This window comes from Varroa jacobsoni, unplaced genomic scaffold (assembly GCF_002532875.2).
Source record: "Varroa jacobsoni isolate VJ856 unplaced genomic scaffold, vjacob_1.0 scaffold_585, whole genome shotgun sequence".
Taxonomy (NCBI): domain Eukaryota; kingdom Metazoa; phylum Arthropoda; class Arachnida; order Mesostigmata; family Varroidae; genus Varroa; species Varroa jacobsoni.
Genome location: NW_019213487.1, coordinates 1 through 72,089, shown reverse-complemented (window position 1 = coordinate 72,089; position 72,089 = coordinate 1). Strand labels below are relative to the sequence as shown.

General features: G+C 41.8%; 3 protein-coding genes and 1 long non-coding RNA gene across 16 annotated transcripts in view; 1 reads left to right on the top strand and 3 right to left on the bottom strand.

The window, feature by feature from the left end:
* Gclc (glutamate--cysteine ligase) overlaps positions 1 to 10,328 on the bottom strand; it is a 20,581-nt gene extending 10,253 nt beyond the window's left edge. Inside the window, exons 1-2 of one of the 8 annotated variants that reach the window (XM_022835347.2) lie at positions 10,234 to 10,328; positions 2,938 to 3,268 (exon numbers count right to left, since the gene is read on the bottom strand). In XM_022835347.2, the coding sequence (XP_022691082.1) occupies positions 2,938 to 3,134 (197 nt within the window). In that variant the 5' untranslated portion in view covers positions 3,135 to 3,268; positions 10,234 to 10,328. Of the gene's footprint in view, positions 1 to 2,937; positions 3,269 to 4,582; positions 4,607 to 5,264; positions 5,643 to 6,376; positions 6,395 to 6,448; positions 6,708 to 10,233 lie in introns of those variants that run through there. The other 7 variants (XM_022835346.2, XM_022835348.1, XM_022835345.2 and 4 more) reach the window with 7 other exon arrangements.
* A 4,986-nt stretch (positions 10,329 to 15,314) lies between these two features.
* On the bottom strand, positions 15,315 to 23,914 carry LOC111261689 (frizzled-4). Its single transcript, XM_022835351.2, has 2 exons — positions 23,312 to 23,914; positions 15,315 to 18,850 (listed from the first exon to the last, which is right to left on the bottom strand). Exons 1-2 carry the CDS (start codon positions 23,424 to 23,426, stop codon positions 17,289 to 17,291), a joined length of 1,677 nt encoding a protein of 558 aa, XP_022691086.1. The 5' UTR covers positions 23,427 to 23,914; the 3' UTR covers positions 15,315 to 17,288.
* Positions 23,915 to 38,172: 14,258 nt separating this feature from the next.
* Positions 38,173 to 69,020, top strand: LOC111261686 (uncharacterized). Of its 6 annotated transcripts, XM_022835344.2 has the most exons (17): positions 38,173 to 38,265; positions 38,378 to 38,452; positions 43,183 to 43,221; positions 43,520 to 43,558; positions 46,348 to 46,477; positions 48,121 to 48,263; positions 48,482 to 48,618; positions 60,861 to 61,081; positions 62,102 to 62,205; positions 62,604 to 62,734; positions 63,572 to 63,688; positions 64,735 to 64,972; positions 66,167 to 66,305; positions 66,989 to 67,217; positions 67,892 to 68,019; positions 68,341 to 68,474; positions 68,585 to 69,020. In XM_022835344.2, exons 5-17 carry the CDS (start codon positions 46,392 to 46,394, stop codon positions 68,728 to 68,730), a joined length of 1,953 nt encoding a protein of 650 aa, XP_022691079.1. In that variant the 5' UTR covers positions 38,173 to 38,265; positions 38,378 to 38,452; positions 43,183 to 43,221; positions 43,520 to 43,558; positions 46,348 to 46,391; the 3' UTR covers positions 68,731 to 69,020. The 6 variants fall into 6 exon arrangements, with proteins under 6 accessions (XP_022691079.1, XP_086824922.1, XP_022691076.1 ...); XM_086968796.1 differs by lacking the exon at positions 38,173 to 38,265 and having other exon boundaries at positions 43,180 to 43,221; XM_022835341.2 differs by lacking the exons at positions 38,173 to 38,265; positions 38,378 to 38,452 and adding an exon at positions 39,380 to 39,702 and having other exon boundaries at positions 43,180 to 43,221; positions 68,341 to 68,425.
* Positions 44,068 to 54,748, bottom strand: LOC147753296 (uncharacterized). The gene is made up of 6 exons (XR_015311627.1): positions 54,581 to 54,748; positions 51,409 to 51,594; positions 50,522 to 50,987; positions 47,229 to 47,245; positions 46,275 to 46,428; positions 44,068 to 44,385 (listed from the first exon to the last, which is right to left on the bottom strand). It is a non-coding gene; the product is annotated as an uncharacterized LOC147753296 (long non-coding RNA).
* Positions 69,021 to 72,089: the final 3,069 nt, after the last annotated feature.

Genomic DNA, 72,089 nt, shown 5'->3' with positions numbered 1-72,089 from the left:
CGATGTAATGCGTTTTTGTGACCTATGTAATAGGATAAATTGGTTCTTTTCAGGGACACGAAGATTTTCCGTATGCGCGGTGAATGGATAACAGCAAAAAACAATCACTCCACGATTCTTCAAGGTCGTGCTATTACGAGATCTGTTTACGTCGATCCTACTGACTGTAGTAAATCGATTACTCATGTTTTCTGTTTGGAGTATTCTTAGAGAGTAGAGTCCTTTATGCCCTTTACACTGTCCACACCACCACGGATCTGCTTTACCGAAACAGACTATTTCCCTTCGCAATGATCACATTCATCAATTAATCTATTGATTATGCAGGTTACACTTAACTTTTACGAAGTGCTTCCTTTTCTTACGTTTGAAATCCTATAGAAGTGACGCGAATAAACCGTTCGGGAATTCTAGTTAGCTCCAATATACTAGTAACCAATGTAGATAAAAATAGATCCTTCAGGATTTAAGCAAAACTACCGATTTCTCCTTGCAACCCGTCCTCCTATCCATTTATGGTGAACAAAAAACATCCAGAGCAATAATTTCGAATGTGTTAACCTCAATGTAATTGTTTTCGCCAGTCGTTTCCCTTTGACAGCACCTCTGCCGTTAACTCCTCTAACAGTTAGTCGTTTGTCTCCCAAAAAAGGCCTTTGCAAGAAGTTATCAGTATAGGTCTTATGCGTAGATGCATGTGTCACATAGTTTCATTTACAACCCTGGTATTTGTTTTAGCTGAATAATTAAGAGTTTTCCAACGACCCTTATCAGAGAAACATGACCTTTGATCGACTATGTTACTAGAAATGAACTAGCAAACGCCTCTGACTTATAATCATCGAAAAGACATTAATGGCAGGCCTCAAACCGCGAAGTTCCTATTTGACAGCGTACAAGCTTGTGAGACAGTCACGCTCGCATTTGCTGGAACGCTATAAACAAAAATTGATATGGATGCCTTTCTTGCATCCTAGATTATTCTTGAAGCAGCTTTGGCAGGTCGCAGATACTTTTATAACGGACCTTCAATCGAGGTCCAGAGAAGACCACATAGAAAAAGACACATTGATTTCGAATGGGTAAATACACGGCTTTATGAACACAGATCATTTTATGAACTCTACTTAATAATGCAGAAACATGATGTTCAGTAAGTTTCGCGTCTGCCTTTATTGGATACTTCGGGGACGCTCGCATGGCTCATTTGTAATTGGCTTCATCTATTTGGTGATCATAAACAACACTTCATGAATATTTTTACAGTTTTCTATTTGTTTCAATAGTGTTTTCCATGATTGTTTACTAAAATAGTTTGACAGGTAAGGCAACAAAAAAAATACAAAGCAAACGGCATCTATAGTCGTTGCTAAGGGCTTCAATCCAAATACGAAATAAAAATATGAGCAGTAACAAACTAGTAGCAACAGAATATATGTCTATAAAACTTCGTAACGCAACGGTGGCATCGTTTTAAAGATGTTATTCCGACATGTATAGTCAAGTTCCAGCAAAGCGTCAACAACAGGCATTTTTCAGCTATCGCCGCAACAGCAGAAGTGTCATCATCCCAATAGTTTCCTCCTGTTCAATTTTTCTATTCGTTTGCGGAAGTCGCAAACGATCTAAGAAGTTGATAAACGCGACCTATCGCCATACACCTGCTAGCGGGTGATAACTTATTGTTAGGTTTGCATTGTGGAACAAATGCTCTGCTGCTTCACTCATGTTTCTCAAGGTAAACAATTCGGGAAGGTACGGCAACTTCATAAGTTACAATAAAAACGACTGAAACAAATCAAAGCAGAGTGAAGAATTACTCAGGAAGTCTCAAATTCTCTATATCAATACGGCACCGTCCTATGAATAGCAGCAAGTAAATCTATAGAAAAAGAATCCGAACGCCAGACTTAATTGAGATTGGCAGTGGAGACCATGATGTATGGGCAAACGGCCCTTGACACCATTATAATACAACCAAATTAAAACTTATAAACAGCTTGGGTTTTCTGATAATGGGAAAAGCGCTTTATTGCAAAGCCGACAGATTTTATTCAAAGCGATTGTCTACAGCCGCTTGATTGATATGGTTTGTCCAACTGTTTTTTGATGAGAGCAAAGTTACTCAGCTGATTGTCTTTTATACGCCTCATGAACATCTGTTCATAATTACACGCACCGTAAGAACACCCACTTTTTTGATAGCTACCATTTTCTCACTCGCTAATCATTGTGATTAAATCGAAGTCAGGACTCATATCCACTGCCCATTAGCGGAGTTGCTTTAGCTGAAATCAGGTCAAACAAGGTCAATGTAATGGAAAAGCTGACTGACCAAAACCTGTTATTTCTGCAAATAGCTGATTCACCGGAAATCACACTCAGCAAAACCTACAGTATTGCTAATTATGGCAATGTCTGACAACATGACCTGTGGGTTCGCACTTGGTAACAACTAGAACCCAGCTTAGCATCGCTCTTGTAACAGCAGAACAGGTCCTGATATTGTTTTATTCGTATCAGGTTTCTTGTTTATATCGAGCGGTATGTGGTAAAAGCAAGGATCAATACGTGCCGTCCAAGATGGACACTTTGTCATGCAAGGGATCACACGTAAGGCCCGGGCAATCCTCACAAATAACAACCCAAGTTCATCTATTTTTTATTACTATATCATACACCGGGATTGGCCAGTAAGGGGTTACCGAGAAATGAATATTTCTCTGGAGCAGACTTTATACTAATCATTTTATATCCCAAAGGTGTTTACCAGTAACATTAAGCACGTATGCCATCTTCAAGGTTTAGAACTGATGTGGTCATTCGAGTCTTATGATTTCACCGTACACTCCGCATTAAGACAGGACGACATTACTTGGTACCGCATAATGACCACTTTTATTCTATCAGCACAAACTAACATACATGGGCACTTACTTTGCAGTTTTGTCTTCATCGTCGAATTTGATAAGGATATACTCGATTTCATCGCCGAACTTGAGACAATCGTTTTGTCGATCCTTGAGCCTATTGTATTGATTGATGAACTGTATGATCGCGTGTTGTCTCACATGCTCACAATACTTCTGTACCTCCTTCCAGGTTAGGGGGGTTCCCTCCGATAGCAAACCCATTTTCACTGTGTATCAAGTCCGCTTTAGTAAATCAATCGTACGACAAATCAGGAACTGCAAGACAAATCGCACACTCTCGTGATCCGTTGAAACCAAACGGCGGTAGCCACTTTCTAAAGGTCCCTTGACACCACCTAAGGAGATAATCATACGGCGCAATATAGGGCACAGAAATTAGCAAGAATCACTAGCAAGTGAAAACTTTGTTTTGAAACCACTAATTGGACCCTCACTTTTCACCTATGTATCGATTTACGCTTTGGTTATATTTTTTAACTTCAAGGGAGAGACGGTTGAGCGAGAGGAATTCAGCGATGTAGTCAAAACTAACTGCTAGCCTATAGAATTGCTAACAATCATGTAAGAAACTAGACCGAAAATGTACATTTCGCACAAATCCGCACAATACTTATAAGTAATCGAAATGGATGACAGACCAAATTCGCATTGACTTGGAGTAATAGAGGTAAAGTATCCAATGGGCGCCTCAAAGGCAAACAGATACGGCAATATCACTCGAGCTTACTAGCTCAATCTGCTTACACACTTACATGTTGAGTACACATCGTTATCTTTCGGCCTTGGATCGATAAATCGGTTGCAAAACACAAAGAATATTTAGAAGCTGACAAAGTACACATTTTAAATGTTCTCACGAGTTATATGGTACGTTCGTATTAAACCATATAACCCCGATTTGGTCTAGCAGACCGAGCACAAATGAGATCTGGGCTCGAACTATATAGCAGCCTATGCGCATTCATAAGCAAAACTCAAATCTGTTCGTATAAGGGTAGGTACGATATGAAATTAAGGCTTGACATCGTCAAGTCCATCACATCAACAGGCCATGAGCGAGCCAGCTTTCATGAATCCGTCGTTCGTGTCCAGCGTAATTAACAAGATGGTGTCAAAGCCCAATCTGATACCTGGTGCTGGTTGACGTGAATACCGGCTACCCAGTAACTATTTTCGACTAGCTTCAATCACACGGTGCCACATGCACTCATTTAATTCTTGCGTAGCTAACAGCTGTACAGAAAATTAAAGCTCCAATAATTTTTGTATCCAGTAGGTAGAAGCAGTTATGTTTACCAGTCTGAATGACAAAATTTTCTCACTACCGCTCGACATTAGGAATATTCGATCGCTGTCACCTGCTGCGGCCCGTGTTGCAGCCCACTCAGCCGGAATTGCAATACCGCAGCTCATGTAACGCTGCACGGAGCTGACTATTAACCAGGAAATGTCCGATAATTACTATATATATGTACATGATGCGAACGTATTTTATAAAAAAAAAACAGGCTGATGAAAGGATAACAGCCAGTGATGATACGATACGTCCATGCACTGTGTAGACAATGTAATACACTGAGTAGTGATGTTATCCATTGACAACGATTTCAAGGGAGAAACATCCCACTCTAGTAAAACGTTGCCCTTACAATTTTTCGTCGGCACAAGCACGCTTTTGATGACCGTACGCAGCAACAGCTAACTGTAAGAACACCAGTAGCAATATATATTAAGCTCACTTTGCAAGCCGTATCGTCTCTATCTAAGAAGCAACTGTAATGGCAATCATATAATCAAGTTATAATAATATATATATATATATATATAATGACAATAGCACTAGCAGAAGCTTCGGTCGAAATTAGCCGACAGCAAACACATCGACGGTCAGACGTTCTCCACAAACAACAGTTACGATACGGACGCCCCCTACGGCACGTACATCTAACAGGGCTGACCGCTGCGAACGAGTGTGCGACGCACTCTGAACATCGCACGGCACAGACCACAACAACAATATCGAACAACAGCAACAGTTGCATAAAAAATTTTCCACAGCGGCTTATGTCCTACTTGGCTTTAGCAGCCTCCGCGAAATTGAGTCGAGTGGTGTAGCCATCCCCGGCAGGAGAAGGCACCACATGCACAATAACCATTCAGCTCAGCAGCATCGTCAACTGACCACGCTTGCCTTAACACGCGTGTGCCTTAAGTGTGTATATACATTTATACATTATACATGTGTGCATATATGTAATACATAGCTGATCGTAATAGAAAATTCGCCTGTCTACAACTGCTGTCGCCTGTAGCACTGCGCGAGACCATTACCATGAATCATCTATGCCACTGTCGATTGTCGTAACGTCGCTGCCTTACGCGCAGGAACTGTAATGATTGCCACTCGTGTTTCTGATAATTTCGTGGTTACTATCACAGCCACTGGTAATCGGCATCAATGCAATACGGGTACTTCTTGCCATTGCGGCAGTTCTCGACTGCCTCTGCTGCTTTGAACAGTGTTAATAAGGAGGCAGGGTTCTGTGCTGGTTCAAAATCGTCTGGTCTGGTCTAGTTTGATCTGGTCGCTGCTCACGTATATATACTGTGTGTACGAGAAATTATTGCGCGGAAGGGTGTAGTTCGGCTGTCGTTATACCGGCTACACCGGTCTAGGTTACCCGACACGATGACCGTTACAACAGACGGGCGCCAGCCACAACAGCGCGAAGGCGTCGCCTAAACTTAGTCCCTACAGTAGTCCTATGCCTTGTGTGCGCCACAAAAGGAAAGTGGCAATAGATGCCATAGAGGGCGCTGACGGTTTCGATTCCAAAAGGGTGAACCGCGCGAAGATCTAAGTTATTACAGGATAAAGCCCACAAAACAGAAACGCAGGAAAAATAAAAATCAATTAAGGAAATGGATGCGTTGCTTTTTAGCATTGTTAAGATGAAGAAAACTGTTGTCTGCAAAGGGCGAAGTTAGGCTCTTTTATTCATCAAAGTTCCCGCAGACACCATACGTGTTTCCCTCCTAAATTCAGAAACACGTGGTGGTAAGTTCCACTCCGGGCGTAGACATTCTGCGTTTCATACTACTGGAAGGAGCCAACTATTGTGGAGCATACATGAACTGACCTTGTAAATTAAAGTCCGGCGTCAGTCTGCTGAAGTGCATGCAAAGTAGATCTGGGCTACCGAACGTTCGAGATTCTATGTCAAATATCACTTGAGCAGTTGGAGTTTGAAGATTAGAATAATAACAAAGCAAGACTAAGTTAAATGGAGGCTTTGAGATGAGCATATGAAAGGCGGCTTATAGGTATTTCTTATAGAAATCTCTTATAGATATGAAATGTTTCGAAGGGCAACGATTTTCGCCGAAAACCAGTTTGAAATCAGGTTAGAAAACCTAGCTGGGAGTATCTGGAAATCTAGTACCTGTAACAACACAAAACGTTGGTTCTTTCTTCCAATGCTAATAATCGGAGATGATCCAAAATTCTTATTTACCGTCCGTAAGAGTCATACAAGTTGTTTACAGAACGATGCTACAATCACCAGAAACAAAGACCACCAGGTATCCGTATGGAGGTTACGTTAATGGTCTGAAGTCCTCAATCGCCGTTAAAACCGCGAGCCAAATTCAATGTCACAGTGTAACGCACGTTCGTTTCTTGTACAAACAATAACCTTTGTTCCATGGAGCTCTCCACTCCATGGACACGATGGCTAGACACACCACTGTAACTAAAGGTGACGTATTGAACCAAATAGGTAGATACGGTAGCACATCGTCACCTTATCATTGGCATGACTAATCCGTGTTGGGCACACGACACACAAAGTTCCTATAAGAGACAAGCGCGTAGTTTGTATGCCGTTCTCACGTCGAGCAACGGGGCCGCTATGGATAGGTTGCCGCTGGTTGTCGATGTCTTCGCGCAACGCCGGCGTTTCCTTGTTCTCCCTGCACTTGAAACTGCTTACTGGACAAAAAGCTGCACACACATATCAGACAACACAGTTATAGAATAGAAACAAAATCACCATTAGACGTGATATTGAATACCCTGCTTCCCTAACGTAAACTCCGCGACGACAGGCGCTCGCCACAAGCGGTTGTATCTCAGGCGCTGCTTCGCGACTGACGCTGTTCGCTTACATCTACACTGCCGTCTACTGCTTGGTGCATCGCTTATTTCTGCCGCCAACTCCGCGATGCCCCTTCCATCCAACCTTAAGATTAGATAAAGTATTTCGAGCAATACGCTGGACGTCTCGGGAGGGCGACGGAGAAACAACGAAGCAAAGGGCAGAAAGGACCAGAAATAGTGTCCTAATAGAACTGCAATCTAACTTTACCACCTCGTATTTGCTGCGGGGTTATATTGGAAAAGTGTACGAGATTTGCAAATATAGATGAGATTAGATGAGCTGCCGCTGCAATTTGGACTTCACACGTAGTATCTCAGCTATTACTAATATTAGCAATCTTAAACGGATTTTTGGGTGGATAAAATACGGGCAGGTAATAAGTGATAAGCACAACAACGCTGAAAATAAATGGAGGACAGTGAAAGAGGGCCAATAAATCGCAACTATAGGTGAGCAGTTGGAACAACTATAATAATAAGATTAAAAAAATAAGCCCACAGCTAAAAAAAATATAAAGAAATCGATAACAGGAGAGATTCATTTACAAATTTATCTAACGCAACTGATGCCATGCACAGTTGAAGAGGTTTAATGATGCTGTTCTTCCGAATATTATGTACGAATTCTGTTTAACCGACTCCTCGTTTTCCTACTGTAACTATTAAAGGGTCTCTTAAATAGCTAGCCTCGTGATCCGAAAATTCGACCCATGAATAACGGCAAATGCGTACGTAAATTGTGTGAATAGAAAATCTAACTAACAAGTTAAATTATCCATTGGCACGACGCGTTATTATCGCTCATCGGCATCGTAACGACTTCTAACGTAAGAAAAGCTTTGTTGAAAAAACGAAATATTTTGATTTGTTCTCATGATGCCCTGATAGCACAGATGTGCACACTATACGTTTCACAGCCGCATCGAAGCTCTACCTTGATACTAAAAAATGGGCTTGAATAAGGGCCTGGTCTTAATGCGAACGTTGCCTAGGGTGTTACAGGGCCACGTATGATAGCAGTTACCATTGCGGAAGTCAACAAAGGACTTTACCAACGAGGAGGACTATGCAAATATAGTAAACTGTCCCGCCAATTTCAAGCTGATTTGATCAAAATTTTGTATTGCAATGACTATTTTATAGAAGAAATCAACAACGCTTTTCAGATTTAAAATTCCTAAAAGAAATGAAAATGAAAAATATGAGGGGCCTAAGGAAGGCAACTTAGCTGCCGAGTAACCTAACTACAATTTTTTATTTTTCGGGTCTTCGGTAAGTGATTTTTTCGATATAAAGGGAATTGACGGAGATTGTGAAGCTAAATAGTTACTACGTTACGTAGAGCTCTTACAGATCTTAGGGGAAGAAACAGTTCGCAAACAGATTTTACGAGTGTCCGGAGGAAAACCTCGAGCGACATCTCACCAACAATAGGTTACCTCCTCGCTTATTCATCGAATTCACTGTGTCATCCAATATACCAAACGTCTTCTATAGAAAAATATAAGCATCTCGTGATTAAGCAAGTTGGGATTTAAGGATCACTTCGTCAGGTCACCGGTCATCACTGCAGCTCAGTTTGGCAAAAAATCGGGTCAGACGCTAGCTTTGAATATTCGGGTGAGCTTAGATATTAAGTCCTTAGTAGGTATTGAGGCCTTACTCTCAGCCTGAAGCACATGACAGCCTCTGTCTCTGTCCTGTCTGTACATGTCTCTTTGGATTACTACAGAAACTGTGAGAAACATGCGCCCGATCTCAAAGCTAGGTAACCTTCGGGTTGCACATGTGTTATCACATTAGCTCGTATCAGCTAGCAGATGTAGTTGATAATGAAATTTTACATCAATTTCTATTTATATCAGACTTCGTCGAAACGTATACAGACTAAACTCAAAGTTATATTGAGGTACAAGAAAAATGAATATAAAAGTAATCATATAAATTTAATAATAATAAAAATATATTTTAATAAAACTTGAAAAAGATTGCTGTCACCCAACGGTATATCTTTCTTCGTTCACAATATTCATTGGGAATTTCATCAATCACCGGCTACGTGAACGCAGCATACCAAATGATCTTTCTAATTTGGACCAATCATTTTTCACCAACAAAGTAAACAACACTGATGATGATGATTATGATGACAAACGATGATTTCATTACTGGCTGCAGTCTGTATAAGCCTAAATCATAGAAGAGACACACTTTAAATGACTTGATAAACCCTAAATTGCCATCATGCACGCTGTTTGTTATGCATATTACCTTTTTATATGTATGTTTATCAAGCAAAACAAAGTTAGTATTACAAAAATTTGTGAGCGCTCTTGTTGATCGCAAAGGATCATAGTTTAAGGGGTGCTCGGCACTGAGTAACTAACGACAGTATTACCATCAAAGATTGTTCAAAATGTGGCCTAATAATAATAATAATAATAATAATAACGGTGCAAGCGACTACTATTGATGCATAATAAAAACCACCTGTAACGTTGAATTACATCTATAAACAATGTTCCAATAAAGAAAACTAGAAACTTAATTAGATTTTAGGTTCTAAATAGGCTTATAAGCTTCCAAATCTAGAAAGTTTTGCCCAATTTAACGCTGGAAGTGCTGTTATCCTAATTAACAAACCAGTAATCGCTAGCAATTTGATAACGGAAATATCACAATAGTAGTCAAGCTGGGCTGAGCAAAATAAACACATGTCAATAATTATTTTAAATAATAGAAATGTTTTTTTTTTCCAGCTACAATAAACTGCGATGTGATCTTTGTAATGGTCTGTCTTTGATTTTGAGCGATATTTTCATTCCAATTTTACCTAGAGGCATGTACATTATTTCCTACGAAATACTTAATAAAACGTTACTACTTGTACTTTATGCATGTTTTTTTTCCTTATAATCATTTGAATCTAAACAGTAACACGTTTCGAATAGTGCAGTCAACACAATAAATAAAAGTTGATTTAAGTAAAGAAATGCACCTCTTCAAACCTTCCGTATCGAATGTTATTGTTTTTAGAGTACGTTTTTCAATTTTATCGACCTAATAAAGTTGAAAAAGCTTTCTTATAAAAGTGTATTTGAACAATAATAATGTTACGATTATTTGCTTTACAAAACTTACAAACGTCCTAAGCACGTCCTAGGCACGTGTCCACCGATTGCATGGATCCTATAAATCCTTTGTCAACATCAATCACATCTTCGATGCGGATATTACAAAAAAGCAGCAGCTAAATACAAACTCGCTTCGAAATAATGACGAAAACACAACCAGCCTCCGAGAAGTAGTGCCGGCGTTTGACGATACTGTGGTTGTAATCAAAACACAAGATTGTGTTAATTGACACAAAATTGTATCACTTGAATCAGCTGCGATTCGAAAAAAATCGCTTAAACATGACGTCCGCCAACAGCACATCAAGGTATTAACTCGATCTTCCGTACGTCACAAATACATAAAAGTCATTTGCACACAACGGCAAATACGCCTGCGACGGTGCCAACATCAGGGAACATAACATGCATGCGGAAGCGAAACAAGTAAGTTCTTGACTAGACCGACCTTAATTATTATTATACAATAGAAAATCATTATGCGGGTCTGCAAAGAGCAGTGAAGGTCTAACCTTTGCCTCACTTGAGACGGATCTGAAACTTTCATAATCAACTGCATGGGATCAGAAGTACAAGGTCGAAAGCCTTTTAGGGATGCAAATCTGTTAAATAATCTATGAATTGAAAAAAACTTGCGGAACAAGTATACTCAGTACTTCGCATTTTTATTGATGTAAGATTTGACCAAAAATACGTTCCTAATTGTTCACCTCCTGAAAATCAGCCCTAAGTGCTATTAACTTTCTGCTGCTATTGTTATATATTATGCTGGTATTATAATAATGGGACAGGGAAAAAGATGAAATCTGCCTCATAAAAAAGTAAATTAAACAAAAATGTACTCACTATAGACGAACAACGCCAGTCATTACTAGAGTAATATATTCATACGATAATCATAGTGACTTCAACGTATTACGTTCTATAAGACATTTTAAATTGTTGCATAAATGTTTATATTTATTTTACTGGAAAATATTATTAATTGGATTCGCATTTATTGGCCTAAATATGTTTAGAAATTTGTTAATGAAAATTGGCGCCTTGAAATTGATGTCGGGGAAGACAAAAAAACTCGCGAAAAAGTCATTCACGATTAATTTACTATGGTTTTCCCCACTCTCGTCTACCATCTGCTAAGCAACTTTAATCATGCATATATTGTACATTATTGGGCTGCAAGAAATTTGAAATATCTTAAACTTACTCTTACTCACTATTGATTTCAGAACAGCCTTCTGATGAGGTCATGTCAAATATCCAAAATATGGCTTCATTTATATAAATGATAATAACTGATAATAACTCACTATTCTAGAACTTCGTTTACTTGGGAGGGGCAAGAAAGAAACAAAATTGACTGCAGGCAAATGTCCTAATCGCGATGGCTGTTTTTCTAGTTGTTGTTACTTGCTAGGTAAAGTACACTTGCTAACGAAAGGGAGGTATACATTCAAATGGGTGTGACACTACCGTTTTTAGTGTTGTGTATTGCGGTCCGCGCTCTTGTCGCCTGTAAATGTATAATATATCGCCTCATTTTTAGGTGTGGCTGCTAATCCACTTCGAACTCGCTTAAACCTAACCTCGCGTGTGCCGCCCACTCTTTGTCTATTGCAATATAAACGTGTACGTCACATAGGGTGAATAACGATTAATAATCTAGCCTAATTAGGACCTTCAGGGAGAAAAAGCAACGCCAAAATAATTCTGCATTCGAAGGACCAACTCACAGAACCCTTAAAAGGTTATTCATAGTTAACCTACTATGACCAGTTTCCCCTGGTTTTAATTTCGATTATACGCTAATTACACCAGATCTTAACGACGAATAATCTACATAAACAAACACAAATAAATAAGCTAATGCCGAAGTAAGAGGCACGTTCTCTACAGACTAAGTTGCTATTCTCTTTGATTATGCCACGTTTCGAATACATTGTACCTAGAGCGTACACAATGGCACCACACGAATGCAGTATGACCGCCAAATTTTAAATCGAGCTCGTACGAACGCAAGCCTCAAAACATCTTTATCCAATACAGAATAAACATTTTTTCGATGAGACGAAACCTATACAGGTATCGAAGTCTTTTTGGGCATAGAATCGTATAAATTTATAAAATAATTCTACAACTTCGTGATTAAAATATTTTCTCGCTTCGTCTTTACGCGCTCTGTATTAGAACTCTCTTTTCATAGAAGGCTATGTCGCAGGAGTATACTATTTGGTTAATAGCTATACATAAATTCGGTGTTGTAAACAGGGGCTGGCCATAAAAAAAGTATCGTCTGCCAGTAGACCTGAACGAATATATCACTTCGCTGTGTTACATACCAGTATCGGAACTATTTGTTTAGAGTAATATGATTTATGGACTTCTTTTGCAACGTATTTGTTCACAAAACTTAATGGAAACTCGTTCAAGCTTTTAGAACGATTTTAAGACCCCCATAGATGAAATTCACATTGTCTTGTAACTATCGAAGATAGATACATTTGAATACATGAGAATAGTTCTTCTATTATACAATAATTATAAAAATCTTTACGGCGATTGCCTTAGCAGTTGACTTCCGGGTATAATCTCGGGTGCATTGACAATCCCATTTCCTGGGAGCGCCAGAGAAACGCTTTTACGCGCAATGCACCCATGTCCGCTTCCAGGCCTTCCGTTTATCCTTCGATCTAGCAAAGATTTTCTATTGTCATTCCAGATAATTTTAATACAATACAATTGACAGAACGGAAATTGAAAAAAGGTCTTATTTATTCGACAACAATACCAATCCCTAGTATCAACTAGGTAGCCAGCCAGTATTCATTTAACTTAAATAAAGGTCGAATTTTCCCCACCTGCCGATTTCTTTTTAAGTAATCTAACTACCTAGGCCCTAGTCAACATTAGAAATCCTTTTTGCTAATTTCGTCCACCAAAAAACTGAGCGGCCGTTTTGCCACCGAGGCAACTCCAAAAACTATCACTTAGTGGTGCAATTAAAAAACAAAATATTTTATACATGAAACTCGCAGCCATATCTGAGTCATACTATTTATTTTCAATTAGATGGCCGTCATTGTTTTGAGACAAAACACATACATCGACGGTCTGAATTTGGAGCTTAACGCTTTGCTGGTTATCGATTCAAAGACTGTGTCAATCTATCTCCCACGCAACTGAAATGTTTTCGATAAGCACCAGTTAGCGTAGATCTGACTGAGGCTGTAATAAGAAAACAGAAAGGCTCAACATGACCCCTAGGAGAAGCATTGATCTAGATTAACGTCGAAGATCCTGTTACTCGCCTGAAGTACACAATAGACATTTTTGAAAGGTTCGATGTAGTTCCCACAGCTCCTTTCCTTACCATACTAACTAAGACGAGTGAAAGCAGCTTCGCAGCCTATTTCGTGGTCACTTTTATACGCAAAGATATGCGCAAGGATACGCGAAAGGAAGTGTTCTAACTTCTAGGCGAAAACTAGCACCGAAAGTACTCCTGCTCTGCGAAATCCATTTGTTTGAATAATAACCGTTTACTACAGACACCGTGGTACAGATGTAAATGTTTAGGGTAGCACTGACTTCACTCATAATAAAATTAATAATAATAATAATAATAAAATACCAATAAGCTAAACAGCCTCTTTTAGATACGTCAGAAGGTAAATCGTTATAATATGTTCCACTCTAAACAAATTAGATGTAAAGTAAAGTAAAACAAAGTAAAAAGCCTTTTTTCATCACTAAAAAAAGACTTTTCACCTATACTAGCTACGGTTTATATGAAGACTATCGTGGGAGTTGCTTTCGGAGTACGGCTTCAAAAAGTTCTTACTCATCAATTACACGAGTTTTCTCCATCTCATATGAAAACGATGACTAAACGCATGCTCTACGGAACTAATTTGATTTCATACAAAAACGAGTTCTGTGCCAAGTCAGTGAGGTAAATGTACATTAACTGTAATTGTGAGGATTTAACTTTTTTGAAAATCGACCGTTTACAAGCCAGTGGACGACGACTTTTCGTTTTCAGGCATTGGTATACTACCACCTGATCGGTTCTTTGTGATAAGAAACAGGGATAAGATATAAACATCAGCTTGAATTTGCTAGACTTAGATCTTCTTTGTCACGTCTTCTTATCCTTTGGAGCTACTTTTGTACTAAGCATGTGGTACGCTGATTTGTTTCCAAATGACGGCAGTTCGTAATAATAGATTTTGTACTCTCTTTAATTCATTTTTATATATATATTTTTTATTTATCTTTCTAATTCTGTAAGCAAACTTGCATATGACTTTCTTTATGGAAGCTAAATATATATATATATATATATATAAAGAAGCTAAAGCTTCATTATTGCCTATGCAGAAACGATCACATGGCGTTTTCTGAGAACGTCAAAATCTGGGCCATAGTTTTTGCACAAATACGTAGCTATGTTAGGAGCAACTTTTCTAAGGGGTGACGTATTCTTTTAGGTAAAAAGCGCAACAGTTTCAATCCTGTCTGATCTATGTAATTTCTCCTGCTTCTTACAACCTAGTGATGGGGCGCTCGATATCGTTATAGATTTAGAACTAAATCTCTCCCCTTGACCATGAAGGAAAGTCACAGGTTTGAGCGAGCAAGGATTTTCAAACCGAAGGACTCACAGGACCACTTAATGATTCAGTTTGACGGTGCTTTATGACAAGCTAACGAAGCTATGATTTTTGCACAAATTGCAATCAAAGACATTATATGCCCCTTTTGCTTCAATCCTACGCGCTGAAACAGACTAAGGGCATCTTCTAAATGGAAATTCGTAATATTCACGCTCAATCCATCCCTGTATATAGCTATTTTACGTAAAAGTTTGTTACTGGTCCGCCAAATGAAGTATCATATTCCGGAAATATATGCTACCTAAATCTACTGATTGTCTAGATGAATCCACTTCCTTCATACGTATAGCCGAAAGAGACTACTAAGTACAAATGTTCCTATCACGATCTTACGCGACGTTATTGCACCGTACCTCATGATGTTTTTACCTAGAGTAAACCGGCTTAGAGTATTAGAAGAACGACAGCAATATTTCTTATATAAACTTAATATCCATTTTATTTACATATTTCTTACATACTTTTTCTAATTGGTACTCTTTTCTCTTCTTATTCCCTTACTGTTTCGTTTTTCGTATTCTGTCTAGATTTTTATTAATTTATTATTAAATACAGAATATTTACACAAATTTACAAACGTAGCTCTTTTGGTCTATCAGCTACAAACATGAAAAGTGTTGTTACCGCTATTGGTGCGTTATTTTTTTCACAAGCCATTCATAAAATTCCTACTTGCACGAGTTTCAATACATTACTGTGTTATCATATGTACCAGATTGCATGTCATCTCAGCGCATTGGGGTACTTCTTCAAAAAGAAGCAGTATTGCTACCGTTGTATCGTACTGCAGATTACTCCTCAATGCAATTGTATTCCTTTTTCTCTTCCCAGCTTTTTTCCAGCGTGGACTTAGAAAAGAAATACAACAACGTCTATTGCTTCTTTACCCTGTAATCAACCTAGTCCCAACTCCATCGCGAAATCGTTATTTCAGGACTACTGAAGTACCTAGATTAAACACGAATCTTCGTTGTGCATAGATTGAACTTTTTACGAGTTTATGGCACTATAACGCGCTCTCAGGTACTCGCAAATGACTACATTTTGAAAATAACACGGTTAATGATGCCGCGTACATATGTATATAAAGGGATATCGAGAAACAGATTTCAGTGGGTATTGGGGTCCGTCGATGGCAATAGCAAATACAAACGCAAGTGCATGTTACTGCGTAACATGAAATGTGTATTAGCCAGTTGAGGCCAAGACGTCTAGTCAAGAGTAAATACAAGGAGATAATGGCTACTCAGCGCTGTAACAGCCATCAATATAGTGGGTATTTAATTTATGTACAAGTTTCGAGGGGGATTAAGGCGAAGATAGAATTGAAAACAGGACCAGATTGTCCTGAGCTTGATTGAAACCAATCGAGTAAACCCTGGAGTAATGCTGTCTGTGCACAAACTGCCCTCATCAAAGTGTACGCATCTATCCAGGTAATCTCGGTCTGTTCCATTCACCAGCATATATTAGGCTGCTATCAGCAAACGTGACGGACTTCGGAGCTCTTAGGCCTCAAGCTCTGCTTTCGTGAGAAGGGTTCTCGATTGTGGCAATGCGTTGTTGCCCTTCGGGTCCGGACATGTAATGATTTTCTCGCTGGCCTTCAAGACTCACGTGCTTAATTGGCTCTCACCAATCTTCAACGAATTTCTGCAACGGTATGCCTTGGAGAGACACAAACTTGACCATTGGGCGTTAATTTTGGTCTTAAAGAATGTTTTTCCTTTTCATTTCTCCCGGAATAAACTCAACCGGTTTGCACTCACAAGTTCGCGAACTATAAAAACTACGCGCAGCTAGCGGCGCGTAGTTTATAAGTTGTTCAATTTCAACATCTGTCGGGCTGGCTTGCAACAGCCTAATGCATGCATTATAACTTCATCTTTTACGTCTCGCTCTTTCTGCATAAATAATTAGTCTGTATGGAGTTTACCAAGTGTTTAAAACCGTGTATTTGTGACCCAATATATTGTAAAGGAAATTCACAGGGGTGCACTTTCTCGGTTTAACGCAACCAGATAAAGTCAAAAGATTACATCGTTGCTCAACGGGAAAATGAACAGTCTGCTGCACGACATGTTGATATCGAAACGTACACCACGCTATTTAGACAAAATACTTCAACAGTTTTTAAATGAACACAGGCTGTGGCAAAAACAGTGGTCGGCTCTATGCCTAAAGGTCCTCTAGCAACGGGGAGAAAGATGTACGTCTTTAGAATAGGCCGATCATATGAACTTAATGGTTTAAGGAACTAGGGCTTAGGTTTTGGCCGTGCTTAACAATCGATTGTGATAATGTAGTGTCCAACACACACAGGATCGCATGAGCTTTATTGCTGTTGCATTAAGGTTGTATACGGGACACAATAGAAACCCATCCATCACAAGACGGTGTGCCGTTGATGATATTGATGCTGCTGGTGTTGTTGCTGCTGCTGCATTTGATGCAGTAGATGCTCGGGTACGAAATACTGATTCTGTACCATTATCGGTTGATGCTGGAACGGCGTAGTTACGAGCAATGGGGGCGCTCCCGTTTTGCTCACAGACTGATCGTGCATCGGAGCTTTGGAACACCACGTCCATAGACCGGCAGTGATACCGACTACAACGCTCATAAACATCTTAAAGACAAAGCACTCGACGTGCGGCCGCGAAATCGGCCCATTCTGATTTAGTATCCACGAGTCGCGATAAATATACTCGTAGAGATTCACGCCAAGCACGCACGATGCTGGTATCACATAGAGAAGGGCAAAGATCCACGTCCGAGACTCCGGATTATACCAACTGCTGTAACTTTTCGCTGGGGTCTCTGACTGCCATCGTCGGTACAACGTTACACCACCGCAGATCAGGAAGGCACAGCCGAGAATTAGACAGGACAACTGTGGCAGAATGACGAACGCCAGCAAAGTGTCACGGTTCTGATTGCCAACGTAGCAAACACCGGTTAGTTCTTCAGCGTCCACTGCACGCATGACGAGGATCGCAGTCATCATAAACCCTGGAATAATCCATGCGGCACAATGGAGAGAAACCATCCTTCTTTGTACTTGCTGAGGCGGGTAGTTTAACGGGACACACATAAACCACGTTATTGTCACTACAACCCACCACATCGACGCCGCGTTATTGAAATAGTAGAGAAAGGCGAACACCGATGAGCAGTAGTAGCTTTGCAGGCCCTGGTGGACGAGGACGGAGACGGCGCCCACTTGGAAACAGGACGCAACGCCCCTTCCGAGTAGTAAACGAATAAAGTAACCAACAGATTGAGCACAATAGCACACGCAGAGGTAAACAACAGCTCGGTCTGGAATCTCAAATTGCGATCTGTCCATAAAAAAAAGCAGGATAGTGAACGCCGATGTCATGAAGCATGCCACGGTCCATACGGCCATCCAGATATCTGCAAAACGCTTGTTCTTAGCTGAAAATAGCAAATCACTATCACAGAGCTGGCCGCAACGTTCGGTGGCATTGACGAAAACATACGAGCGGTCCCCTTGACGAAAGCGAGAGCACTGGTTCGAATGTTTGTTCCAATAATGTGTTGACTTCTGCCGGACGCTATTGGGCCGCTTAGGGGTCTTGCGTGGCGGCGGAGGCGTGGGCGGGTCAACAGCCGTATCTGGTGCTGGTCCTTCCATACACATTTGGTCGCCGTCGTTTTCAGGAGGAAAATTCGTACAGTTGAGTTGCTCAGGCCAGTTGAAACCAAAATCTTGAAGGGTGGGAGCGCATGACCTCCGAACCGATTCGCAGAGCGGTCGACAGGGCCCAATGGGATTTGGGACCTTGTCCGTACACATTGGCACGTAGACCGAGCAAAGAAAAAAAACGAGCTGTGAGCTGCAGCCGTACTTGATCAATGGTGAAAACGTCATGTAATTCTGTCTAGCTTCCTCCTGGGCTTCATGACCGAAAAAGTTCGGCATACCTGAAACGACACAGAGTATGATTCATATTATTATTGAATGTTTTCAGGTTCAGACTGCTGTGTTGTTGTGCAGAGCGCATGTTGAAGGTTGATCCATAGGCACAAGTAAGGCGGGCTAGGACAAAACTTGGTCTCAATTGGTTTTCCTCTGTCTAGTGACCATGCGACCTTATCAGTTACATGAGCCACAAGCTAGCTGTCAAACTTTCACATGGTCACCATACATGCATGGAATATTTATGCGTATTTTTTGGGCGCGTTAATTAGCTACGTTGATTATACATTGTGTTCTTATACATTAGCAGCATGCTGGAGTCAGCTATTAATAGACACACAACCAAAATAAAGGCATATACAAATATCATCTAGTAATAACGAAGATAGAAATCGGCATGGGACCGGTGACAAAATGGATCCCTTGCGAAAGGCAGATTCACTGCGCTGTGCCTTGCCACAACTGCCGAGGCATAATAAGATGTATGTATATATATATATATATTCGTCATTCTCTACTGAACAAGAGAAACCTTGATTTGCGTGGCGATGTCGGCAAGATCAGAACCGGTGCTCATGTCTTGTAATATTTCACTGTGGCACTGTTAAAAGTAAAGAAGCCGATCCACACAATAACCTATGTGGCAGCATATGTGCGAATGAAACTTCCCCCATGTGTCGCCAGGGTAATAACGTAGTCGAGTATTTCAAACGTTCTCACATGTGCGAAACTCCTCTACCTTTGACGCACATGTGGGCCACATTGAACCGGTTAGATTTATAGAGCCAGGTTCGTCACGTTCGATCAGCGGAAGAAGATCACAGCCCGGGAAGGGAGGCGTTCTCCACATTGTCTTTGGGTCGCTGGAAGCATCAGCCCATTTTCGAAGGTGAATCTGTTACCCAATTTTCTGTTATCCTATGTTAGCATTTCTATCAAGGGACTTTCCTCCGACTAACCCGGTTGTTAATATGAAAGATCGTCTGCGGTTACTCATGCTTATAGGTAATTCTCGCTTCTGGACTAAACATGTTAACCAAATGATCTGAATCCGAACATTATTTGTTTCTGTTTTCAGCCAAAAAAAAAAATCAAATTCCCAATTTTGCACTCTTTTTAAAGTCAAAGTATGCGCATGGTCTTTTCGATAGCATGTTACTGCGAAAGTAAGTTTTACCGATTCGAGTTTTATTGTAACCTCCCGACTACAGTCCTCTGTATACCATAATATGATTATGTTTGTTAAATAATTCTAGAGAAATTCGACTCAATGGTCGACATATTCGTCGTGCTAGCTTATACTGATGTCTGATAGTCAACTGAGTGCATCTAGTCCGTTAACTAAATAAAGACTTCGCGTTCGCCAACTCTGTCGAATGCATAAAATGAATGGCCTGATGGCCCCAAATGACCTGGTCACCGTCCATCACTATGTACACTTAGGTCTATGTGTCTGAGTGGTCGCTAAACTGTTTTCTTGATTGGCCTTAGCCCTGGTTACAGCAGTGACCAGCGACGAACTGCATTAATTCGTTCTGCCAGGGAAGCAACGTTTCCTCAGATAAATCTCCCAGCAGAAGAAGTCTGTGTCTTTTACAGATTATGCTCATAATCACTGTATATGTGTACTTGTAGAGGAAGCTTGGCGGATGAGCTAGCCCGCTGACCCGGTTCCGTCTGAAGTCCCGGTTCATCGGTCATCAGCCCAATGACGTCCCGAACCAACAGCGTTTTAGTTACTGAGTACAGACAGTTGCCAGCCGGCCCTATTCCACGAGGTTAAACGACGTTAAACGAATTGCCTAGCATTAGGACGCATCAGCGAACCCGATACGAAGATCCAATACATAATAGCTTTTTCGCTGGGAGAGCCGGGCGCCTGCCTAAGATAGGTGCTCGCCATAGATGCGTTAACACACCACCTCCACCTACAGATGCATCAGAAATCGAAGACGAAAACGACGACGTGAGGGCTTCTTTTTCTGTCGGGTGCCATCCATTCTCTACCTCTGTATCGAAACGCATCGAGGGGCACCCGAATGCCTCCTCCTGGTCGGGCTCTTTTTATACTCACCTAGTCGCTTGATGCTCCCTGTTGCCGCGACTGTGATTGCTGGCCCGTAGGCCAGCTGAGACTACCTAAGGTTAGTGCTGCTCGAGACTTCGGCAACGGTACCAACTGCGCGCTGAGAAAATTCTGCGCTCAGTTCTGTTGTGATGCTGTAGCGGCCGTTCTATCGACCAACTGCTTCGTTGTATGCCGCTGGTAGCAGTGGCGAAGTTGGGACCCAGCAGTTTTTTTCTATTTTCTTTTTGTACCGCGCAAGGCAGAAACGACAATTGGCCTTGGATACTCAATTGCGTTGTTGCTGCTGGCAGCATAAGCTTCTCCGACTCTCGTCCCGTACTGTCCGTGCATTCTGTATGCATCACATGCAGACAAGCTAATCTCTGTTGCTGTTACTGGACACGGGTCTGACTGACGCTGCTGTTGCTGGCTTTATTTTTGCTACTTTGGCATACGGCACCCTCCGCTCAAATCCTGCTCGATCGGATGCCGCCGAATAGCTTCGTCAAAGCACACAACAGGGGGAGCGCCAGCCATGGCCGGTAAGCGGTTGTGGCCAGCAGCAGCAGCATCAGTCAGCTGTAGACTGGCATGTCGTATGCGGCTGACGAGTAAGAAATCGAATGAGCAATACTGATAGTATAGTGGAATGAGAAGATTTGGACACGAGACTTCCTCTCGCAGCGCGCGCTATAGTCACCGCTGTTATTGGTCCTGATGCCGTCGGTCCTGATGCTGTCAGTTCTGCTACGTTAAGCTGCAAGACGAAGAGCTGCGACTAAAAGCAACAACAACAATAATAATAATAACACTAGCAGCAGCAGCAGCACAAGATCAAGACGAGCATCAGCTAAAACGAAGACAGAAGGCCAGCACAACGTTCGCAGAACCAACAACAGCAATAGCCCTAGCAGAAGCGGGAACGGAAGAGAACGAAAGTGCGCGGATGAGCTGGAGAAAAAAATCAACGAAGACGAACACAACCACGAGTCGAACGTACAAAGACCACAGTTAAGAAGGCGAAAAAAAATACAATCACTCAGCTGCTCAGCCAGCCATCGCCGTAACCGTGGCCGTCGTTTTCGTCCCCTTGTCACTGCGCGTAGCCATCAACAACCATCGAGCAGCAGAAAAAAGAACGCAGCGCCAGGATGGCGACCCGGTGACTGGTGAGCCCGATCGCGAGGAGCCACTGAGCGCAAAGATGGCGGAACAGAGCCAATGCCCGAGAAAGTCCGTGTACATAGATACGTGTAGATATGCGTACATCTGTGTATTATCGCAATGGCGATAAGTTGACGACTACACTAAGCAGAGCGACTATACGGGTACACCTATTGCCCCTCAACTAAAGATGTGCATGGCTAAATGCCTGTAGGGGGAAAGATTGCCAATGTTATATAGGAGATTTAAATACGAAGAAAGGCAACCTCGAGAGTACAAGACATCAGCATGAACAGAAATGATAAAATCGAATAAGGTAGGTAATACAAACGACTGCAGTGTCTGCTGTGAGGCCGGCGCCAATAAATCAACAACAACACTAAAAAATAAACAAAGCATTATTGGCAAAACTAAGAGCATCTGACCAGACATTAGAAATGCTGCGCTTCCTGGTTTTTCCACCTCGCGTTGCTTAATACGTGGCCGCATATTCGCGGTTGAAAATATTCGAGCATTTCCTGTGTGCAATTGTGTGCCATTTTGCCTTATCTAGGTTAGGTGATTAATTAATGTTAGAGAGTGAAGTGTCTCGTCGTCAGCCGAATGCGCAGCTTTCCCTTATCTATCTCTCTGTTTGTGTCTGTCAACTGGGGAAAGTGGCCGCTAACCAAATGAGCAACGAAGCCTTTGTCGTCATGTTGTTATGCTTGTCAAAGGGTACATTAGAATTATACACAACTTTCTCTGCTCTTTGTGTTGACGGTCATTATGCAGCTAAAGGGAATCCTAAATAGTTACCAGCTCGCTATTCAAGTTCTAAAAGAACTGCAGCTCGTAAAGTTCGAAACAAAATATCGAGGCAACCACAAACTCTTTCTTGCACAGTATCTAGCTAATGGTACACTAAAAGCGTACTAGCTAAATGGTATCTAAAATCGTATTGTCTCTTTTTCGCCGTCAGCCCAAGGTTGTTGTGCGATAAATTCTATTACACTGTAACAAGGACGGACAACGGACTAAGGACAAAAAAAAAGCTCTCAAATGTATAGCGACCAGGTCGTTAGCTATGATTCTAATGTGGCATCCGCCCTTGTACGCATGCAAGACGCTCGTTGTTCCTTTCAGCTCAAATTGATCACCAAGCTTCACTTGTATCTAAGATACCTGTATTTTACACACGGTGTACATATATGCGTATAAAACGAATAGCTTGTAATGTACGTCTCGTACTTACCAGTGACGTTATAACCAATACCCCTACAGTATTCGATTTCAATGGGTTCACATATTCTGCCGGATTGTGACGTGACGCCGGCTATAGCCAGCGTGAAAAGCAGAAACCACCGCATGGCTCTCAGTGGTATCAGTACTCTATCGTGGCAAAATCGTCCAGAACAGCAGTCGATATTGGCGGCTTGGGTGTAATATCCTTTCGAGTTATAAGCACCGTCGCATAGAATACAGACAACAGGTTCGAATATGCGCGAGCGTATATCCTTTCTTCGTCAACGATCGTCAACACAACACCAGTTAAACATGGAGATAGGTAAGTTACACCTTAGCGGACCGATTGACCGGCGCTCTATCGTAGTCAATCAATCTATTTCATGCCAGTCTGTGCTGCGCCTATTTTCGTTAATCGAAAATCATACAAACAGATCTCCGTCGAGTTGGTATATAGCAATGGGTGTCGTCGAACGTTCTGTCGAAACATCCAGAGCGGACGGAAACCGACGGCGAAATGTGCTTGCTGGGCGCCGAAACACGGTTATTCATGCGTACGAGAGCAGAAACGCCAATAACTATCTCCAATACGAACGACAGGAATAGTCAGCGTTGACGAGGTGCGCTGTAGTGTTTACTGCTGCCTCCCGGGGGGAAAGGGCGTTAATACCCTCTCCAGAAGCACTCTCTGAACAACCAGCAGCAATAGGAGCAGCTGCTGCGATCGACATTAACAGCATGGGGTACCCACCGGGTGATCGACCCACGAACGGCCAGGACCAACCAGCGTGAACAGCGGAGAAAAGAGCCTGCTGAGAATTGCAGCCACAGTATGTAAGCGGTAGCAACAGGCGTCTAGTCGTCGTCACTAGCTCACTTGCTCGTTCGCTCCTGAATTGGGTTTACTGCTGGCGCGCCGATGTCGCTTACTCGCTGTCTGTGGATGCTGCTGTAGCAGCAGCAGCAGCAACGGGCGCCACGGCAGGGTACCCCGAAGAATGCCCCAGGGACGATGTTTTTCTCGTTGCCGCTCTTTTTGCTGTTGACTTTTTCGCGGACGTATCGGTACAAGTCAGCGCGAAGGTATGACGCGAACAACAGTACGAGCAGAAAAAGGAGGCGCAGAAGGAAAAAGGGAAGATCTCGAGACGAGCGCGCATCAGCGTCGTGGGGGTCCGTCTTGGCGTTTCTCGAGCCCGCGTCTGTCTGGGTATATGTACAACGCAAAACCAGGACGACGGCAACGATGCACACATGGCGAGGTCTGTTACTTAGTTGACCGTTGGCTCAGCTAAAAAGGTAGCAACAAGTACTTCCTTTCTCTTTACTTCGACGCCTACTTCTGTGTTTTTTATGTAACGTGGACCGTACAATCGTCGCGGAAGGACAAGGCCTCCGAGGGGTTCGTCTGTCGAGCTGTGTGTGGCTGATTTGCCCATCTGGGGGCAGCAGCAGCAGCAGCACCACCACAGAGCGAGCAATGTGAGAACACTCGTTTAGAGTGGATGATCGAAGACTACGTTACAATACCTACACGCAGATCTCCAAAATGCACACAAACACACAGATACACAGTCACTCCCGACTAGTATGGGTTACTAGCTCGGGCTCCCGTACCAAAACCAGTAGTGAGATGATGGCGTCACTCACTGCCAGCAGAGCTGATGCCGCAGTGATAATGTTTCGAAAGATACAGCAACGATTTCCCGGGAGTTCCGTTAAGACGTTTAAGACTAGATAACAAGCTTCGTCGACAATTTGCTTTCGGCTGGATTTTTCGTCTCTGACGCAACCGGTGCAATTCGCGTGCTGCTTCATCATCGATGTCATCACCACGACTGAGGAAGCAGCAACAGCGTTTGCATTGTTTAGTAAATGGCCGTCAAATTCAACGATCGAAGGTCGGAAAGCGACCCTCTAGATAGGCAAACAGGTGTAGAGCCTACTATCGTCAATTCTTTATTAGATATTTATGGATATTTAAGAGTATCGCCGTCGATGATCGTTTTGTCATAGAATTTCAGCTTCTTGCCGTACTCGTAGGTTTCGACCAACTTCGCTAATATTGTTTAAATGTCTCGCTGCTCATTTTTTTAATTATTATTATATAAAATTTTTTTAATTAATTTATATAAAAGAGCAACTGGCATGAACAAGCTTTGTTGCATTATGATTTGATTTGCATGTTTAGAACGAATACATTAACGACCGGCGATAATTAGAAAGGGTTTGCTTTATTCACACGATATTAAAGAGAAAAATTCAACACCTATGTAGTCTTAAGTATTTAATAGACATCTTTTAACATCCGCTCAAGTTCATCAAAAGCATTTTTCACAGCTATTGAGGTGCAAACCCGCTCAGCCAAACATTTTAGCTTTTAATTTAGCTTGAGTTCTTTAGCTGGGTATTGTTGTCCATCTGCGTAGATACCTTTCGCGTAGCTCTGATTTGGCTTCATTTCCTCATCCGTACCAGTAGAATGTCCAATCCTTGCTAGATAGCCGTTCTCCCGGTTCTTGTCGTTTCTACACGAGGCATCTATTATTGTTCCTCTAGTGGCGACGGGATGCAAGAATTTCACGCTACAATGACAATATAAAGCGCGTGTGCTTTTCTTCGACTACTCTGCCCGGAACAGGAATAACAATGACTCTAGAGGCTCTGCCCCGCTTTCTCCTACTTCGCCATTTTGTTCCTGATTTGGTGTGCTCTAGTGGTATTAGCGTTATTTGCGCAGACCCTGTTAGCCGTGATGGGGTTTCCGATACTGGGGTTGTTGCAGCAGCTGGTGACGCTTATGCTGTGCTGGTTGAACACGTTTGTCCTTGACGCCTTGTTGTTGAACTTCCTTGCAAGTGAACTGCGATATCCTTCATTTCGATAGGCCTTCTGCTGGGCACTTCGTCTCCTCCTTCTGTCCTTTATTGTTCTCGTCTCTACAGTCGATTGTTACAGTACAACCGAATGTGAAACCCAACGCTGTATACTTTGACATCGGCCGTTTAGATTAGTAGGGCAAGCTGTTACAATGTACATATTTCCAGTGTTTAGAATACTACCCGTTAAAGATGAATAAGTTTCTAGTGTTAATTCAGCCATCTAGGCAACTTACTAAATGCAGATGAATCGAAAATATAATTTTTCTGGAAGAATCGCTTGTGGTCGTTTCTCCCAGTAAGGCTACTGGGAATGTTTATCCCGTTGCATCGCACCATAGAATTTCGTATCTGTTAGCATACATCTATACTCAGCAGGAAAGGTGTTATTTACTGGTAAATCTTCATAAACCAAGGAAGAAATTTTTTCGTTTGGGTATTCAACATAGTACGACGCTATGTCTTCTAATAGAAAGCTAGTTATTCGCAGAAAAAGAATACCTTGTCCAATGAACGAAATGGGGTGGTCTAGATGCTCTGTTTACATCGCACCTACACGTAAAGGCGTACACGTGAAGGTCTGTGTGTAAATCCCTTCTTGTGAATTTCCCCCTTCTGGGGGTTTAGGGATGATGATTCCAAGAGGCTGGCTTTGTTAGCTGAATAACGAAAAGAGACCCTTATCTAGCTTACTGTAGCGCCAGAGCTGCATCGAAACTGACAAGTGCTTTTGTTACGAGTAGAACCCAACAAGCGAACTTTGCAAAATAAACCATTTCGATCTATCTATTCTGCTCGGTCTGTTTTCGTGCAGAGCTTTCTCGTACTCACGGAGCTAAGTCAGGGCGAAGGCGAAATCAGATTTTTTGCTACAGCTCACCTCCTGTACTCCCGAGCCCCGCAGAGATTACTACCTTCACGAGCACTCAGATGAATTTCCTGAGTAGATATCGTAACGAATCAGCAGACCGGCCAGTGGCCATAGGCGGACCCAGTTACTCTGGAACTCTATGCATGAACTGTTGCTTAAAACCAGCCGTTCTGGTTTGCTGGTAAAGCTCTAACGTGAAGTTCATCCTTGCACTTCGCCCTCACCTGCTTTGTTACCCGTTGGGTATGTTTTTCTACAGCGGTTGCTACTGTGGAAGTTGGATAGAGTAAGCTGAAAAGCCGGTTGACCGACCGTAGTGGGATAGTAAATCTCATTAGCAATACAGAAGGGTCTTCCAGCTAGATGAGGTTATTCAGCTACGAAGCACACCTTTCTGCGATCTGGAATGGCTTTATGGGTTGGCTGAAGTTCCGCCTTTGCGACGCATTAATGAAAAACTGTTCTAATCTGACCCAACATATGAAGCAGTGATAAATTCTGAGGTTCGTCTCCACTCTGTCTCCGTTAGAAGCCCAAATACCAAACGACAGATTCGAAATGTCTACCCTCTGGCTGATAAAAGGCCTGTAGCTTTTCAAATAACTATGATAGTGCGTTGGAAGAACTTTTTTTTATTAGAATTATTATGAAACATTCGTTACAATATATTATTTTTATCTTCTGCACTAATTGTCGTTTTCTCTCTAACTTTTTAAGTTTCATCTCTACGAGGGGGGTGAACTGGTGTTGATCATCACTTCGAATCGCGACGTTGTGGATCGTTTCTTTAATATCATTCCAATTGAAAGTCATTTAGTGCATACAGACGAATGCTCAGCGGATTAACGATCTTTAAATCGGTACCTCGTGTATCATAAGAAATGCGCCTATATTTTAAATGTTAGGGGGCGCTTGTGAGGTTGGTAGCAGTTGCGCCGCCCGTGTTGAGTACAAAGAAAACGCTCAGATAACACCGTTCAATAAAAGACCTCTGTTCAATAAAAGAATCAATGGTGTACATAGCTCTATAAAATACTAATACTCGTCATGTTTGAGTCGTCTATGATAAACCATTTTAATAAAAACATAACGCTAGAAAGATAAATATCGTTTAGTAAGACAGTCAGACAGTTTTCGTAAATTATGACACTGCCTATTTTTGACGTACCTATTGATCACGGTTGGTAATCACATCGTTAATTTGCCATAACACTTAATTAGACAAAAGGCTTAGATGTGTTTTCGTGCTTGAGGCATGTTGAACATTTCAGCCCTGTTGTCTGTCTTGTGATTTCAGAAAACATATTCAAATAATGGGTGTTACACGCTGTTTTTTATGAAAAACGTACTCAAAAGAAGCATAGCGCAAAAGGGTACTTACGCGTCAAGTGCGAACTCTTGTTTCTTTACAAGTTAATGTCAAGTTCAATTAATGAAGAAGTATTTTTAGACGAATTAAAAACACGTGAAATTGTTGCCACTGCCTTGGAAAGGTGACCATATATCATATATAAGTGTAACTTAGCTGTTCTTTTCCACTGATCAACGCCCCACATCGATTTAGTACTTCGATAGGCATGAACCTATTTATAACTTAAAACTACCTGCTTGTTCATTACGATGTTGGTTGTTGTATATGGTATGATGCCCAGCATGCCTGGCCTGTCGAGAGATATCGACAAATGTTTATCATAAAATTAATTAAGCGTTTTTTTTTTAACATGTACATTTTTGCAATACGCTATAATATACCGAGACGTGACGAGATTTTGGGCGCTATTAATTTTTGATTTCATGTACAGGCCTAAAAGGCACACGTTCGCAAAAACGATTCAGGCAACAGTATCCTGTTCAACAAGCGATTTCACTCGTCGCTTTACATCCGTCAGCGTCATATTCGTAATGATCGATCGCTTAGCATCGAAAAGCTAGATCAAGAAAGTAGGGGTCAATTATGGATGTCACAGTACGTCTGACCGAGCGTCACTTTGACTGTGTCCAGAGCGATCAAGTACCCAATCCGAATTCTTAGCCAGTTAGCGGCTAAGTCCACCTGAGATACTCTCGAGACTGGTAACCCATAGCAAAACCTCGAGATTTCAGTGAACACACGAACATGTACATCTGTTTATCCAGGCAGACACCACAAGCGGATCGGTGCTTCGATGAGTAGTGACTTCTACGAAATAAGAATGACATCTCTTCCGGCTGACAGTATCCGATCAGAGATCATCATTCTGTCACATGAATTCACTCCATTACCCGATACGGGTGTTTTTTAGGATATGTCATGTTATGTTAAGAGATTGGCCCACTCTACGTAGATCAAACCGATAGAATTTCTTTCACATACGAGGCAAGAGGAAAGATTGTGAGTCACTCTTTATATGATAAAATGGAACAAAAGCGAGAACGATCTGATGAATATATTTCAGCGTTTAGCCGCTATCTGCCATGGTAATTTTAACCACGTGCGTTTACTCACCACTGCTTCTAGACCCTTTAGAGATAGTAATGCTAATAAGCCATAGCGAAGCAGATCCGGTTAAATAAAAAATATAAAGTGATGCTCGAAATGGTAGCTGTCGATTCGATCTGTCTGAATCTCCTGTGACCTTGTATCTTCCCTAGATCGGCTAACGCGATATATCATGCTGCGCTGGTAGTCAACCGTTGCTCTTCTCTATTTTCTATTATAAATATGTCTAAGCAATTAAACGTATCTCGGCATGGAACAGGAAATACGGACTCACTATCGTCGACGTTGAATGCTTCCTTTTCACCCTTGACGAAGATGGCAGTCCAGCTTTACGGGGCACAGGTATACTGACGAATTTGTTTCCGTCGTACTATATACACATACGTGCACGCGGGATAGCTATATTAACAAACGGCTCGAAGAGCAGGAATGTACTGTTACGGATTATGTAAGATGCATTATCATTCCGTCGCTAACGGGCGTTTGTCGAAACAATTTATCTTCGATCTTCACTGCCGATCGGACCCCATGCTATAAAGCTGCATTTCTATTATTTATATTCAATGTACTATATGATGATTATCGAACGTTACCAATACCAAGCAGCTCACTATCAAATGTGGTTAGACTCAGGATTTGTTTGTATCTCCATTAATCTAGTAGGTCCATTTGCATATACAATGGCCACGAATGAGTGACTAATGACGCCCTGCATACGATTCAGTGATAAAAGCAATTTCGTTTTACTCGCTCATAAGAAGGGGCGTGAGTGTCTTCAGACAGTCCCATGCTACAAAGTAAGGGCAATGGCGAATGTGTCGTAAACGAAAACCGAAACTCTTGTACCTCGAGCGTCGGCACCCAGTGACGTCCGATGTTAGTTTAAGCAGTAGTCGTCATACCCATTGCTGTTTGCTTTTTAGTGGTGGTGAAAAGTTTAAGATTCGCTCTCGAGTCGACAGAGCTTTGCCGGTCATCGGCAGCTCGTGCGTAGCGTTAGCTGATCGGCTGACGTCCGCCGTTCAAGGCCGCTGATCCCACAGTTTAAGTTTGCCCGCCTTAGACCCATCGGTGAGTGTTTAGCTTCGCAGTTCGGGTCGTACATTGGTTGGAGGGTCTGACTGCTGGCTACTGCTAGCGCTGTTATCATGGTACAGACGCAGTCTACGATGAACTTTTTGGCTTCTCCCAACACAAACATTACTTATCATCGCCGTCACGATTTGTGGTAACCGTGCCCTTAGAGAGAAAGTGAACTTTAACTGGACCTGATGTTTAGAATGATCCATACGATAAACGTCTGGCAAAGCCACCGAACGTCTGCTAGCAGGTCCGCCTATACGTTTGTGTATCCTACATGAATACTGACCATAACGACCTAAACGTTCAAGCCAATAACTATCGTCCCGCGAAACCAGCCGTAACACAAATTATCAATAGCAATAACGGAATACAGGCCGTCATCATGGAGATTATCGTCAGCGAGCGAAACTATCTTTGTTTGAAATGACGCTTCGAAAAGTCATCACGTTCAATTCATGCGTTGTGGTTTGGCTTGTCCCTGTACATGACATAGTTCAGTGATGGCTAGAGCAGCGGAGTACAACGATTCAAATTATACCATCATATATATATATATATGACATGTTTACATTACGTCATAAAAAATTTGTTTGTTTAAGGTCCTAAATCCGGTCCGTGTAGCAATAATTCAAGTTGTTCAGGCTAAGCTTGTAGTCTAGTAGTATGCTCAGCTTAAGATACATGCGGTTTTTTTTTATAATGCAAGGGGTCTTAAAGTCGTAGACTTGAGTATACGTATAAAGAACATCAGCTAATGTAATTCATACTATCTATGCGAAGTAGTCAGTGATGGAGTTCTACTTAAATTGTTTATCGGTGGACGAGCGCAAGGTTTCGCGGAAGCTCCTACATGTTCGGACTGCTCGCTGGCAAAATACGTCCTTTTCGTCCGGTATTATTAGGCATTGCTTTAGGAAAGCTGACCCCCTAATAGCATTATCAATCGACCGTGTGACTGTCTATGACGGGTTTCGAACGTAGACTTTAGCTCACTAAGTGACCTTGAATTTCATAAGTAAATACTCCACCATCACATCGTGGCAAGTATTAATCAAGAAGACACTAACAATCCGCCAATCCTTCCAGTGTGAGATAAGTTTCCTTCCCTCGGCCCCGTACTACTCCTGATGATCATATGCGATATACCTTAAGAGTAAGGAAGAATTGACTCGCAGCCACCACGCGGTTTGTTTAAGTTAACTCGACACAAGTTCCGCTCATACTGACACTCACAATTGGGAGACGCTTCCTCATTTCCTCATATCAGAGAACACACCTTCCCTTCTCGTTGAAAATTGCTTCAACATGTAGTTCAGCGGGCCCCACGTGCGCCCCACGGCACGGATGCACGCGCCATAGTACTCCCATGTATTCTACAACCCCCGATCATCTTCTACGAGATCCGACTCAATATCGGTCGGTAATAGTAAACAGCGACGGCGACAAGCCTGAATACCTGAAGGTTCTTTCGACCGTTTGATAGTTCATCCGTCTTCAGCTACTTCCACCTTGTCGTCCATTTCCATAGTAATTTTGTGTTTACCGTTTTAGCTTGTCGTTGTTGTTACTGCTGCTGCCGGCTATTCACAAGTTCTCGTTGATTCGTGCGCCGATACAAAACGTACAATTACCCTGCTCAGCTGATCCACAGCAGCGGTCGATCACTGTTGTTTCTGCTGTTGACGACGACTTGGGCTTTCGATTACCGCGCCTGGCCTTTTTTCCAATTTAAGCCACGCCAATCCCGCCTCTCACATCAAAGCAGCAAATTGACTATGGAGAAAGAATCATTAATAAAGAAGCATACGGCTTCTGCCGTTAAAACCTAGTGCCACTACTAGAAGGTCTACTAGTAAGCCAACATTGGAAGCCGCTGTAGCCTGACTGCTAAGTAACGAATGAATCACGGCTGCTTCGTGGCGGTCCTGTGACTAACTGCCTTTTCGGCTGAGCGATCCCGCCCAGACGAACGACCCGCTGAGGAACTTCAAATAGGCACCCAAAAGTCACTAATACCCACAGCCAGAGACGACAACGGTAACGAGAACAACAACAGGTCGAGAAAAAGAAAAAAAAAACGACAAAGAAAACGACTTCAATATTGTGTGGCAGCGACCTGAGGGGCCGCAACAACAACAACAGTTATGGCGCCAACTTTAGCTATTATACGATGACAAGACTATATCTTTGAGTTAGGCTCATAAAAGTCTAGCCTACGCCGAGGAGAACATGCTCCGATGGCGCGCGTCTTCGCCAAAATTCAGCTTATCGGGCTGGCACTCGATACGCATAGTGACTACTGAAATGCTGTTATGCCTACCCAGCTACTCTGACAGATCGCAAAGGTTCTATAAGGATATAATTCTATGCGTGTATGCCCCTTTATGGATCATTGATAGCTGAAGTTGACGTCGCGTTTCGAAACTTTGTGGGATTAGATATGCACCGTGTGGAATAGTATTTCTAAAAAAAGAATCAAGGCAGGAAAAAATGGCTGAAGAACAAAGCTGTATAGAGTCATGCCTCCCCGAGAAGATAAATTTACGTAAGTGCCTGCTTCTATCATGCTATAATTTTGTTAAGGACCAATGCTAAACGCAAATTTAAATTTCCAGAAAATAAGCTCGCTGTTACTTATGGCGCTACGCAATTGTTATTGAAAATACGCGCGCATTTCAGAAAACCTCAAGTCTTTGCTTTCTAGCAATTCCATTAAATTGGCAGGCGATATATGTTCTGCCTGCCATAGGCGCTCCTACACTCTTAAAACTTGACACGAGCCATCTATCAAACACCACCTTCCTGATTATAAACGTATGTTTGTAGATATAAGTTAAAAGTTAATCATTTTTGTGACGTTCATAGTCATGATATATATATAGCCGGGTCTAGCTAAATACACCATTATAAACGATTCCATGACTAAACATGCGCTGTCAGTAGTCATAAGACTGTAATCCGGAACGGCCATCAACAGCATCAACAATGGAAATTCAAGCGTGAAAATCTTAAGGACGACCTCTCTTTCCCTTGCCCGTAAACTGCTTTCAGCTGTTTACCGCGAAACTCACAGATGGGATAGCACGGGTCTGGGTTATCCGTCAATTTACGGGGGACGGACGACGCGACCAGGTAGAGCGGCTGCTGTTGCTGATGAGCGGTCAGAATATTCTGCGGAGCTGAAAAATCTTAGGGCTCCTTTCGCTGCATGTCTATCTCAGGGCTCCTTTCGCTGCATGTCTATCTCTTTCCCCGAATGTGCTTAACGTTAACTGTTTAAACGAGGGGGTTCAACTATTGAGTTCATATTAGTTGGGTCGGCTGGATGAGTGGGACCATTCTAACAGGCAGACGAAATGGACTACGGCAAAAGTCGCAGTATACGAGGCTTTTGGCCCAGGGACTGTATATATACCAGTGAACGCTGGCACACGATCGCACTACAGTGTGATCATCAGTTCATACCAGAGCAATCAAATCCATTTAAACCGAAGGTTCCTGGAAATTGAAGCCGTCTATTTAAGGCAAAAAAAGTTCTTGGAGAAACTGGTCATACCGTACCCTTAAGAGTATATTTCTATTTATACGAATATCAAGAGTAGAAACTATTCTAGCTAACATGCAGTATTAATCAGTAGTAATAGTATAAAAATTTTGAGACGTTTGTTTTAAGAGGATCTCAGCGTCTTAGAATATGAATACGATATCCAATAATTGTAAATGTAAAAATAACAAGATGACTGACATGGCGTTTGTTCATCTGGCAGTCTTCAATATATTAGTGCTAATTATACGGAATTTTAGTGGTCATCCAGGTCTTCCCAGAAAACGCGCTCAGCCCGCTGATATCCGTCTTAGAGTGAAACACGCACACGGCATGTGTTGACAGCAACATCTACTGATATTAGCTAGGCCAATAGAAATAGAGCTATACTCTCTATTTTACTTACTACACTTTTAGCCCGTTGATAACGTTCGGCTAGCATCAACAGTCGCAACTGTGGCCGCAGGTAAAAAAAAAAACGTTTCCATCAACAAATAGATTTGCTTTTCTTTTTTACGGTATCCTAGTGTTTGGAGTAAGGTAAATATCTGCGCAGGCCGGAGAGATAGTACCAAACACTGCCGGCGGAATACAAAGGCCTATCCGTGAACTATATTCACTACACTCGAAATACAACGGCAACGGCTTCGACGCTTGACTAAAAAGCTATTTTCCATATTCTTTTTTCCCTTAAGTATCGTGGTGGTGCTCTTTTGTCGCACCCTCATACTTGCTGGCAAGCAGCTAGTGGAACGTCGAATAAAACTCTTTAATTTGCCTCCTTTCTCAAAAGTTCTTTTACTTGGACGAGATGTTTGTTGGAGAATCTTCAGAAGAAAAAGTGAACAGCAGGAAATCTAGCAGAGACAGCTCAGGCCAAGCCTACCGGTTCCATGTATTCCTCAACAGTATTTGCTGTTTACATCGTTACCGCTCAGCGTCACTGAGAGTGTCGCACTGGGTTCGTCAATAGAAACTCTCCGTGTGACCATCCAACTCCAGGTTGGGTCTGATGGAAGACATGAGCGTAAGCTGGCTACTTGGCGATTTATCTGCCGACGCTACATTGCGCTAGTCGTCAAAGCGACGTCACTTTCCTAAGAGGTTTAATTTCGTCGAGCTCCTGTTCCTGAAGACGTCCTTCTAGCATCAGAGATTTCTGGTTAAGTGTTCCTTTGTCGGCATACGCTTAAACCTAATGATATCAGCGTTGACCACGATGGCCCCTCGACACGTTGAGATGAAACTCTATTTGCTATTTTGTGCCATAATGGTCTCGTCATTACCATCCAGTGCACGAGTAATGAATAGCAAGCTTCGAACGGACCACGAAGCCAAGCTTAACTGATGCATAGGTCAGGGTCTACGGTGCTTCTGCGCTTTTAGAGAGAAGCTAACCGTTCGCATCTTGAGGAGAGGGGAGGGGGGTAAGAAGAGGCTTCTATTTCGAAGGATATCAGCATGAACAGCAGCGATTAATGGTATCTTGGCACTCCGTGAATGCTATTCTGAAGAGATGGCCGGCGCGAATGCGAGGTTGCTTTTGTCATGACAATAGACATGAACCGGACATTTTCATTTAATGGGCTGTTATTAAGCGCCGATTATCACACACCATCGACTTTTGCTAATCGCAATAGTATGAGGAGGAGATACAGAAGCTAATGTAGCTTCGTACAACGGAAAAGGCCATTTATCAATTCAATCGGCTAGCGGCGTTCCGTTGTCCATGTATATGAACTACTGTTTTTCTAGACTGGCAATGACACTTTTCGTTAGAGCCGATGGCGGCGTGCGATTTTGTAGCATTCGCCATAAAGTGCCAACATACTGTTCTATTGGCCACTATAGATAATCAACATTATCAGGCCGGGGACGACTAACAGATCGTGCTGGAGTTCCGCCAACTTAAATAAGCCGTCGTCGGTACTATTAAGCTGAAATCAACTACGTACTTTTCCCAACACCAATCAGAAACAGTGTCGCAGCAGCAACAAGACGACAGAGACGATAGTGCCTCCTTGGTCAAAGTCGCATTACATAGTTTTTCTTCATTTTACACAAGTTGTAGCGTGTGTTCGTGCCGCAGCTTCTCTTTGTCGACAAAAGACAGCTAATAGGCCCAACCTCTCATCTGACTCCGTTGTTGAAAAAAGGATGTCACGAAAAAAGGCCGTGGCGACTCTTTAGCAATTGTGCGAGGAGTAACGTGTAAACACGGCGTCTTTGTCAGTTGTTTATTCTATCCGAAGCGGAGAGACCTCCACTTCCCGGCCCCCATCAGCTTTCCATGTGCAGTATTTTTCTCTTTGTCAATAATTCATCAGATTGGTGCGTAGATTCTCGATTATCTGCGACTTTTTCCTTTGTCCTTCTTTCTTAACGAGGAACTCAAATGAGTTCCTCGTTAAGGACACTGGCCGTCACTGGGTAGATGAACTACTTATTGTTATCGCATATCATACTATTGTTTCATCTAATATGTTGCGATTACGGGCTTTCCTCGAAAGTGATGATGATGCTGATTCGTGTATTAGCCTAGTCCATGCACGGAGGTCGAATTTCGGTCACATACAAGGAACAAGTGTGGACTATTGAACCCTTTCAGATGACTGCACGCCTACATAGGCCAGATAGCACAGATGAACAAAACGATAAGAGAGTAGAGCGTTTATCTTCCATAAAAAACGCATTATCATTTGGTGGTATTTAAGTTGAGTTCGTTAATCCAGACACGGTTATCGAATGCGGGAATGGTACGATGAAGAGCGGAAGATGAATTCTGATCTGTACAAATCAGAATGTGGGGTCGGGAAAATGGTAACGTGGGTTCCAGCAAGTATTTGCTTGGCCTACAAGGAGTCGATCGATTGAAAATAGGTCGAATATGGCGCAGAGGAAATCGATGCTTGGAGAAAGCGGTTTCAACAATGGAAGAATACATTTAATCCGGCGTATATCTGTAGTAGTGACCACTGGCGACTGTCATGCAAGGTGATACAGAGATTTCGCCGGCCACCAAATTGCCCGTTGAACGAATGCGGATAGTTACTATTTGCTGGTGATTTTAGTGAAAATCTTTGGTTAGAGAATTCATCATAAGGATGTAAAACGTCAAGTGCTGTAACTCGTAATTTATGATTACTAACTAAGTTTTTGCAAAATGCTTCTCGAAGGAACTTGTGATTGACAGACAACTTGACGCTGTTAGAGATGCTCTCATTAGAGTTTTCTATTGCTTCGATTTGAATATGCTCGTTGAACGCGAAAATAACTTTAGCCCATACACACGTGTCGTTCAAGTAAATTTATCTATTCTGGTGTCAATAACATAAATTGTGATGAATGATTCAATAATGATAAAATGATTCAACGCTTCGAAGATCTACTATATCAGCCTCCTTTAGATAGATCTTTTTTCGAAATAAATAAGCGTACTCTCAATGTTACATTCATACAAATTCTCATGCGTTTCGAAACGGCAGCTACTTTTCTCATCGCTCTGCTCTACAGTTACGCTCTTCTCCTGTATCTTTGCACAAGTGCATACAATTCCAATTAGGTAGCTCAGTACCCTGACAGTTTTCTCAGTAAATCTTTTAATCACATTCGGCACAATGGCGAAATTCTTACCTTACGATCCTTGAAATCAGCTCATTTAGCGGTAAGTGAGGACTTGGCCTATGCGCGGGTCATAAGAATGAGTTTCGCTTGACACGGTACGCTGTCAAATGCTAACCACAATCTAATTCTCACGGGACAGTGCCTCTTCCAGGCGGCCATATTGAGCCAGCTAGGCCAGATAATTACCTAGCTATTTAAGATGCACGTCCACAGCGTATCCGTCAAGTGTTACCGGCTCCGCATCAGAAGTTCAGATGAACTGCCGTTAAAAGAAGAAGGTTGCCCTTGATCGACTGCAGTTACTCGATGCGATTGTCGTGACCTATCCCTCCAGGCTTAGATGCAGGTGCAAATATAGCTCTTTTTGGATCCGTCGCGAAAACCAGCGTGACAATCCTCGACCTGGGTGGTTACTAGCTTTTCCATAGGTTGTTGCTGTTTCTTTGGCCTAAACGAGCTGTTGCGCCCATCGTCCTGCAACAAGGTAACGTGAAAGGAACGCTCGGGTGCTCGCCGAAGGCGGAAATATGTCGTTGTTGATGTTGATGCCGCTACTACCGCTGCTGCTGTTATTGTGTTTGTTGTTTCGATTATAGCTGACGACGAACTAAGCTGAGATTTTCGCGCACCACCTATCACCTCTCGTTTCGAGGAGCCATCGCGTAAACCATGTAAGGTTAGAGTAGCTTGGGTTAACTCCCTTGGCTTTTTCCTTACCATTCGTATCGCCATTAAGATGACCAACCCATAAATGATCGAAAGATAGCCAGCTGTTCGATTTCTACACGACAGTGTGATGTTTACCTATCGAACGAAAGAGAGTACTTAACTACACCTGAACAGTCAGCAGCTAAACGGCGAGTCAGCTGAACTTGATGGCTGGTTCTCGAGCTCTGAAAGACTAAAGTATGTGTATTCGGCAATTCTAAGAAGGGCTGTCTCGCAAACTAAGCAAACGAAGCCATATAGGTTTGTTCATAGCATATTTTCAAGCAGTTTTTGGAAGTGCTCTTAAAAAAAAAATGGCAAAAACTTGTAAGAACGGTACTTTGCTCATGTGATTAGCATTACATTGTTAACTAATGCGGAATATGTTAAGAGAAAAGTTACCTGCACAGTTCGTACACACATATATCGCCACATATATTCTACCCAAAGTTGTAAGCATTAAGGAGCATCTGGTGAGGTGCCCTTACTTCTAATAGAATCGTGTATATCTGTGATATTAGATAAACTCCAAATACTTTCTTTTATCGAATGGTTTCATCCACTGTTTTGGTTAAACTTCCAAATGATGCCAGATTTACGTGCAATTTTACGTAAAATTTCAGCCACTTTATTATAACGTATCGAATTATTGTGTCTGCCTAGCCAATGGCATTGAGCTCATTATGTGGCTGAGAAGGTCGTCGTCGTTTTACAGAACTTCGAGTATACTCATCGTATGTTGAAAGGATTTGATACATAGCTTGATCAGTGTGAAGCGTACCGTATAGTTTTTTATCTATATTATTATATTTTAAGATCTGCGTTATGTTTGTCAATATCTATCAGTGCTTGTTGGCGTTTAGGCCAAAGCTCGACCCGGCTGTCAAAGGTACTATACCACTAATGTTCGACCCTATCGAATTAACGTGTGTAACAGCTTTTGAAGATGAATTTACAACCAATACTAGAAACGTAAATTGGCGCGTTAACTGGGCAGCGAACTATTGGAGGAATTACAACAGTGGAAACTCGACGCAGTGCAAAGCTCATCCAGACTACTCGCTATAGCCGTTATTGGGCGTCTTCTTGTTTTCTTAAGAGCCTCCATATATTAAGTGGCCAACGTTCGCCCTTGCTTTTACGATGAGGTCTTTAACGTTAAATTTCAGCGACATCCTGTTATTGGTTCTTGCCTGTGCCAGCCATTACCCCCGTGAGTAACAGTCCCGTCCTCATAATATAGGTACGTGTAGATATCGCCTACAAACCCATCAAAGTGTCTATCTTTTGAAGTGGAGCCCAAGTGAACATTGCTACCGGGCTGTCACGTTATAAATAGTAGTAGTATCATACCTTCAACAGGCAGTTGTTGCTTGGTGTTGGCCCTGCAGACCATGACCTTTTGATATTGTTTGGTTCGTCAGAGACAATTATTAAGTCTTACCTTTTAAGTGCAAAATTTTAGTAAAACTATAGTAACGCATGAGTGAAGCATCACAGAGTAACTTTTCTCTATCGTAATACGATAGGTGGCTTCGTAGGCTTCATAAATGTCGAAACCGCAATCATACGGGCGGACTGATTTGTTACCAACTTCCAAAGTTCCTGTTGACATCTTATCGATGTCGCGTAGACAGTCGAGAGTACAATGGATTAAAACAGCTATAATAGCGGACCCCTTGTCTCGGGTTTCTAAGTTTGAGAAAGTTAGGCAAGCAGATGTCAGGGTCTAAGCTTTGCAAAAAAATTGTCAATGTTTAGAGAGCTGGCCCAGCAATCCAATCAGTCATCAAATCAGGGACACCCCTGTCAGAAGCTGCTTTGGTGTACAATGATTCTCTGAGCCTAAAATAGAGTAGCAAAGATCCAAATTTGTTCATTTAAGAAGAGATCTGGAACAGACGAGAAAAGAAAACTCTTTATGCTTAATAGATCAACTGAATGCTGGGTTTGAGCCTTATATGATATAACGAGCATGAGATCAGCATAGTTAATTTGGCTCAATAAACTATGGAAGGTCCAGCTGATAGATCGGTCCGTGATAACTGCGATCCCATAGTCATCGAAGCTGCTTAGACCATGTAACTGTTTTATGACAAAAGCTCTGAAATCTGAAAACGGGTTTGCCACTGTGAAACGATCCTATTGAAATAGGTGTTCCAGCATATGTAATTGAATAATAAAAAGCCTTCGAATAAGAATCCAGTGCCTGATCCTGTATACTTCGCGGACACTGAAATGCTCGTTCGCTGTCGCTGTACAACGAATAGTCGGAATCGGTTGTATGGATGGAACGCTGGCCATCAGACCTTGTTACTGCGGTTATTTTCACTTAACATGATTGATATATCTTTGGGAAATTGTCAGCTAGCTCCCAATTCTATCCGGGTACCTGCAGAAGTAATACACACACACACACACACATATGCATATCACTCTAAACGTAGTCCAGATGTGCCTGTGCCGCGAAGTAGCAGAATGGTGCGACCCCTACCGGTACCCGAATAATCACTAACACATGCTAATCAACACTCAACATTTCGTATCAGCAGTACGACGAACATCTCCTAAACCGCTAGAGACAGACAGACAGACAGCCAACCAGCCAGCCAGCCAGTCAGTCAGTCAGTCAGTCAGTCACCTCAAGTATTCAAATACCATCTCTTCTTTCAGCCAATATTGGCTATGCGAGATCGGGTGGTACCTCCCCCTCCCCTACCCGCCGAAATAAAATGGCAGCTGTAGCAGAGTAGCTGCTACGGCTGTGAGTGTTATGTCAAATATTGGCTCAGCCGACCAGTGGAAAGAGAGAAGACCGGACAAAAGGCGACGAACAAGCTCAACTTTGATCCAGGATTTAACAGGGACGCTCTAAGCAATCTCTTCTAGGGATTTTCGTTTTAATCTCTATTTTTCTTCCTGTTTTAGGTTGTAGTGGACGATCGTAGTGAAGGTATACTTACATAGACATATACACAAACATGCAGACGCGCAGATCCTCTGAACATAAACGCATTCAACAGGTGTGCGACATTGGCTGCTACGGCAATAGGCAATACAGGTCAAACGCGGACCAGCGTTGTCGGTGAACGATGCGAGTTTCGATCCTTTGTCTATAGTCAATCACCGCTGCGTACCTCTGCATCTACTTGGCTTGTTGTCACCTCGTTATGTGTAGACGATCTATTCTATACCAATTGAGCCTAACTTGGAGTCCATATCGGACATACGTACGCGTCAAATGTACTATATATATAATAAATGTCAAGGTGCGACTAACAATAAGGCTATCAATCAAGACCTATTCTGTCTTCTTATCTACCTACTATGCCATATGTAATGTATATTTATAAATATATTTTGGCTATCGTATACATACACTGACTGTTTGGGCTGAAAATACACAGGGATAATAGTAGCAGTAATCATGGTGATGGGACGTGTATGCGCAAATGAATAGCGACCGAGTCGGTTACTCCGGAGTAATTTTTTGGCAAATTTATTTGCAAGTGTTTTTTGCTTTGCTTCGTGTTTGACGTCCGATATTTGAATTGTTAGGCATCGCTTCCGCCTGGCCATTTTCAGCGCGAAATGAAGTGCGCAAACTTAGACAATCACGTGTCCTGAAGTTACCTACTGGATTACAACGGGCCAAGCACAAGTCGCTAGATGTTAGCAAGCGTGTGAAAGACGCGTAATTTTCGCTTCGAACCCAAAGAAGCGCGACACCTCGCGCCTCGGATCCAATATATCGACTTTTTTTTCTATTGGGAATTATTGAACAACCCAGTTAATTTGGTTTTTTGTATTAGCGGGAATTGCGTGTCGAAAATAGGCTATGTCAAAGGAACACCACTACATAGATGGTGCTGATGCTCCTTGGGTCCGGCTTGAAAATAGAAAATAAAAACGAAGATCCGGGTCATATGAATGCAAACAATAAAACCATTCGTGGGTACAGCAAGGCTAGTTCTGAATTCTGAATGAATCTCAGAAAATGTGCGAAGGTGCTCTCGATGGCGTACAACATCAATCTTACAAGGTTTAAAATTTAAAAATATGGATATTCAGGGAAAAAACCTCATCAAAAGCACTAAGAATAAATAACTTACACTACCTAATAAAGAAAGAAAGAAAAAAGTATTTGAAATGACTGGCACAAGGGAACTGAGAAGAGAAACCATTTTGGGCAGTGCAAAAACTACCTTGTACGCTTACACAAAAATGAAACCCTGTTCTCAAGACAGACGCTAAGGCTACAATCACTCGGACATTACTGCGACCTTTTTATGGATGGCAAAGATTGAACCAATGTTATAATGCAATTCCATCATATGACATATGGAAACAGCCTCGTCTGAGCTGTACGCATCGATAGCCGTCACTCGATGAGGACTTTCGACCGTAGTTGTTTTGTCTGTAAGTATAATCGACGGGTAGTAATTGCTAATGAATGGACGGACGGGCTTGACGTCAGTCAGATATTGAGATCAGTTTACCATTCAGGAGCGTATTCTTGACGGCAGTATTTTGTTGTATCCACGCGCGTCGCTGAAACGTCACGCGAATTCTAATTTGATTCATTGCCTCGGGAGCGGGGTGAATGCGTGGGCAACAGACCAACTCGGACCCGCAGGCCGAAGGTAAAGATCAATCTAATATTATTTTCATTTGTTTTTTTTTGTTTTAGCAGTGTCCTGTACATCTCTAATTCCGGATGCATTGACCGCAAGTACGTGTTATGTGCGAAAGTGTTTCGGTAGGAGCTAAGCTAGCAAAAACAAATCCAGTATAATACTTTCACGTTCGAGCATAAAAATTCGATGTGATTAACTTCGATTTATTCCTAACCTACAAAACAGTGTCTTTACTACAAAGAATTTCGGACATCCTATAATACCTAATGCGGTAGTTGCTGTTGTTGTTGTTGTTGTTGTTCTCACGGTACCTGGTGCCTGTTCCGCTTGCAGCCGTTAGCGGATACGACACCTGTCTTTAGATGACTCTAATCATTATTCATTGTATTTCAGATATTTCTACTATAGAAACTTACGCTGAACGTTCTCGAGGTAAGCTCATCTTAAATGAGGACTTTGTGCTGACTCACCTACGTAATGAGCTTTATAATAAGATAACAACGTTTTGTGTGTTCTCGTATAACGGAAAAGAAAATACTATATAATTCTGACTCAATCAAGAACGTCGAGTATGTAAGCAATTATTTTCGTACATACTCAATATGAGAACTTTCAAGTTGAGAAATATAATATTGCTTCACCATTGTTGACAACTATAGGACTGTTCGTGCTTTAGTAGTAAGTTCCTTAATTGTGCCTTTCGCCTCTGGCTTCGCAGGCAGCACCTTGCTCTTGCACCAGAGTTCGTGCAGAAAGCAATCCGTAGTTGAACTATTTCAACTTGATTTTTTTTCTGCACGAACTCTAGTGCAAAAGCAAGGTGTCGCCTGCAAAGCCGGAGGCCAAACGCACAATTAAGGAACACAAACAGTCCTATAGTTGTTAACAATGGTGAAGCTATTTCACTCGTTTATCTATGTATAGGTATGCAGTACTCTCGAAAAAGTGGCGACATTTTATCATTAAAGCCGAGTTAAAGCCACAAATGTAGCCTGCTATGTTACAGTCGTACAACCCGCAATGAAAAAAGACCCGTAAACGCAGCAAGATTTTACAGTATTTGCAACAATTTGATGCTCAATATTGAGCCTTCCTTTTCATTGGGCCTAATTGATAAGCTCGTAAAGCTGCTCCACGGTCTGACAATGGATGTCCATAACCATAGTTTAATTCCACCGAGGAAAGATTCCACCAAGGAAAAGAGAAAAGAATGCCCATGCTGCTGCTTTGGTTAATCTGCAGCTGCGTAACAAGAATGGCTGAAAATAAACTGATTATGTGTTATGGTATATCCTTTTTGCTTTGAAACAGTATTGCCGTAATCAATTGTTAACAGTGATCAAGTTAAAATTGAAACCTTTTAAATATTATCTGGGTGTTATCATCAGCCTTATGCTCATTACCCATCGTACTAGATGTCTTCAAGTAACGTGAGAGTATTGAAGAGCCTTTCTGTTTGACAAGGACCTGGTTTCTATGTGGGTCACCTTTAGAACACCCCAATGTACAAAACTCCTTGGTGAGCGGTTACTGCGCCCGTGAAGGTAATGCCGCCCCCAGACTCCGCCGCATAACACCCTACAACAGCTCTGAGTTGGTCGGACACCGCCAACCATAGGTCTTTTCATTGTCCGTAAATACGCCTGCCGGACAAGTGCTCAAGTGGTGGGAAGGTACGCTAGACTTGTGGTATAAACCGCGTCGGCAAAAGCGGCCCGATATCTACTCTCCTACACTATACAACGCTTTATTCGTTCTATTGCGTTTCATTGCGTTGTTGTTTATAACGATTTCAATAACTCGTCATGCCAAAGTGAAATCCAAGTTAGGTACCTTTGAAGAACATTGCATCGAACTATCTAGAAACATGCTTTGCTTACTGTATTAGTCGATGTCATTGTTTGTTTTTATTTTTTCATGCGGATCCTTAAGCAACGTTCATATGTTACCACCACAATGGTCGAAATCATTTACTGGTTTCGGTCTCTTAAAGCTGCACATCCATAGTCCTCGATGAATATGGCTAGGCTCTCCTATAGAATAGGCATCGATACTAAGTTTGTCTATGTGTGTTGAAAAAAAGTGTTGTAAATTGTGCTGCGTTCCACTCGGCGCGATCAGATTGATCTTGTTCGAGAAACAGGCCCTAGAACTGTTGTTGTCGGGCTAGTTAGCCAGCAAAACTCAACAAATACCTAACATGGGCATTCTCACTTGAGCTAGGGGTCTCTAGCCCAGCAGGGGGTGCACTACGCATAGAATCTGGGAGCGTTTAGAAGGAGCGGACGTACGGGGCGTATAGCACAGAGACGTAGGCGTTTCTGATAACCCGCGTTGCTCGTGGGCGTACAAGGACGTGCTGTGAGTTAGTCCGAGAAGAGGAACGAGGGAGTGCTCATGCTAACGCTTCAGCAGCTCCTTCTGCCAATTCAAACTTGCGGTTGACTCAGTTAACGTGCTGATATTGATCGTTGCTTAGATACCGTAACCAGAACGACTCTACAACTACTTCGGATGTTTAGCTAGACGAGTGCTGTCAAACGAAGCGTGCATTTGAATCTACTCGTTAACGGAGTGCTTCTTCTATTGGTTCTCTTAAATAAATAGAATGAGAAAAAAGAAATCGCTGACATCGTTTCGTGTTATCTTGACAATTAATCGTGATGCGTATCCCGCATGGAGGAGCAGAAACACTTAGGTAATGAAGTTTTGAATCATGCTTTGAAATGCTTAGGTAACTGTGACCTTAGCTTTTATGGGTCTCCTGTTCAGTTTGCTGTTGAGACATGACCTATCTAAAATGAAGAATTTAATTCAAGCCCTCAGGATCTAGCTGATTTAAAAAACAGTCCGCTTCTAATTTAGAGATGTGAGATTCTGTTGAATGAGTAACGTTGCACCGTGGTATTAAAGGTGGTAACCGAATCGGCAAGGCTAACATACATAACTTTGAAGTAGCTAGTAACGATCGAATGTTTCTATGCTATGTTTATTCCTAAGAAAGCATGAAAACTGTCAAATGTTTGTACTTAAGCATTAAATCATGTAAAAGCGTTCCTATATGCATTTTTTTAACATGGAAAATTCGAGCCGTTGCCGTGGCTCAGATTCTCTGAACATACTGAGTTCTAAATCAGATTTTACTTACCAACTGCAAACATACGTAGATCGATACATACAAACAAATAACAATCAACTTTCATGCGACTCTGATGAACTAGGAGTAATTCTCAAGGATCGATGCGGCGTTATTCGACATCCAGACATGACGATGTTATACGGCGTTGACCGATTCATCGTTACTGCAACGCACCACACGGATAGAGTGGTCTTTTTCATTTATGAGCAAGAGTACGTACCGTCAAATTCGGTTATTATGGCAATGCACTGCGTCGTCAAACTTGCTAGTCATAATCAGAATATAATTTTGCTTTATTTATCTTTTTTAAATCAATTCTCCACATGTACGACATTTTGTTGGCCTGTGTGAACTGGCTAACCATTTAGGACCTTACATTATACACAACACGTGCTCCTGCTTTTATACGTTTACTGCTTACGTAAACAGAGAGAGACCTATGTTGATCAGTAGCCATAACACGCGTCATCTTATTGCATACGTACTAGATCTTTTCAGCTCAGTAGATAGCAATATAGAAAAGCGATAAAAGGATTTGAATAAGGTCTGTAGTATAGATTGTGGTAAATGCTAAATATATCGTCCAGGGTTAGTATCCTCTGTCCGCAAGAGAATCTACTGTATTGTACGTGTAGTAGTTTGCTTACTAAGTTTGGAAATGCATAAGTTCATCTAGGTTTGAATTCCGACGTCCCGCTCCCTGCTTAAAAGCAACTAAGGGCCTAAAATTTTGTTACGAAGAACCAGTCAAGATTAAAGATAAACTTCGTATTCGTAAGTGCTTAAGCCTTTACTAGATAAGTAAGTCTCACACGAAGAACGAACGTTCTGACAAAATACACGTACCATCGAAAAGTTGCACTTCGATCCAAAGGCCGTAAATATGTCTATAATTCTTAAAATTTATGTTTAAGCCTACCTAACAAAAACTGTCAATTCATTTTAAGAAGAAATCTTACTTACCCATCTTACTCATGAGCCTGCGTGAATAAAGCAAAATCATATGATTACTATTATATTTTATGTATGGAATATTTGAATCAGGTTGTTGCCGTCATCCGGCGTTTTTCTCTAGCAAAGCAACTCATCTCATGCTGTTATTTGTTCCTTTCTAGCCTATAGTCCTTCATATGTCCAGCACATGTTTTCACATTAGCAAGAAGTTAAATCTGAACTTCTTGCTAATGTGAAGCAGGCATGGTTTGATTTAGCCTGTTACGCGTTTACCCGGTTGCAGTCATCCTGGTTAAACTACTACGATTTTCCCGTTACAACTCTTTACATTCTATCTTCAAAGCTCAATACATTGTTCGAGTCATTTAATGGCCTTATTATGTAATCCTTTTAGCAGTTTTTTTTTAATAATTCAATGGCCTTGCTATGACTGTTACGATATCTGCGTTCTGTAACTTGGCAGTTGATCCGTTAGCATGCCGGCATCAGCGATGCCGTTCTCGAATCCAATGAATTAAGTTACGAATTTTCTAGTGTTGACCCATTACCCAATCATGATTGCTTTACTATTATCAAATGATGAGCTTTGAATAGACCCACAAACCGTAGTCTACCCGAAAAATCAACCAAGGAAAAAACGAATGAGTCGTGTTGATGTACCTACACAGAAAAGATAGAAATCGATCTTTTTTTTTCTAAGACTGGCACTTAGTGTCTACTATACAGAGCCCATTTCTCTCAGTTATACGGCTCTTGCCATTCGATTATTCTCGTAAACTCCACGAGATATATTTAAAACCGTTTTTAAAACACAATCCCAAGTTTCTTTCAGGCTCATGAATATTTTAGTTTATTGTGGCTTCTAATAAAATACGAACAATATTCTTGTGGTGATTTGTAGGGATGATGCCAGTTTTAAGACCGACGCCCCGCTACCCCCCTATCCAAAATATCCAATAATCTCCGAAAAAAACACCGCTGAGATTCATTTTCGTGAGGACAGCAGAGCCCGAATATCACTTTTCTACCGCATTTTGAACATTGGTATGCTAAATTTAATTTGACGGAGTTACCCTTACCCGAATTATTGCCAGCTATCCATATCTAGACCGACGTAGAATAGAGAATTTCTAAGCTTGATTTTCGTTCGTGGAATAAAAAATGGTAAGGATACGCATATATATATGGAAAAAACCTGACATAACTGTTGATTATAGTTTTTGCCATAGGCTGAAAGCAGTCTTTTCGAAAACTAACTGTAGGCGACTTCGGAAACGCTGAAAGTCTTCGGAGGCTGCTCTGTAGAGGGAGGGAAGGCCGGTGCCAGCCGCGTTCAAGACAGCGTTCTACAGACATACATTATCTTCTGCTCACGTTTCCAACGGATTTTATGGGTGAGGTTAGTGTCACGGCAGATTAATGGGTACGGGCATATATGGCATAATTTTTACACAAATTTAACATTAAAATGTACGTAAAGTACATATTTGATGAAAAACTAATCCAAGTTCGTGTATTTTTCCATTCTCTAAAGCCCAATGCATTAGCTAGTTGCGATTTGAAAGGGGCCAGCCACAAGGAACTAAATAATATTTTTTTTTTATGTTGAATTGCATGCTACTGTCTATGTACAGACATAGAAGGGCATCATAGTTTTCTATCAAAACTCTTAGGCTTTGATGAATCTTTACTAGAGCTGCTTGAATTTCTGAACGACCTCTGTCAAAATAAAGTATCACCTGCAGCTGTCACTACTTACAGAGCCGATCCTCTGAAGATATATATATCTTATGTTTAAAATATTTATATGTTAATAAATAAAATAATAATAAAAAACCTCATGTGCATGTAGCCGATGTAGTGGCTTGCACAGTTTCGATCGATTAAGACATGTTCCTATATAACGTGTCAATCACTGAAGCTCCATTAAAAATAGCATGCACGCCAATAGCTACGACATCGCAAATAAGCTGCTCTCTGAAGATGAATATTTCTGAATCTGATTGTGCAGCTCAGCTACGGCAAACGGAGAGTAGCAACAGAGATTCAACGGCACCACGATAACAATGGTAGTGATCTTCATTAAGCTAGTAATGGACTCTCAACATTACTACAGACGACCATCTCTGCTGGTTACCATCCTGTCGCCCATGATAAATATAGTCAACGTGTCGGTTGGTGACAACATTTTAACAATGTGTCGTCATCCTCGGCATCATTTTGGCGAAAAATCTTACGTTAAATATTTATTAGCTATTATAGCGCACCTGCCTATATATGCCCGCGTGTGCCTAGGTGTGTGTGTGAAGAGAAATCTACATCGGATTACCTCTATCCGATAGCAGTTACATGTGGGGATCGTAAATCATGTTTTCGACAAGGCGTGAACTAACCGCCAAACGTACGAACGCTGCGAACGAAAACGATGTAGCTATTTTTGCTTTAACTCCCTTCTTTGGGTTTTGTGGGAGGAGATGGGGTTGCCCAGAAAAAAACTGAGTTGAAGCCACGGACAACGACATATCGCACGCCTTCGGGCTTCAGCGCCCAAATGGGTTTCCCATTTCGTATGCTGAAAGCTTAACTGCCTCACAACGTCCGTTCGAGTCGACGCAGTTAATGAAGAACGTGCCGTGACTAACAAACGGGGTCTTGGCGTAAGTATCCAAGAGAATTGCATTTCCTGTCTAACAAACGGTCATACCGTAAATCGACGCAGTGTTTTTGTGGAAGGGGGCTGGTAAGTTAACAAATAGCTACAAGCCCTCATCGACGCGCCATTACTGCTAAGGTTATCTTTGTTGTTTCCTTGTTGACGACGTTTGTTGAGAACCACAGGCAAAAAAGCGGGAAACACAAGAACCAGATATTACAGTTGCTCTCTCCAGACGGGGTGTGCCCGTAGTCAGCTATAGCTGCCATGTTATCTACATTTACAATTGTAGGAAAGATAAATATCGTTGTCATCTGTACCATCCTCTTTGTCCTGCGAATCAAACTTTGTTGTTCAAACAAAGTTTGAGTCGTAGTTGACCACTGATCGCGAACAAGCTGGCCACTTTGGTCAGCTTTTGCGTATAACGACAGCTGAACTGTACTCTGTATTGGTGCACATATTTTGCAATGGACGCTCGATGTTCGTACTGCATTAAGTACTGTTCTCGCTATTCATGCATACATTATAAACACGCTTTGTCGTGCTTCTTCCCGCCATCCAACTGCCTATTGAAAATTTTCTGGAGATAGTAGAGAAACAGAAAGCTTTAACGATACAAACACTTACTGTACAGAATGATCCGTACCATACTGATGAGTGATGAGTAATAGCGTAGCCAACTGCTACGCCGGTCTCAATTACGCGTATTATGTTCTGTGTCCATTCGCGGCAGCCGTATAGCTGTCAGCCCTGAATCGGACGGCGCAGGATGCCTCGTAGCCTATGATACGAAGACAGCTGCTGAAGAAGTAGGTAGAGCCGATATTAATACATATTGTATGGCACTGATGTATTCATGAGGTGGACCGGATGGGGCAACTAAGGAGCTATACGTGGCAGGTTGACTGGCTTGAGAACCGAGGCCTCTAACTGAGCGCCTGCTCTATAGCGTTCACTGGCCCTCTAGGGGCGAACAGGATAAAAGGCTTGCCATTGGCCAGGATACCATAACAGATGGGTCCTCCATTGGTCCGGGTGGTCATGCGGGTTGTCACGATTGCTCATTGATCGCTGATGTCGTAGTTGAGTTGTCTCTCCACGATCTTCGTTAGCTAAGCGGGGCGCGCATTGGATATCGAAGAGTTAAAAAAAAGCAGCATGGAGCAGACTTCTGCATCAGCATGAAAGCGCTGTGATTACATTAATTGCCTGTGTGCCCATTGGCACAGATACGGCTGGTTAGTAGCTAAATGGAGACATATTGAGAGCGTGTTCGCCCGCGCAGAGAAACAGAAACTCTCACAGAAACCCTTTACAAGTGACAGACAGTATAGGCTTGTGTATATCTATCTATACATGCTCGAATGTGATGCGACGGCCTGTCAAGGAAATTCTTTTGAGGAAAACTCAAATGCCCACGGATGTTGGACGTATTTTACAGACTATTTGGAAAACTTTTGAAAACGGTTACGTTTAGAACTACGCGCCTGCTTTTGATAGGACAGAAAAGTAACCTGCCCCCGGTATACTTACATGTTAGATGCTTTCCTTATATAGCGGACTGTGTCGAAGTAGATAATTGAAAAGCTGTTTATTACGCCTTGCTTAGCGGTGATTGTGTCATTTTTATGCCAACAAACAAGGGCGAGTTTGCTGTTGTCGTTTCAATATAGAATTTATCCTGATGTAGGGTTGACCTCGGCGTCCTTCTCGGATGCTCTATATTAGATGGGTATACAGAAGCGTGGCGATACATGAGTTAACGTTACTAAAAGAAAGCGTATGAACCAGGCCAATCAGAGAAGGCCTTTATTTGACATTAACTCGGCTTAACTCAGTTTCAAAGGCGAACGCAACAACGCACATCTTAGCCCTTCGACCCACTTACCGCGACTCTCGAAATATGCTGTTATATCTCCAGGAAATACTTTCCTTCTGAAACCTAACAAACCTAGTCAAAACTCACAGATGTACGGATTTGTCTTCAAAAGTCAATGAAACTAAGGTTGGCTATTCGTTTGTTCGCACTGAATGGTAATAGTTAGGAGATTTGGTAAACCCTAGCACACGGTCCATTGACCATTAACAAATCTATTCACAACATAATCGTGCTTACCTTGCTGACTCAAGCCGTAAACGCTTAATTATGTTCAAGTTGTTACCAAAATATACGAAAGCAAGAAGAAACTATTCGTATAATATCCCTTCATTTTCTATATTTTTTAAGTGAGCTGCGCTGTGTTCTTAATACTCACGTCTCCTTAGTTCTATATTAAATGCATGCCGTTTTGCCATATGCCTCAAAGAGAACGCTCTGTTATAACAACGATGGTAGTGAAAACATTTCGTGCAAAAAATAGCTTTACGCTGACCATTATAACGTAAGGCGATTTTCATCGCCTTCAGCAATTGTTGGGTGCCACTATCTTCCGATCTTCGATGAAGACAAGCCTATTTTTCCTCACGAGCCCTCACTTCGGAAGGATGGACGGTGCTTCAAAGGCGCGCCCTAACTGACTTCATTTGGTTGCGCTACCTCGTTAGTGGCGATGACAGCCGCTGAAAAAGGCTATTGGCGAAGACGCGAACGATAGCTGACGCCGGCAGAAACCTTACTGACAGCGAAGAGAAACAAAAAGTCGAAATAGCATTGAACGCTACTCACGTCGAACAGTCTTCGGTGGCCTCAACAGTTTCGGTCTACTCGATCGTAGTACGGGCCTCTTTTTTCTTTAAAAAAGGAAAAACCTGTATACAGCAACGGATAGAAAGAAACCAATGACTATGAGAAGCTTAGCTGGCGTCTCGTACGCACCGTGACACATCGTAGTACGTGGTCACTAACAGCCGCCGATGCTGGTTGTGGCCAGAGTGTAGTGAGCTCTCGCGCAGTATATATCAAAAAAACAAGCGAAAAATCGCTGGTCTATCAGAACGACGACTCACAAAGATTTGGGAAAGTTCTGGTTAAGGTGAGGAAAGGCAACGAGATCTGAAGGTTATAAAAGTGGTTCAACAAGAGACGACAACAATAACAACAGCAATAGCAACAACGAAGCCAAAGGGATCATTGGCAAAAACGGATCAACAGTTTCGGGCAGTCATCGACCAACAAGCAAAAACCGATTGGATCGGGTACCGTGGATAGTCTTCAGCCTGTGTCTTCACCGGCGTAAAAAACGTGGAGATTCCGTTGAACAAACACAAGAGTACTACGATCCGGTCATCTAAGCGACGGTTAGCGCTACCATTTGCTGCAGTTATTGCTGCTGTCGATGTACAGGGTTAGTGCTCCGGATAAGTGACTCGGTGGATCATACGTGAGCCTCTCGATCGACCTAAACAGACCTTGACCGCAGGTAGCACGCCATGGAACGGAGTAGCCAGCGTCTTTGCCAACCATCGCAACTAATAGTTATCATCACAACCAGCAGAACGAGAACAGCGAGTAACAGAAGCAAAATTGGGAAAAAGCAGATGAAAAAGCATAAAAATTCGCTTTAAGTCTAGCTAGCTTTAGTCAGACGGATCCGACGCAGGTAAAACAGGCGAATCGAAGCAAATAAGGCAACTGAAATATAAATAGAAGGGAGCAACAGGATAATGCTAAAAGAACTAAAAGCCAAATGCGACAAAGAATAACAAATTAAAAAATGAAAGGAAAGGTGCGAACCAGGCTGATAGGCTGACGAATGCAGAGAAAATGTTGGTTCTCAGAGCCCAGCCATGACCATCGCAAAGGCCATATTCGGACATCCACAATACAAACAAACATAGATAAAGCAGCCGCAGTAATTGACGTTTGTAAGAAAAAACAAACGGGTAATAGGTAAGCAACTATGCGCGTTTTACACCGTAAGAGCGTCTGTGGACTATTAAACACACAGAAGAACGTTTATATAGAGAGGTAAATCGGTCGATCAATGTAAAGTGTGGACGAAGACAATGAAAAAGAACAGGAAGGACAAGAAATACGAAATGGAAAAATAAACAGAAAGGGCTCTTGGTGGTAAGCCTTGTGCCGATCGATAAATATTGTATATATAGGGCCATTGTGTGCATGCGTGTGTGTTCTTACATTTGCGATAACGATTTCAAATTCGGCTTGAGCAAATGTGTGTGTGAAGTGTGACGGAAAAGCTGAAACTGGTCATTCTGATCAAGCCGCAGAGGGTCATAAATGTAAAGGAGATGTTTGCCGATAACAGCCAGAAACTGATTATTGAGGTTTGACTCAATAAGAGAAATAAACAGATTTTTGATGTATCACCAAGCAGCTGTTAACAGACAGATCTACAGGCATATAAAATGAAGATTTACGTACGAAACGTCGTCGTACGTTTTTAGTCAACGTCGAACGACTTACTCGTTCGAAATTATAGCAAAGTAAGCAGACGGCATAGGACACAGGTAGGTTCATTACAAACTGCGCGTAGAATGACAACAAGGGTAATTCCTGCAATGCATCCAGCAAGTATGCTCTGCAATTTGTACAATGTTAACACAGTGAGCGCAAGTGCGACCCCTAGACGAAGACTGATCACGGCTGCACGAAGGCGTGAGCAACTTCAGGTACCTTGAAATGTTTTGAGATTCAGAAAAAACCGGGATTGCCTTTAGAGCTAGCCAAACAGCATCGTGGGAAGGGACGAAAACGTTTTTTATGCGCAGTAGCCCATCAAGTAAATAGGAAAGTGATACATACTATATATAGTGATATAGAGGAACGTCTCTGTAGACACCAGGATCGCTGTCTGTGAAACCAACACTGCCACAAGATCGACATGTTATATAACTTTCTCGGTAGGAAAGTTCGAATGAAAGCTTCGCAGAACTAATCTGTGAGAGTAATACAAGTGTATTTTGGCTGAATTGGCCCTTCGTTGTTTAACGAAAAATTATGCCGAGACGCTCAAGCCGAAAATATCAGTTACTCGGCTCCTTCCTACTGGCGATACACTCAATTTGGTCCTTACCGCAGCACGAATAATAGGCTTTTAGTGCGGACAATTAGCAATGGGAAATCAATGGAATCAAGCCATTGCGAAGAGTCCTAATACTACAACGTGTTTTCATTGCTAAAGATCTCTTATATTCATTTGGTTTTCTCTGTTTGTCTGTCCTAAAGTTGTCGACGGACACCCATATCTATGTTACGCACTTGAACAATTCGGAACATCACTACCCCGTAAGCGGACCTCCCTTTTGATCGACACGGTTAGATCACGTTAAACCGTACATTCGTTGTGGAGGAGATATATCGGCCTTATTCAATAGCATCGACAATAAGGTATTGAACAACTAACGTTAAGTTGGCTAATTAACTTCATATAAAATGCCGCGCCATCTGAATCTATTCTGCTGATACGCCCAACTGACACAGCGGCCGCCTTCCAGTCGATACTGAGGGTCGACGCTGCGGTACCCTGTCAATGTAATAGCGTTTTTGGATACAGTAAGTAAAAGTTCATACGTTTTCGTTCGATTTCGCACAGCTCGATGTCGTATGAGGCTTACCAGTTGTCATCAAATAGAAAAAGACGGAGCGTTTATTGGCCTTTAAATAATAATCAAGCAGTTCTCTAGCTGTGTATGTCTCTGAAGTTCCCAAAAAGAAATGTCATTCAAGCAGAACTTAAGAACTTACCGTCCAACATACCTGTACGTATTCTCGAACAGTAACTCCAAAGAAATTCAAAGGGGACTTGTTTGATGCAGCTCAAACTCATTTGTAAGGCTCTATCGTAATTGTATATTCGCCGGTCTTACCTATAGTATATGTCGGCGTTTAGCATAAATATGTATCCGAACATTGTCTCTGAAAATCTCCGTCTGCAACGCTTTCTGCGCAGCAAGGATTATATGGTGGCTATTAAAAAAAGAAAAATTTTTTTCATCAGCGATTTTTTCGACCACAACTTCTTTCTTCATGGATCCTATTGTCACTGGGGAATCCCGCTTTCTATTTAGATCGCGAGCTACGCAATGACCAATCGAACCGGCTTTAGTCAGGATACAAGCGGCCAACTAGCGAGTTGTTTGTTCTGAATAAACATAACACACGTTTACGCTCTCTCTTCCCTAAAAAAAGAACGCATCTGGAGCTGATTCCGTGACTAAGAGCATCTTTTGCCTAAAGGTTACCTTATGCCTAAAAAGTTACAATAGAAAGTAACAGGCGTTAGTTGATCGCGCATTCTTGAGTACGTTGACTATTTTTATTTTTATCACGACAGCCACGGCAGCTGCTCTAACCGTAGGCAGTGTTCCCACCACCATATTGGTTAATTTCGAATAAAGCACATATTTACGATATTACGCAAGTTCTATGTGGAACGCCCAAACGCGCCAGGTAGACGTAGATTAATACGTCTATCTAGCGCGTTATATACGAACAGAATGGAACTTCCGCTCCAGTTCTATGCCCAGGTCTTTTGTTTATTTATGAACGTTCGTTCGACAAAAGCTTAAAGGCTCTCCTAGTAATTTTTAATTTTGTGAATCGTAAAGAGATTGACGCTACCATCAACCAACAATCTTAATACGATTCATTAAAACGTATATCTGCCATTCAAATTGTCAGCTGCAGTGGTTGCGCGCATTTCACTTATAGTTTTTTGCCAGATCTCTGTTGGGTATTGATTTATGTTTTAATAAAATCATCCAGATAATTACATAATCTTATAGTCGGCTTTTGCGATTATCTCTGGCTAGAAAGAGAAAAATATTTACATATCGTACGCGTCTGGGAACGTCCTTTCTGTAGTAGAATAGCTATTGTCCTTTGTGTTATTAGCAGCAAAACCTGCGGTGTCTCAATTATGAGGCGTGAAAATGTGTTTTTAATGTCCGACCCATGTTGCTGTAGTCGATGAACGTTAAGCTCCCAGTAGCAACGACGACTGGGAATTTGTCAAAACGCCAACGGCTATTTGTTGGTCGCTTGGCGCCTCCCTCAGACGAAACGTGCCTTTCCTACGGGAAGAAGCTCCCTTCCTTTCGCTGCTAGCTCTTCGCTGTCTGCCTATTACCCGGTCGACGCGGCCCTCGATTTTCGTCAGGTCTAAAGCTGTTAACATCGTTTTGCGCTGTCACGTCCTCGACCTCAGCAACTCTGAATCAGCTTCGGCAACAAAAGATTTTGGTTACCCGCCGAGTCTACGATCTCTTCAGTGGAGTCGCTATTTTTTTTTTGGATACGTTCGTCTAGTACACTTTTTTGCCTTATTGCTTCACTCTGTCGCACGCAGCAACTTATTCACTTAGCACTTACGTTCATACTGGGATACACGTTAGACAGGTATAATAATGGCATTATCACGCTGTTGATGTGGGTTCTGACGACGTCTTCCTGGCCCATTTTCGTAGGGTATGTGGTAGACCGAAGTAAAAGATCGTCAAATGAGCTGAAAATTGTATGGGTAGTTGATGATGTTCGGTTAGACGGCCGAGTATTTTAGGGGCATAAAGACTCGCGGTTTGGGAAGGCCTCTTGACAGGGCTGCCTGTCGAGCGTTGCCTGCCTCAGCAGGTGATGGAAGAACAGCATTTTGAGTAGACGCACACATACACACAAAACACACATAAATGTGTATATAAATCTTGTAAGATCGACCAAGTCGAAACATATTTACTATAAGCTAGCTAGTTGTTGGTGCGTTTATATATCTGCATCTATCTAATTGTTTGGTAGACGGGCAGAATCGTCAAGCTGCCCTTGCCGTATCGGCTCCAGACGGATGGACGCTGCAGAGTTCTGCTGTTATCTAGCAAAAGGTAAAGCGGCCTCGTTCCGGGGCTAGTGCAGCTCAACAAGCGATTGCCTTTGATGGTGCCAAGAGTTACCACCAAAAAAGTGATAGCACGATAAATGGCAACAAGCTAAACGGCAGCGCACGTAAGATCAAATTAACTGAATGGAGGGGACCCAGCGAACGAAGTGCGATAAAAAGAAGACAACTCTTGTCGTGGACGTTGCTCGCGCTTCTACTATAAATGGAGTCGACGTTCCTGCTGGTGACGATGGTGACGATAGTTTGATAACATCCAACCGTGAAGCAAGCGAATATATATGGTCAGCACTTCGATTAATACTGATAACAAAAAGACGCAGAAGGATGCCATGTGGCGAAGATGTTGACTATAATAAAATTAATGAAAGATAAAAATTAGATTTAAAACGACTAATCCGGTAGCTGATGTGCTGTTATTTTGAAGATTGGAGATACAACACTTTTTTTATCTTCTTCTTATTTATCTTTTCAACGATTAGTGAGAATTTACTACGCAGATATATTTATACACGTTGCAAGTTAACAACTCGAAAATATAGGTTCTTCTTTTGAAAGACGTTATCGAATAGGGTCCGCACCGGTTTGTGGTGGAAACACACAAAGGCGAAGCTGTAATTTAGGTGTGAATGTGTGAGTTTGGAGTCCAACAATGGCCATAATGAAAAACGTGCTATGCGAGTGTGATGGTGAGAGCTCACCTTGCTTATATGCCTGTTAAAGTTCGGTACGAAGTTTGTCTCTTCAGCGGCTGCCAGTTGTTCCATCGAACAGTATCATAAATAAGCAATCTTCAACAGAGGAAGCCCTCCGGTGGGCTGCAAGCAGTCATTAACAGCGCCAAAATGTAGAGTCTTAATGCAAGAATCGGTGGGCGACATGAACTTTCAAAATCATATCTATGCGCGACTAAACCATGTCGATTAGGTAGCTGGTGGCGACTAAATCCATGTTGTACTTCAAAGCGATATTTTCTCATGCGATGTTTCTCATCAAAAACGGACTGCTTCACCATTGTGCTGCTGCGAAAACCACAACCCTAAAGTAGCGTAATGGTAACAAAAACCCCATCTAACAACAGCCGATTGAATACGATGAGCCTTTAAATCATTCTAGTCCTATTCGAGCCAGTGTGCTTTGGCATTCTACAAGAGGTCTTATTCGAAATAGAGGACACCGAGTAGATAAACAAGCGATGGACTCACGTAAGCCATTGCACGCAGAATGATTTTGTACTAACACCTGTAACTCTGCGAATTCCTCCATGTTTATCTATTAGGATTACGGCTTAATCTGAAGCAGAAGACAAGGTTCACTTTACCTTTTTTAGGTTAGTTGATTTGTTTGAGCTTCGAATGCTCTGCTGGCTTTCAACGATGTCGGTCTACCAAATCATATGTGTTTGCGGATTCGTTCTAAGCCGAAAGCTTTACGTTGCAAGGCCATTGTTTTTGTTAGTTCGATAGGAACACAGATGGACAGCAGTGATCCGTTCGGCCTGCGATTATCCGCCACAACCCCCGATGGCTAAAGATTTTTATCTCAGCTGATTATCACCGCTTGAAATTTGATGATGATCGCTCGATTTTGATCTCGAGTAGAAAATAATCGGGATGATGTGAACAGCAATGGCTGATCCAAAATCATCGGGTGTTGTCGGCGTCTGCATACCTTCCCGCATTAAAATTCAGGCCAGATGGTTGCTTAATAATTGTGCTCAGATCAACGGTGACTATCCCTTAGTCCGCTATAAACAATTTTGAACTTTCGCGAAGAAACATTTACCTGCTTGTACATTTGGGACTCTTTAATAAAAGGCTCAACGTGCAATCATGAACACGTGATTAGGTATCGTGCTAAAATCTTCCACACCGGTTTACATTTCATTGTTCCTACTTTACATTGGAAGCTTCGGGATTTGATTTTCGAAGAGGCTGACTAAAGTCCCGGTGATTTATACGAGCAAAACGGAGCTTGCTCTATGGGGCGGATGCTAGAAAATTAAAATATCTTCAAAAAGGGCATTTTTGCATGAACTTCGATCTTCTATTTGTAGTAGCACACTAGTGTTAGATAAAGTTATCATTGGATTTCGTTACTGCGAATAACAACTTAGTAGGTCTGAACAAGAGAAGAGATCCGATTCGGGCGACGGGTGGCGTCTAACTCCACGTGAGCCTATTCGCAAATTTACAGTGTTTTATTTCGTCGAGTCAGGCAGAGATGGTAACTTTTCATCAGGCTTCAGCGAAGATCATGCTTCCTAGTGGCTAGCGGGTTTACAACCTGATGTTGATCTTGACTTGTGTGCGATACAGAATGTCCTGGAGGGTAAACAGCCCAGAAGAGCCAGTAAATTTAGACATGCCATGCAGTCATGGCGTAACCGTCTATAGCACTAGTGAGGGCTTCACACTGAGTTCTTATCATTTATTCTTTACTCTAAGCTTGTCACGAGACTCAGGAAACGCTGGGGCCAAGTTAACGCAATAGCAGACTTACGAAATGTAGCCAATGCGGCTTCGCGCATAGAGCTTATCTACTTGTTACTGAATAGCAACCCTTTGCAGTCATTCATTTTATAAGCTAGATTACTTAAGGAGTTTTTTTTCACCCCGGAGTCACAGGTATCGGTCGTACTCGGCGAATAAATTGCGATTTGGCGCTGTCGCCGATCGCTTCCTTTAACTAGATTGTTCCTAAGTATTGCCTCAGCAAATATTGAAGCACAGAAGGCGCATCGCTGAACCAAAATGTCTTGAACGCAATTGGCCAGCAAAATGATTCGCTTCTGAATAAGAGGCTTCCCAAGATGTTGCTGCGACATGGGCCCGTGATCGTGTTGTGGTAACGGGTAACTTGCTTAGATCGTAGTTCAGGTCCGAATCCGGGCGTGGATTTATGTACGAGACGTATAACTCCAAGCATTTATTTAGGTATTATTACGACATACATGGTCTTTAATCAATAGATATTTCTATGAAATTGAGTTTCGCAGGAACAGGGTTTTTACAACGAGACACCGACAACGACTCACGAACTGTACGTTACGTCGGTTATATATGGCGTTAAGCCTTTTAGTATATTCTAAGCAAACTCATTTTAGCCATAGTTCCGTTTGTGAAAAGATTGAGGCGAAGTACCCCAGAAAATGGAGACAAATGTATATTCTTGCGTATCGAAATCGTCTATCAGCACGACAACACGGTCCTACACTACATCAGGCTTAAACATGACAGTCAAACTTTGGCGATTTTGGACATTGATCCGAAACGGATTCGTATCGGTGATGGAGACGAACTACATATCAGTCGCTGCACCCATAATAGCAGTGGCTACTTCCAGGACGAGGAGATATTCTCCATCATTTCAACGAATGACGAGGAGAAACGGCCTAAGGAACAGCGTACTATAAGGTAGGCCTGGGCCCTTTGTTCGTTTTCATATCGTAAGGGTCGTATCGAAAAGCCATACATTCTAATCTTTACATGTCATTTGTTAAAGGCTCATCATTGTCATATATAATCTTCCTTGGTTGAGTAAATTTTGCATACCTGTCTACAGAATATCTATGTCCTAAGCTAACCTCTGGGTGACATTGTCTACGTCTAATTATTATGATAGTTATTTCTATATTTGTTAGTTTATGCCTTCCGTCTGACAGCCACTGATACTCATCATTTTCCCTACACATTATTTCGGTTCCATTGTTTCTTTGGGACTGCTATAATATATCTTTATGCGTATCACAAGCAACATAACTGTATGATTTGAGTCTATCTCTCACGAACAAGATGTGGTGCCCCTCGTAGCATTACATTACCAACATACACTACGACGCGAATAGTTGGTCCACAGGGCAAGCGATATAAGAGAGTGTCCAATATGTTATTTATAGAACTACCTACATTTTTCCTAGTTTTCATATGGATATCGAAGGCAATAAGAGAAAAGCCTCCTTTAAGTTAGCCTTCCTTAAGTTAGTACTTATTAGCCTTCCATGTTGGCTTGAACTGCGCTGTTCGGTTTCACTCCTACATCTGTGTGTTTTTTTAAATAAAGTTTCGCCACTATCGAATAGCAGAAATGAAGCGGGTATACGATCAATAGTAGTGTCGTTACTACAGAACGTGTGCTACAGAACGAAAAATAAACCGCACTTATTACACAGCCCTTGAGTCTATGAGTTTTATCTGCAAGTTGATAAATAAAACTTCCAACCGATGGTCCTCAGTTTGTCAATTACGCCGCTTTCTTCAAAGTGTAAGACAAGGGTACTATAAGAGGAGAAATTCTAAGAATAATGCGGTCCTTTCGAGACACGAATCGTCTAAAAACTCCACCTGTTGGTTAACTTATAACGGGATCTCTCAGTAGCTCCACATTCGATTAATACCCTCAGCGTGAACGATTAAACTAACCGTTCGAACTTTTAGGTTTTACGGCGATGAGATGTGGGACCTCTGTGTGAGATTCATTGGACGTATCAACAGGTTCTCTAAATCGGAATGGATCCTTCCCACTCAACTTGTAAGACTCGGTAACGACTCCCAACAGTTCCCTAAAGCCGATTAACTTCACTACACACTGTGGTATTAGTACTACGTGGACGACACCGCTATCGGCTCTTTCAAGTTCAAATACTTATCCACTTGATTAATTGTCTTTCATTTTGTTTCACTGCCAGATATATTTAATGATACTCGTTAATGATAAGCAGACTATAAAGATTTGCCGATTAGTACCAATTTTGCTTGGCGCTGAGTATGTTTTTTTTAGAGCAGACCAGATGCCGTTGAAGTCGACGTGTCTCCACCCTAGCGCACAGTAGCTTATCCTTACAATACTCAGTACGAATATAAAATAATCAATACACAAACACACGTATTTCAACTATGGCCTAAAAACGAATTTAAAAGACGCAATTCTCGGTAACAGATGTTTGTGACGGAACATCGGATACAATAATTGTTCCAAGGAGACCAGACCCACGAGCGTATCTCTTGCAGTGGCATGAGAACAAGGAGATCGTCAGCACAACGTCTAAATTTTACTGCCGCATTGACGTAGTAAGTTATACATACTTTGCAGGGATTTTTCTGCTAACTTTCAAAACAAACACAGATATATATATATATATAGGATCGTTATTCAAATGGCAAATTGTAGTACGGTAATGCTAATTTTCGTATCGATAGGGGTTAAGAGAAAACCTTAGCGTCGAGCATTTGTTCATATACTGTCCTTGGAGTAATTACTATTGGAGAAATGGAAGGCTAATTCAATAGCACAGCTTTGAATTGGCGCAATGGGTCGTATACTACGACGACAAAGAAAAAGTGGGAGTGTTATCTATTATATGGGTTCGGGAGTAGCGTTATAGTTTCATGAAAGCTCGCAGGACATGGAAACGCGGTGAGCGTGAACATCAACCGTAAGGCCAGAAAGTTCCGCAACAGAAAGTACGAGATAAACTAAATTCTGGCAAGCCGTCTGTTGTTGATAATCCATAAATGGAAGCCGACGCAATAGAGCCCCTGACTGCATCTTGGAAAATTCTGTCTGTTAGTAACTGTGTTATGTAAGACACCTGCTGAACTTACCTGATCCCCGCACGTGTTAATCCACCGTCAGATTTTGCTAAACAATGATTAGTTACGCTTGAATGTTGTTTTATTAGGATTATTTAATAGCGCCATAATCGACTACTGCGTGTTCCTCTCTAACGGAACAACGCGCAACAACTAACCGCTCAAAATCTGTTTGTTTTTAACAATAGCGTCTAGTAATACGTTATAACGCCCTTCAAGTCACGGGAAGTAACCCTTTTGCTTATACCACAAAATTTCCGTTAGTCCCAAACCACAACTGCCCATTTTTTCAAATCTATATCCTATGATATTCAGATGAATATATCATCGTCCGAAGGAGACTGGTTCCAGCTGGGCACATCAAACGACCTGAATACGAAGAGCAATACCATTTCACTCTCTGGCACGATGGGACCGGAAAATCAGCAAACTGTATGTATTTAGAAACATTATTTTTTTAACGTGAAATATATGTTCTTCTGTCTGAGTCCGCATTCTTATCCAGAACCAATTCAATATTCAGATGAATTGAATCCGATAAAAATGAGATTCTCAGACTAGCGCTATGAAGTCGCCTAAAAGCTGGAGGTTATGCCAAAAAGCGCCTACTTCATATGATCCGATTAGCCCGATAGCATTGTTCCTTACCGAGTCAAAAAAACAACATGGGCGGTGATGCATCTCCGAGCCTAGAACCAGAAACTGGTAGACGTTTATAGTAAAATCAAGAGAAATGAATTTCAGTCACTCCTGAACTTGCAATTTAACTATGTTTTACTTTTCACATTGTGTATTTAATATATTCGTATCAGATCTATTCATAGCCGTATACGAATACGTAGAGAGTGTGCATGGCACACGTTACTGGTCGGATCTGCTCCGACGCATTGCATCGTCCATACGAATGTTGTTACAGTGACCGCCATTTATGTAGGACCAGCTGTCGTAAGCAGCAGAAAATACACTGCGACAAAGTAGATCAGAGAAAATTGCTCGAGGTGCCGCTTTGTTATCCCTGTTAAACGTGTGCCGGATCAGCTCAGCAAGTATTTGGTCGTACCGGACCGAGATGTCTTATCTTCTCAAAACAAAATCTTTGACAGATTATCGCCGCACGATGAAACGTTTAGAACCAGTAACAATAGCTAGCAGATAGCTAATTGCGCAACCAGATTCAAAATATAATGGCCAGCTTCCAGGCTTAAAGAAGAAGCTTAATAATAACAACAACGAAGTTCTTAACTATCCGCAGGACCATAGCTCCTACGACCATCATTCATTTGCACCTTTATCGGGTACATATACAAGTTGAATGTACAATAATAAAACACTTATTATCTGGAGAAAATATCTATGAGGGTAATAATATAGTCTCTGATCGAAATTCTGTAAAGCACAACTCATTTATGCTACTAATCTGCTATATATCTATCAATATTTCGCCTGCATTTTATCGAAAGTTTATCTAAATATTACAGATATGGCTGAAAGGTACTACTATGACGATACTGGTGACGCAACGTTTGAAATGGAACAGTCAGGCGTTTACGCCAAACGCGTCCGAGGAAACTGATTACTGTAGTTTTACCTCTCAGCTTGAAACACAAGAGCAAGCCGTCAACATTACATGCACTCAAAAAGGCGAAAAAGTACACATTGAACTTGCTAAGGAGTTTTGGAAAGAAGCTGCGGTTTTCTGCGTCACCGTCGATTACGGTAAATTGGCACACAACAGTTCATAGTGAACAGTAACTTCAGACGTAACTACAGAGGATAAATGGCGAACGTGCTTATTTTTTAGCGTTCCCCAATGAGCGGCCGTGCCATAAACAACCGACGTTCGGGTGGCAGCTATTAGTAGAAAATGGCCATGTGATCCCTACAAGTGCTCACCAGATCCGGATAACCTGAGATTTTATGTTAGCCTATCTACGCTAACTGCAAATGATCCAGCAGAAATCTTCGTCTCGTTTCGCACAAATAAACGGATCTGATAATAGCGCTGTAATGGCGGGAATTTTCGAGACCAAAATGCTTTATGCCGTGAGCATAGCAGGAGAAGCTTTGTACGAGATTGTTATCAGAGGGATATCAGAGCAGAGCAACCACTCTGCTCTGGTCGCTCTAAAGCGTTCTGCTATTGTAGAGTCTTTGCTAGCTAAAAATTGGTTACCTTCGCGAACGGTCCGCATGATCCCATTGGACCAGCCAAACAATCAACTAGCGGATCAGTGTAGCTTTCAACACCCGAAAGAGGGCCTCAACTTATGATTTACTTAAAAATAGTATTCCTTTTCGCGACGAAGCTGTTTAATTAAAATTTCGACTTTTATACAGGCCAACACCCCGAAGCGCCTCGATCAGGGGGCCAAGCCCAGCGGGCACGTCCCGTTCCATAACAAAGTAATAATTTTATAATTATAAATAATGGTCTGCTTTAGAAAATTGGCCGATCGAAAAGTACGATGACTATAAATTGAAACGACGCCGATCTGATAACACCGCGATGCTGCCTCTGATAGGGACTAGAGACGAATCGCTTGTCGCACAAATTGAAGTCAGACAAGTGCACAATCATTGCTACCTTTGATATACGATCATCGATAAATGAGCCCCACAGCAAAAAAAATGACCATCCTATTGATTATCGACTAAGTTAAGAATCGTTAGATCATTTGTCTGCATTCTAAGTTTATGTTACGTTAGATTCACATGAGTATGACGGGTCTAATATAGCCTGAGTGTTAATACTGAGAAAACGAAAACCTCTCTTCGACAGATGAACGACGATGCTTCACTGGCTAGAAACCTAACTTGAAACGTACGAATTGTTCACTAACTGATCTAACTTCAAGCCACAAACAAAAACTATTACCAATAATAACAGGTTTGTTGTCCGGTTTTTAATAGCGTACCTGCACGATGAGTGTGTAGCTGGCGAACAATACAATAGAAACAGTCTGCAGCCCGTCGAAAGGTGGACAGATGTAAAAAGGTGTTTGCAGGACGTGTTCTTCATCAGGGCGAGCAATAAATCCAGTATTGCAAGGTTGTATTAGTGTAGTCGCCTTTCTATTAAGTTAGTCATTTCAGAGCGGAACGGCTCGGAACAGAAGATCGATAACCGCGGAAGTACTTCAAATATTTTGTTACTTCTGATTTTTCGTTTCGGTCTTTGCGCCTTACCTTACAATAACAAATCGGAAGAAAATCGATAAAGCTTATGAGTCATAATCGGTAGTATTGCAACTGTTCTTATGAAAAATATGGTTCGTGTAATTCAACGGTTTTTCGCGTCCGATCAAGCAAGTTTAAAAGAGTCTAATGACGATCTACATTAAATATATTATTGAGATTACATATTAAAAAAACATTTGCTGCAATAATATATTTTTACATGGCGTACTTGGATAATAATGTAAACAAAATATCAGGCTAGGCGAACGACACCTAGGGTCAATTTTAGATATTTCGATAATTAGTAATAGTTAAGCAAGAGTGGCTGTGAGGTATAGCAACTTAAGAATAGAATTAGTTTATGATAAATTTTACTAAAGGTATCCATAACAAAACCTAATTTTTTATCCAAAAGTCATGAACTCATGCAGCGTCTTCTGCTTTTTAAATTAGCGTGCGCAGCAAATTCGTATACTGTCGAAGAGGACGTAATGCCTATTTCTGACTGCATGGAATATCAGCCGGTGCATAAAAACTTGTTCTCGTTTTGTGTAGACTAGAAAGCCCACTACAGGTGAGATTTCCTGACGACAACCCCGTGGTCTTTTACAATGACGATGTGATCAAGGTCCGCTTACTGATTGCCGTGATCGATCATCCTTCACGTGTAGACGGAACTGCGCTCGTGAACAAAAGCTTCATTGTTGACATTCTAGAACAACTCAACGATGAAGACTTTCGCTCCGTTTGCAACATTCGCAACGTCTCCAAGTTACCGTTCAAGGTATGTGGTCTCCTCGCGCAATAGTACGCTTGTACATTTACAAGTAAATTAAAGGACAAAGGAGAGGAGCTGCCTAGCTTCATTGTAGGACGTTGCTCGTCCTAATATTCAATGTTGTACAATGAAAATAGGTAGGTTGAAACGATGCTAGCTTGCCAGGGCTGCGATCGAGCGATTCTGTGACGCCGAGATCATGCAGCCGATCCACAAATCAGCACAGTGTCAACAAGCTGCATGAAGCGGCTGCGAAAGAGCTTTTAACGGTCTGTACGCGTGCTCGCAGTGAGCGTATAAGCAAATGATTCATTATCACACCTGGTTTGTCATTTTTGTAGCCCGTGCTCTAGCCGTTACGCTCAAATTCGAATGTAGGTTACCGCGTGCCATTAAGCTTAGCAGGAAAACACGTTACCACTGCATTATCGCGAGTACCGTGATCGATCATTATAACAAAAAAAAAAGCAATTATTAAAAGATTTTTATCGTTCGAACCGAAAATAAAAATCAAAATCTTCTGACCAAACACTTGCACGGGCCTGAGACAACAGAGTTGCGAGTCTTATCTTAACAACGATATGATTGTGCAAACCCTATATTATGTCTACCTAAAGAGCGCTTGTTGCTATTTTCATGTTTGATCTTTTTGGTCTTTTTTTACTGTGGTTCCGTTGCAGCTGACGGACTGTTCTAACGACATACCTCTTCTACGCAACCTTCTGTTTTACGTACTAATGATAATGTCGTTTTCGATATTATTTCTCGTCGTTTGGAAATACCAAGTCAACAGTGACCTGAAGCGGAGGTAAAATGGTTTGTTTTGCTGTTCGGTAGAAAGAATTATTGAACTATTTTCAAGAAAATCAGTTAAAAAGGGCCGTGCAAATAGTCCGAACGCAAAATTCGCTTTGGAAGCGTTTAAGATAAGCTGAAATTTCGCCGATTTGTTACTCATTGAGACCCAAATTCATGCTAAAGCGGAGGGTTCATTCGCGCGTCAAAATTAAACCACGTAAATCAGATGTCGCTCTATATGTTTATGTATGAAACTGTACTTTCTAAAATTCTAATGTTACTGTTCATTCGCGCTCCTTATAAGAGTCATACTGTCCTCTGGCTTCCGCAGGAAACGGAAACCGTCCGAAGTAGCACCGAAAAATGTCAATACAGGACAATATATGATTAATAAAGGCTTCGTTTCAACCGAGAATGTAAGAACATCCGCTGATGTCGCACCTCAATCCGGCGGCACAACGTTGTGTGAGTTAGTCCGTTGATCGCAAACCGTTTCATAGTATACTAAGTTTCAATAAATTTCAATAGACGATTGCGGTTACCTAAGAAGAAATAACAGAAATTTACTTTCGCAGTGGCTGTTCCGTCCTCACAAACGGGTACTTGTCGTCTACCACTTGAAGTTCCTGGCGGTTTAGGGACCGAATCAAGGAAAAATCACTTCAAAATCGAAGCTGTTCGAAGCGTCGAAAACTATAAGAAAACATCGCCCGCTAGATAGGCTTCAGAACACATTCTTCCGTATCGTCTGATGCAGAACCCAGTGGGCCGTTTTTAAGCACTTCGCCTCAGAGGACGGTCCCGTTATACTGCTTACTTAGAGTAGTATCAACGAACGTCTTAAACTTAGCCTTCGAATGCATATATCCTAAAAACGTAGAGCCTCCAATAAATAGCAGCAACTGGTGGCAGGTAGTAAATGAGGTCTTTTGCTCATTTCACACTTACCCTCGACTACTGTATTGTGGGAAGAAGGTCATTCATTAATAAACATTCGGTTTGTTTTTTAAACAGCGTAGCTATACTGCGAAAAAACAAGGTTTTGCCACGATTCTGTATCTCAGATCGATTCACCGTGGACTCCTCGGTAGATGCTTTCCCACAAAATGCTAGTGCCGAGAGAGACGCAACGGGGAAAACTCTATCGATTATACCGTTCCGCGTTTGTACCGAACTCGGAATAGTTCGAGCCATTAGATTCGCTTTAAGATCCTTCTGTTTGAAGAAACGGTATCAACACATCATTTATCCATTATGAATTTAATGTTCCTCTGCCAAGCACGATTTGTTTGTAAGTTATGGTACAGACAATTCGCATCATCGACATCTTTTCTAACCAAATAGAAGTCGGGTTCTAGAGAACGGTTTGCCGGACAACGAAGTGTGTCGATAGGCTACTTGCTCTTCATACTATGTTGCAAGCTGTGAAAAGTGCCATCAAAAAGTCTTCTTCGACGAGTTAGGCTTAAGGTCTCGAGCTGTCAACATCACCTCCATTCAGTTGGCCCTATTGATCCCAAGCTCCTTATCGGTTCATGGCGTCGCGTTAGCAAAAGTGAGCCGATAAAGAAAAAAAAACGCAACATAGTTACAAATAACAAAGCTGTAGATCTGACAGAGGAAGACGAGAGGAAGTTGGTTGTGTAGTTAGTTTATTCTAGAAAAGGGCTCGGCTGGCCAACGTTGTGCCGAGTCATCTGTTGCAGGGAATTCGAAGTTGTAGTGACGATTTATCAGCAAGCGTTCGCTAGAAACGCATACGCCATAGGTACAAACAAAAGACGCTTGCGGTTTACCATGAACGATAATTCTAGCGTTGAGAATGCGTTAACACTTACACCTATTGATGTGCTTCTCTCAGAGCGCATTTGAAAGCTGAATTCAACATATCGTAAAAGTTCTTAACGGCCGACGACATGTTGTCCATTGACTATAAGACTGAAAGAGCGTGGCGAGCCATTGCTTAATCGAACGACGATAATGGCAAACACAAGGGTCGGCCATTGTTATCGTGAACAATGTACACTCCCAGGTTCTCAACAGAAATCAGGATAAGCTGGACCAGCGTATGGCAAGCGTGAGCCATTCTTACATTCTTGAGCTATTCTCGGACTACTCTGTTAAACGACTTCAAGCCACGGACGTTAACCTCAATCACAATAAAAAAAAAAACATTTATTCCGGGGTGCTAGACCTGAATCGGGAATACATATACACAAATGGATATTCCAGCACGTCAAGTGTTTCGTATTTCTTGACGGAGAAAAGTCTAACTGATTTTTTCAGCCGCAAATATTTCAGCACTTGTTAGCTCAAGAAGCTTAACATGATCATAATAGAATTTACTATTTCCGTAGTAACTTACTGGAAGGTTTTAAAAGTTGAGAATCGATATTCACTGACATAAAAGTTGAGGAAAGAAAATCTCGAAAGCGTTAGAGCGTTTGTCGGAGTGACGATCCAAAAACATGGGAAATGAAGCAACACCATCCACGCTTAACGAAAGAAGATTCAAAATCGAATTAACGCAGAATTACGCAGTAAAGGACCTCGCAGCTGTTTAATGGTTTGTGAGCTATAGTGCAATTTCTCGTAAGGCTTGACAGAAACAAAACATCCTTAGTAGTACACTACAAATATAATGCAGGAGATGATATACCGTGTGCCGGGCCACATGTCGTACCAGAAAGTTTGCGTTGTTACAAGAGTTTTTCGAAGTAGTTCAAAAACTGTTCGTACAATATTTCGGCTTATTTGACGGTAGCGACTACACCGCTGATGCATTGTCCTTCGTGAAAAAGTTGTAGTATACGGCAACCAGCGCCACAAATATGATACGAAAAAATATTGTCGTCACCCGTTTTTGAAAAAAAAAAAAGATCTTTCAACTACTACCAGCTGCAACGCTAATGATGAAGGTTTCCTTGAAACCTAGTTAAATCAAAGCTGACTGTAGTTGACAGTAGCATTTAAGCTGACGAAGTTCGAAATTTCCCTTATATATATATCTTTTATTTGTATATCTAAACAGGACGTTCCTGTACTTGTTAATTAACGAGTCGATAGTATTTCATCTGATAGTATGTGACTCAATAGGTTCCGTTCTCAAGGGCTATCTTTATAGTTAGCCGATATCAGTATAGATGATGGTAATCAAGTGTAGTGTTATTGTTATTATTATCGTCATCAACAAGATTGCTTCCATTTAAATAAGGCTCCTTTCAGTCACGCACCTCGTAGGGTGCCAGTATGAAATTCGTTACTGCAATTGCTTTTACGCTCGAATTTCGTATGTTTTTTCCGTCTACGATGAACATTGAAAGGACGACGCGGCATACGTTTGTTTCTGCAATCTGACTGTGTCTGTATGTATTGCCACGTTGGCAAAAGGCGGACAGAAACGTTCACAATGAGAAAAAGAGTTACTCTCCAAGGTCAAGGGAATGTAACATACGGCAGTAAAATAAACAACTCTTAAATCTCTCATTAACATTTGAAATGAATTGTCACACGCATTGTTGTTGCAATTCACAGGATTATTGAATTCTCCATTGTCGGAAAAAATAGTGATGAGTAACGATGCCAACACGGAGAAGGTCGTCACTGCCCTACTGCCAGAAATGACAGCAAATTGAGAGCCCGGGGGCAAATACAAGGGGGCATTTTGAGTGTTGAAGCAACTAGTATAAGGCTATTGCTATAGTGTAGGTGGTTCTTTGCGTGACATGACGTGGAGGTTTTTGCATTACCAAATTTGTTTGCCGTTTTTTTCTATTTGTATTCTCTCTCGCTTTGAGTCCAATTATCCCTGCCGTAGTCTGTGCAGATTAACTGTTCACAGTGTTGTTCTTCACTGTCAGGGGCAGTCACAAAGAAGGGCAATGCAACGTATTGATCAGATTGTTACGAAGTATGTTCGATATAGTTGGGGGCTAGTCGTTCCCTCTGGTATTTTTTTGTGAACGTGTTATATGCACAGGCAAATTTTCACAGACATACAAACATTCAAATAGAAACAATCAATATTCGCGCATGCCTTCTGAATCCTTCGCCAAAAAGTAAAAAATCTATTCCTTGCTT

Excerpts from the sequence above, each read along its gene's own strand:
- LOC111261689 (XM_022835351.2), bottom strand. The coding sequence starts at position 23,426 with ATGCGGTGGTTTCTGCTTTTCACGCTGGCTATAGCCGGCGTCACGTCA. Across the intron at positions 18,851-23,311 it reads TATTGGTTATAACGTCACTG|GTATGCCGAACTTTTTCGGT; the intron begins GTAAGTACGAGA and ends GTGTCGTTTCAG.
- LOC111261686 (XM_022835337.2), top strand. The coding sequence starts at position 39,633 with ATGAGGTCTTTAACGTTAAATTTCAGCGACATCCTGTTATTGGTTCTT. Across the intron at positions 43,559-46,347 it reads TTACGCTGAACGTTCTCGAG|GAGTAATTCTCAAGGATCGA; the intron begins GTAAGCTCATCT and ends CTGATGAACTAG. Across the intron at positions 67,218-67,891 it reads TCTCCAAGTTACCGTTCAAG|CTGACGGACTGTTCTAACGA; the intron begins GTATGTGGTCTC and ends GTTCCGTTGCAG.